General features: G+C 40.4%; 6 protein-coding genes across 11 annotated transcripts in view; 4 read left to right on the top strand and 2 right to left on the bottom strand.

Moving 5' to 3' along the window:
- Positions 1 to 17,396: 17,396 nt before the first annotated feature.
- Positions 17,397 to 18,468, bottom strand: rps29 (ribosomal protein S29). Its single transcript, XM_026318975.1, has 3 exons — positions 18,316 to 18,468; positions 17,957 to 18,056; positions 17,397 to 17,722 (listed from the first exon to the last, which is right to left on the bottom strand). Exons 1-3 carry the CDS (start codon positions 18,375 to 18,377, stop codon positions 17,714 to 17,716), a joined length of 171 nt encoding a protein of 56 aa, XP_026174760.1. The 5' UTR covers positions 18,378 to 18,468; the 3' UTR covers positions 17,397 to 17,713.
- Positions 18,469 to 22,924: 4,456 nt separating this feature from the next.
- mgat2 (alpha-1,6-mannosyl-glycoprotein 2-beta-N-acetylglucosaminyltransferase) lies at positions 22,925 to 26,341 on the top strand. Of its 2 annotated transcripts, none has more exons than XM_026318973.1 (2): positions 22,925 to 23,080; positions 24,545 to 26,341. In XM_026318973.1, the coding sequence occupies exon 2, from the start codon at positions 24,801 to 24,803 to the stop codon at positions 26,178 to 26,180; it is 1,380 nt and encodes a 459-aa protein (XP_026174758.1). In that variant the 5' UTR covers positions 22,925 to 23,080; positions 24,545 to 24,800; the 3' UTR covers positions 26,181 to 26,341. The 2 variants fall into 2 exon arrangements, with proteins under 2 accessions (XP_026174758.1, XP_026174759.1); XM_026318974.1 differs by lacking the exon at positions 22,925 to 23,080 and adding an exon at positions 23,095 to 23,512.
- Positions 26,342 to 31,196: 4,855 nt separating this feature from the next.
- wdr20b (WD repeat domain 20b) lies at positions 31,197 to 36,920 on the bottom strand. The gene is made up of 4 exons (XM_026318727.2): positions 36,630 to 36,920; positions 34,915 to 35,097; positions 33,300 to 34,736; positions 31,197 to 33,008 (listed from the first exon to the last, which is right to left on the bottom strand). The coding sequence occupies exons 1-4, from the start codon at positions 36,876 to 36,878 to the stop codon at positions 32,952 to 32,954; spliced, it is 1,926 nt and encodes a 641-aa protein (XP_026174512.1). The 5' UTR covers positions 36,879 to 36,920; the 3' UTR covers positions 31,197 to 32,951.
- Positions 36,921 to 39,134: 2,214 nt separating this feature from the next.
- On the top strand, positions 39,135 to 43,716 carry hsp90aa1.1 (heat shock protein 90, alpha (cytosolic), class A member 1, tandem duplicate 1). The gene is made up of 11 exons (XM_026318619.1): positions 39,135 to 39,319; positions 40,188 to 40,337; positions 40,438 to 40,804; positions 40,916 to 41,049; positions 41,178 to 41,483; positions 41,706 to 41,871; positions 41,985 to 42,175; positions 42,278 to 42,425; positions 42,512 to 42,780; positions 42,895 to 43,228; positions 43,336 to 43,716. Exons 2-11 carry the CDS (start codon positions 40,188 to 40,190, stop codon positions 43,443 to 43,445), a joined length of 2,175 nt encoding a protein of 724 aa, XP_026174404.1. The 5' UTR covers positions 39,135 to 39,319; the 3' UTR covers positions 43,446 to 43,716.
- A 146-nt stretch (positions 43,717 to 43,862) lies between these two features.
- On the top strand, positions 43,863 to 49,663 carry hsp90aa1.2 (heat shock protein 90, alpha (cytosolic), class A member 1, tandem duplicate 2). Its single transcript, XM_026318618.1, has 11 exons — positions 43,863 to 44,143; positions 45,726 to 45,875; positions 46,089 to 46,455; positions 46,567 to 46,700; positions 46,808 to 47,128; positions 47,215 to 47,380; positions 47,570 to 47,760; positions 48,200 to 48,347; positions 48,465 to 48,733; positions 48,850 to 49,183; positions 49,381 to 49,663. Exons 2-11 carry the CDS (start codon positions 45,726 to 45,728, stop codon positions 49,491 to 49,493), a joined length of 2,193 nt encoding a protein of 730 aa, XP_026174403.1. The 5' UTR covers positions 43,863 to 44,143; the 3' UTR covers positions 49,494 to 49,663.
- A 1,040-nt stretch (positions 49,664 to 50,703) lies between these two features.
- The window catches only part of ppp2r5cb (protein phosphatase 2, regulatory subunit B', gamma b), a 26,223-nt gene continuing 6,522 nt past the window's right edge, over positions 50,704 to 70,404 (top strand). For 2 of the 5 annotated variants that reach the window (XR_003296342.2, XM_026318568.1), the window contains exons 1-12: positions 50,802 to 50,828; positions 51,346 to 51,405; positions 54,599 to 54,764; positions 64,503 to 64,702; positions 67,234 to 67,344; positions 67,428 to 67,520; positions 67,636 to 67,766; positions 67,890 to 67,949; positions 68,118 to 68,226; positions 68,338 to 68,391; positions 69,965 to 70,135; positions 70,249 to 70,376. Coding sequence is in view for 3 of the 5 variants with exons in the window: in XM_026318568.1 (XP_026174353.1) it covers positions 50,802 to 50,828; positions 51,346 to 51,405; positions 54,599 to 54,764; positions 64,503 to 64,702; positions 67,234 to 67,344; positions 67,428 to 67,520; positions 67,636 to 67,766; positions 67,890 to 67,949; positions 68,118 to 68,226; positions 68,338 to 68,391; positions 69,965 to 70,135; positions 70,249 to 70,376 (1,310 nt within the window). In the remaining 2 variants the exon portion in view is untranslated. Of the gene's footprint in view, positions 50,829 to 51,345; positions 51,406 to 54,598; positions 54,765 to 60,205; positions 60,487 to 64,502; positions 64,703 to 67,233; positions 67,345 to 67,427; positions 67,521 to 67,635; positions 67,767 to 67,889; positions 67,950 to 68,117; positions 68,227 to 68,337; positions 68,392 to 69,964; positions 70,136 to 70,248; positions 70,377 to 70,404 lie in introns of those variants that run through there. The other 3 variants (XM_026318569.1, XM_026318570.1, XR_003296343.2) reach the window with 3 other exon arrangements.

Raw genomic sequence — 70,404 nt, forward strand, 5'->3', positions numbered from 1 at the left:
AATTAATCTAAATAATTGGTCTTCGCTTGTTTGATCGTGCTCTCACACTGATCTTGGACAGCATAATGAAGTTGCGGCCCCCCTACTCACTGCCCCAGCTCTTTTGTAGCATGTGCCCTAAGCTTAGTTACATGGTTACAACTGAGGTGAGGAATGATGCAGTGTTTAACTCTGATCCCAGCATTCATAACTCATAAAACCCATGCTGCTGAATAAATTATTAACATTCTACTAATAGAGGTATTTAAAGATACTCTTTGCTGCCTTACAGCCACCAAACAAGAGGAAGAAATATTTAGCAGGCTAATTCTTTTCAGATTGAATTGAGTTCAGTTATTTTTAAATGTCTGTCACTGAATGCAAGTCTTACACTGGTAAAGAGGCACAGCTCATCAACTGAGCTGTGTTACTGAGCTGTGTTACCTGCTGGCTACTGCTTTTGTGACAGTCTGACCTCCATGTGTAAAAATCAAATTTATATGCCATTTAAACCTTTTATGATCTTCTCTTGGATAAATCATAATCATGAAAAGGATAACACAGCAGATTTGAAAAAAAGGAGCCTATAATGTTAATAATCTACACCCTGAAATTCAAGGAATGTACAGCAACTGAGGTCCCACACCAGGCTAATTCAGTTCTAGCTTTAAAGCCCAGATGTTTGCTGCTCAAATGGCAGCTGACACTGATGACACTGTGCTACCCTCAAACACTAAAAGCATGGCCTTGTAAGCAATTGACTGAGCCATGAAATAAATGTTTGTTTCAGTTTCACATACAGCATCACCAGCATTGAGTGATATGAGCAGAGTGTGTTATTTTGCAGGTGAACAGCACATCTTAAGACCTGGGGATGGTCAGAACCTTCATCATTTTGGTGCTGATGATGATGTTGAGGTTGATGAGAGGTCGTCTAAATTCTGTCCACACATTCCTACCACACCAGATCCACTCTCTCTATGAGTTTTACTGGAAAGAAGGAAACATATTATAAAGTCATCATGCTGAAATATTGAGCTGAAAAACATCAGTATAACTTGACGTATATAAATACATGTTTACTAAAGATATTAGGTGACAGTTGATGATGATATGATGCAAAACAAGCTAATTGAAGTTGAATATAACTAAATTTGAAACAATAATAGATACAAAGTTATGATTTATTATATAGTATTTTTATGGGAAAGGTCTGTCACCTCAGGGGCATCAGTGGCCTTTTGCCTAGGGCAACCAAAACGTGCAGTTCAGATATGACCCTGGCTGTTACCTCAATCTATCCAGGCTGTAAATAAATACCGCACTGAAGGCCATGTTTGTGATAATATAAAGTGGTCAGTAGCACAGGAGCATTCAAAAATATAGATGCTTTGCTAGGAGAATGGTCAAAACAGCTACAATATTAAGCTAATCATATATTTTGATGTGGTTGGGTATTGCAGAAATTCAAGCATTCACTTCCACATTTTCTTTATTTTTTTTATGTTTTTCTTTCAGCCACCTACTGATACACAGAATATTTGATAGAAAAGAAGCATGTCCTTCTATGTCTCTGCAAAAGAACAAGGACAAGGGCTCAACCAAAGCTGAAAGCAAACTGTCCTAGCTAAAAGGAAGTTTGGCCATAAATGATGTTTTTCTCAGTTGAGCAAACTAAAACATGGATCTGAACACACCAATAAAGCGGTTTTAAAGACTGACAGCAGAGCATCAGTAATGTCAGTAAAATTTTAAAGTGTGTGACCAGAGAACAGCATGTGGATGCATGTTGTGTTGAAATCAAACACTGTATAGCCTTCTTCCAAGGGAGAACAGAAATTAACAAAAACGTGCATATTTGGAGGAAAAGAGTCTGGCGCTCCCGCCATCGGGATTTTTGGCAACTGTCTCATTCTTTAGATGGAATTTTACATGGAACCAAACGCGCTGTTGGTCTCCAAACACTGTTGAAAATTGCTTCAGGAAACTGGAAGCTACAATAGTAAATCACTAACAGAAACACAAGCACAAACTTGAGGGTTTATGTGTGTGGATAACAGCGATGGATTACCAATTAGTCTTGTGGTTAAAATTGGGTCAATGCCTGAGGGCCCCACTCCTCAAAGGCTCCAAAAGCCCCATTCTGAATGCATGTCAATTGATTGTGATTTTTTTTTAAATATTTTTTAATAATTTGATGAATTGCACATGTAGGAGGGAATTTGCACCATCAGTATAATCAACTAAGTCAGGTCTTACATTATTTCTTGATTCAGAAGTCCTTGTTTGAGGGGCTTCTGTGCCAGAATGTTGCTTTGAAACCTGAACATATTGAACCCAAATGATCCATCCATCCATCCATCCATCCATCCATCCATCCATCCATCTTCTTCCCCTTATCCGGGGCCGGGTCGCAGGGGCAGTAGCCTAAGCAGGCATATCCAGACTTCCTTTTCCCTCGACACATCCTCCAGCTCTTCCAGGAGGACACCGAAGCGTTCCCAGGCCAGCCGAGAGACATAGTCCCTCTAGCCTGTCCTGGGTCTTCCCCGGGGCCTCATCCTGGTGGGACATGCCTGGAACACCTCCCCAGGGAGGCGCCCAGGAGGCATCCGTAACAGATGCCCGAGCCACCTCAGCTGGCTCCTCTAGATGTGGAGGAGCAGCAGATCTACTCTGAGCTTCTCCCGGGTGTCTGAGCTCCTCACCCTATCTCTAAGGGAGCGCCCGGCCACCCTGGGGTTGGAGCCCATTGGCGAGCGCCTGGTGGTCTCTCCCCATGAGGCCCAGCCGGGCAAAGCCCGAAAGGGTGACGTGTGGCCGCCCTTCTGTGGGCCCACCACCCGCAGGAGGATCCATAAGGGGCTGGTGCTCTGTGGATCGTGCAGAGGTCGAAGGAGGGAACCTCGACGACCCGATCCCTGGATGCTGAAACTGGCTCTAGGGACAACCCAAATGATGCATATTCATAAAATCAAACAGATTCCATCTGGCTAACATAGAAAAAGTGAAACTGGGTACTATTTTAGAATGCTAGTTCAGTTCTGTGCATATACCCAATTTGCTGTGTGCTTTGTACCAGAAGAGGATTTACGGTGGCAGGATACATACACAATCACATATAGAGTGGGTGGGGGGGTGCATGTAGCACAAAGAGCTGGCTAAACAACAAATGTTTGCCCCAAGGTGGGAAAAAAACATAACAACAAAGAAAACACAATTACCAGCAGCAAGCAACAAGCTTTGTGCCCATGTACATCAGGTTTTATCTAACATGGTGTGCTATTTGGCTCTAATTATAAAACATAAATATTTGCTAGTCCCCTAACTAATTTGTTACTATCTCAAAGTCTGCAGCTGGAAAATTTCCAATTTATACAAGGGCATTTGGTCAGGGAATGGAACAAAATGCTTCACCCCAGCTATATCTCTCCATGGGAGTAGGATTAATGCACATTGTTTCAAGCAGGAAAACAAGACTCTCCCATTTGGTTTGGATCTATGTCAGAAATCAAACTGGAGCCTCTGCTGAGGTTTTGTGTTGCTATTTTGCCTCGAAGCAGCTTTGATGAAGTGAACATAAAGTAGAGATTGATATGGAAAAGCTGAAGGAGAAGGAGAGGTTAGGACAAACTCAAATGATCAAAGAGGGGGAATGGGCCCTACCTAGGCTGCTTCCCTCTGAATTACTCTTATAAATAAGACTTTGAAAATCCCAGAAGCTTTTGTCATTGCCCCACAGTGATCCTCTCTGATATTTATGAATTAATAAAAAGACAGCAGAATGCCAGCCTATCTATTTATAGGTTTGCCCAGAGAGCATTTGTGTACACTGTACTCGCCCATTAAGCTGTCCAACTGCAACACACACACACACACACAAGTGCTTGCATGTGCACACACACATGTAGGAGAGTCAACAGTGGATATCACATATTTGGTTTGCTCTTTCTCACAGACATATTCACACACACACACTCACATGCACGCAATATAACATCAGCTGCTCTAAATAAGGCCACTAAATGGTGTGGACCAAATACATAATGAAAAACATTTTACAGTAAAAATGTCCTATTTTTTTCCTACACTGTGGAGCTTCACAGAGAGTATGAATAAATGGAGGGAGCGCTTGCTGTTCTTTCAACAGGGGCATAGAAGCATGCTGAGTGTTACTGTGATTTGCTATGACAGCCGTGCCCCGGGTGCAACATTCATTTAAAGCCCATAGTAAGCTTGGTCCGTTTATTTAAGTTGGGGTGTGTGTCTGTGTGTGTGTGTGTGTGTCTGTGTGATTTCTTCTTTTGGGAGGGGGCATTGATGCGTACAGAGCAGGGTAAGGACTAGACAAATGCAAAAACAGTGCACCTATCCCAGCCAGGTGGATTAGACCGAGTCTTTTCTAAATGACAGACAGGCTCAGAGACCATCTACATACATCATGTTTTACTAGACTGATCAGGACGACGCTCGGGAGCAAGACAGAGAAATCCCTGTGGCACAGGAGTTTGGACTTAATAATTTCATGAGAGGCTGAACACTGTGAGAATCAGACCAGACGGAAAGGCGAGCCTGCTTATTTTCAGCACCAGTTGGGGTGGCATTTTTACCCAGTCTCCCTGACTGATTTTTCTATTAAAACACAGTGCTAGATCAGACATAGAAGAACTCTGCTATTTCCTCCATTTTGTCCCATTTGTTTAACATGGCACATTACTAGTACAATCAGCAGATCCTGGCACAGCATGTGAGCCAGGACACTGGCAGAACCACTGTACACACATTCATAAAGATTGGCTTTTAGTCTGCTGTAATCTGCTGTAAATAAACACATTGTGTCTGAAGTGAGTGTGGACTGTTTTTGTATTAAACATATTTTTTCCCTAAACTTAACCAAGGAGTGTCCAAGCATAACAATAAAACTTTTAATAGTGCAGTTCCTATAATATAGTTATTGTACTGCAAGCTCAGATATGTTGAAAACCATTACTGAAGTATCCAGTCTTAACATGGTATCAATACATAAATTAACATTAACATTGTGTTTCCTTCAAAATGCATGTGCAATGCATATTACTTGTATTTGTTTATCTTTGTGTTTCAGAGTTTTATTTTGATAATATTAATGTAGTTTAAAATGAATTGACTATGGTTAAATACTCTATTTGGGTCATTTTGGTGTTGCTGTCTTTTGTTTTGTCAAAATTTTTATTTTTATTATCAGATGTGATCATGTAGTTCAGATAGCTCATGTATTAGTAAGTTGTTGTTATCTTGTCAGTTTGTGACATTAGCTCATTAGCTACATAGTGGCAGCTACTGGGGGTATATATTCAGTAAATTTATGATTATTATATCAGTGTATATAAAGCACTTCAAATTTAATTCTAGTTTAAATGGTTCTTGTTTATTTATTCCGCTATAATAAAACAACCTTCCATCTGGAGCATTCAAAATATCTCCACAATTTTTAAAATACTTCCTCTGTTTTGTTTGTGTGTGCAGCCTGAATTCCTCAACCTCTCTATCTCTCTTGGAACTGGCCGTGTCCGTGACTCCCAGAACCATTTGTGATGCAGGTTCATGAGATCAAATGTGTGTTTGTCATTCCCGAGCACACTCCTTCACAGTGGTTGGCTGCCTGTCTCCCTGTGATACCACAGTGTGGAGGAAACAGCATGACACACACCACGGTCGTCTGCCTCACAGAAAAAGAATGCACAGAGGCCACTTCTCATGTTTTGCTCTGATTTGCTCTAATGTTACACCGATTTGCTGGCGAGATGGTCAGGCAGATGGCATTTGCTACAGTAGTTTGACTCTAGTGTTAGCAGCTGCTTGTGTCCTGGTAGATATAAGAAAGATGCACAGTAGAAAAAGATGCTTTCAAGCTCGCACACACATTGACAGTCACAGCAGGGACAGATGTGACCCCGCAAATAGTGATGAGGTCATTACAGCAGACATAACCAGGGCTGGAGGCTGGAGACTGCAGGCTGTGCAGCAGTAAAACAGAAGAGAGTACAGCATGTTCCTCAGAAAGGCCAGAGGTCAGGATATGCTAGTCTCCGTACTTGTTTTCAACGGTGGATACAGAGAATGGGGAACCGGTGACATCACACGGGGCCACTCACAGTGACTCACAGACACTAATTATGGTTTCAACCTCCTGCTCTCGCTCAGTTTGACTCCTCTCCACCTCACCGCTGACATTTCCACCTGCGACATTTTGACAATCTCTCTCAAATCTCTCATTCTCTCTAGCTTGAACTTTTTCTCTCACCTTGCTGTGTGTGCATGGCTGCTCTCACTCTTTCCCACACCCACACAATCACATATTCTGTATGCAAACCTTAAACACTACAGCAAAATTTCCATTAAGCTTAGTTGATGTCATCCTTTTCAGTGCCTTGCTCTCGCTCACATCCTCTCCATGGACCTTGTGCTCTTTGGAAACCACATTCTTAGCTCCGGTAAGAGCAGAGGAGGAATAGTGAACTGCAACTAGAGGAAATGGACTGAATGGTGATAATGCTCTGCCACTTGACTGGAAAAATGCAACATGTGCTTGGATAAATCAAGCCCTTCTTTGGTCAGGTCTGTGGATACCCTGTTAAGGGATGACTGCACACTCCAAGACAGGTAAATAGAGAGTGGTAGAGGGGTTACACAGTGAAAAGCAAGATGTGGAACGATGAGGTGGCAAGAAGCAGTGACTGTAACATGAAAAAAAAGTTTTAAAAAAACAAGTTTTTATAGAAAGAGGAAAGTCACAGAGAGGGCTTGGTCTGTATCAGTGGTGGGTGGGTTTCTGTTTGTGCTCCTGGTTAGAAGGCTGATACGGAGGAGCCTTGACGGAGCAGTCAGTCAGCAACCTGAGGAGTAAACATGACAGATTCTGATAGACTCTGACACAGAATGATAAGCGCCTTCCCACAATTCCCTAATGTTGTCCACAGCGGTGCAGAAACCTTATCGTGTGGTGCACCGTGCCAAGCCTGCCTTCTTCTTACATCGCCACCATCGAAACAACTGCGTGGCCACCCTGATAGGCAGTCCACAGAGTAATCCCCTCCAATAGCGTGACATAGATGACGCGTGCTCAAGCGGGTTGGACTGGAAATGACTCCTGCCATTAGTCATTTCATCTTGGTTACCAGCATATTTTATTAACATCCTGAGGTTTGATTGAGTACCACTCCAAACGTAAAGATATAAAGCAGGCTAATGTAGAAAGAGAACATGAATGATGAGATGCCAACATTGCACGAGCTCTATGTAAATTGGCTAATAAAGATGTTTCTCTATAAAATGATGTGTGGGGTTATAAATAATCAAATCAGACACAAAGGCTAGCTACTATAACATATTTATTTGCAACTAGAGATAGTAGATGTAGTAAAAGTGCACACCTCCTTATGAAAAGATATAGTGGTGGCAGAATTAGTCCTAATAACACACACAGGAGAAATAGTAATAAGAGCAGTAAAACTTAAGAAAACTTTCAGGAAATAGGTTCATTAGAAACTAGGCCTGAAAGCAAACCAAAGGGTCCTGACATAACGCATAAATGAGGTGAATGAATACATGTTTGTTTCTATGCTCAGGTTGGTCCAGACACCCTCCTGTCACACACACTGCCACGATTTGCTCCAGCCCTTGGGCCACAGGGGTCCCTATCCACATCCAAACTAAATCATCTTCCACCTATTTCACAAACTTTAAGTTGTTAACCCTGGTTTTGGAAAAATAGAAATGCATGTATTAAATTGCTTTTTCTGTTCACCAAGAAGACATAGAGGTTGAAGTAGTAGCACTAGTATTTATATAGTGTTTTTTTACAAACGCTAAAATTAGGTCTTGGAATTAATCCACAATGCCTCTTTTTATTTTCTGTCTCTCATTGGTGCTTGTTAAAATGCTTATCATTTCTATTGACCTGCCTCCATTGATATCTCTATCTGTTTATACACACACACGCACACCTAATCAATTGTAACCAGAGCCTGAACTGATCCCTATCACTCTCTCTCTCAATTACGCCAATCACAGTTTGGTCTGCTGATACCTTCTGGCCTCTAAATATGTGGACTCTGCATCATGTTAACTGGTATTGGATGCTCTGGTGGGCGGACAGGCTGGAATCAATAAATGCAGAGAGGATCCCAGTGCAACACGCGGTCGAGAGTGGGCAGGTTATGCTGCTGCAGGCAAACAGACAGTGAATCTACTGGGAAAGACATGTCTCAGCACCAAACAACAATGTACTATGGTATCCTTTTTCTGTGTGACTTCTTAATCCGGTACTTGTCATTGCTGTGGGCAAGAAACCATTCTTCTGCAGCCAAGTGATTTAACCTCTGGGGATCCCTAAGTCATAGAAAATTTTAAAAGTTATAGTCCATAGAACATGACGCAATTTCAGGGAATAAAAAAAGCGCACAGACTGTACCATATGTTATGGTGTAAAATAATACATTGGTGAAATATCTGTCATTAAAGGCACTGTTCTCCACAAGAAGATGTCATTACCTCTGAAATTACAGGCTTTGGGATGCTCTCTGTCAGGCTGACAGCTGGAAAGACAACCTCTTAGCACAGGTACCCATGAAGGAAGGCTTTCCCGTCAAAAAAACATAATCAGCAATGAGTGCTAGAAGGTAAAAATGGCAGTTCATGCAGAAACAGCACAAGGCAGTCGACATTCTCTGACAAACGCTTGTTGATCTGCATTTAAATGCAGCATCGAGTGGCGACTAACTGTGCCAGTCAAAAAACTGCTCAACCACAGGACACAGGTAATCAACCTCATAAAAGTACTCATCTCCCCGTATGTCTGCATCCTGAGAGGCAGCGGTTTGTTGTGGTTTTCCGAAAGCAGCCCAGGTGGGAGGCTGTGAAAGTTAGAGGACTCAAAGACCGCATTAGGCCTGTTTGTCAAAAAATATCTGTTCTGCACCATTCTCCATTTCATTCAAGAGGAAAATGGCCCTCTCTGCAATGATGGCATAAGGACTGTGTGTCATATTTAATGCCAGTCATTTTCTGACATGTTGGTCAGTCCACAGAGATGTCGTGCGTAATAGCCAGAGGCATAATAGTTATGGTAGGAGTGGGGTTAATAAAAAAATAAGTAAGAAGGGCTGCAACTGAAGTGAGCAGGCAAACCAGCTCTCTGTGCCTCTGTCTGAGCTGCTCAGTTTTATACTGCTCTCTCTGATCCTGCCTGGCTGCATCATTCACACATTCATCCCTGAAAAATAGAGCTGCATCACTCACATTGTCACTCAGTGAATCGTCCTCCACCTGAATTACCTCCTTCAAATATTGAAAATGGGGAAAGGGAGAGAGAGAAGGGAAAAAAAAAATCGGTTTGGCTGAAAAAGTCTTGTCTGCCCATTACTCCAAACCCAACCGGTGGAGGTGTTGTCACGGAAACCAGCAGCCACTTTTAACAATCAAACATGCGTGACAGTTCATTTTCTCTCCTGGATTAGAAGCGCTAGTGTTGACGTGTGAGCAGAGAGACAGCAAGGCCGAGCAGCAGCAGACTGTGACAACTGGATTGCAAAGAGACATTTCACAACTAGAGGCACAGTGGAAGGAATTAGCAACTACTAATAAGATCAGTGGGTGGCAGATGTTCACTCACCATCTTGAACATCTGCTTATCATATCAAACAATCCAGAATTTGCAATTCAGAGGAAATAACTCTGCAGCAGCTTATAACAAGTGTTTACATGTTGCTGTGGGGGGAAAAAATGGAAATCACATATTGATCCATCGTTTCAGCTTCTTCTTCTCCTCCCTTCATCTTCCCCTGCTCCTGAAGTTATCCTGCTTCTTTAATAACCACTTCAATATAATGTTCAGGCAAGTCTTGTTAAACATTCAACTCCACTCAGGCTGTCGCACAGATACATAAATGTGGGTTATGAAAAATCTTAGCTTAGGTCATATTCAGGCCAGGCATTGTGAATTCAAAGGTTAACATCCAAAATAGATTGACTGACATGGTTATGTGCAGATATTTCCATACTGCATAAAAGGTTATGATCTCTTGGAGGCATAAATTCTGAACATACCTATATTCGTACCTCTTGGTGAATATATAATGTATATGTGCATGACCATAATGGGGGATTATAACAAGACGCCGCCCTGTAAGGTAAAGCATATGGTGTGATTGCCCAACCATGACTTCTGTGAGAAATAAATTACAATAGTGACAGAACATCCCATCCTCTTAGCCCGGGGAGAGTTAAAAGATGACATCCTCAGTGACACCATTTCTCTGAAGATTGGTTAAATGCCACTATTTGATCTTTTCCATTTATGTGTAATATTTTTACCACTGCCCCTGAGCACTGTGCTGTGCTGAGCTATGGCAGGCCAGTCAAACACTAAAACAGCCACTGACCTCCACCATCATATTATGTTTCCTGTGACTCACCAAAACAGAGTATGAGGTTGCTGCTTTATACCATCCTTTATCATCATTGCATGTTCTCAAATCTAATGACGTTCTTTCCCCTTTCCTTAAGTCTTTATGTCACCTTTGATGAACTCATGGCCTCTTCACCAACAACACATACAGTACATAAAAAGCGGGAGATGTCGAACACAGAGCAAAGATCAGTGATATCTATTTGAACATTTTATGTGTTCACTCTTTGAATTGTCTTTTTGTTTGGTGAAGGCTGCTCTCCCGCTGTGCCTGCCCTGCGCTGCCTTCTCTTTATTGTTCCAGCTGTACACTTCACTTCAAATGGCATGGTTCATTCAATTAGATATTCCCTGAGCTGACAGCCTGATCGAGGCTGCTTCTTACCATTCCTGCATCTCTCTTTATCTGTACTGTGACTGGAGAGCTCCTCCCCAGAGAGCAGTACAACATCTCCCGTCACCTCACCTTCCAGTGCTCATTGCTTCCTCTCTCTGCCACTTTAAGTTTCCAAATGTGGCCCAACACTGCCCCCACAGGTACATGTCAGTTTTGCAGTTTTCCCTGGTTGGTGACAAATGGACAATGATTTATTGACTGCACTATTTGTCTTGTGAGGGTTGGTGTCATATATGATAATGTGAGATGTTAAATCCCAGCAGTTTGGGCCATCTTTTGTATTCACAGTGTAGAAAACTAGGGTCTGGCTGACATGACTCTTATAATAGATGAGCTTCAAGAGCAGCTTTAGTATTTTCATTTTAAACCAGTATCTATTCTAAAAGGTATAGGATACAAAAGCCATATACCATATGCAAGGCTTTGAAAGAAAACATCCTTCTGAGACCTTCATCTGTGTGCACAGATTTTTGATGGATTCCAGTGCATGCACAGTGAAATTCATGATATTTACTTTTGTGCCACCCAATATTGCACAAACCAAACACCAAAAAGCAGTATGCAAAATGTGTTTTCTATTTTTCTATTTTGGTGAGCAACTTTTTTTTTTTCATTTTTCACTGTGCGCTGATTCCTTCAGCTGTGAAATTACAGAGACTAATAGGTGTAAGTGTAGATCAACCTATATTACTCACACTGCAACTCACCTGACAACAGATTCATATAAAAGTAATAAAATTTTAAAAACCTTTTAGTGAATTGTGATGCCATGAATATGTAGATATGGTGAACTGAATACTAATGTTGCATTATGCTTGTTATATCATTTTTGTATTAAATTCATTATGGCAGCATGTTCATTCTTCAAAATCACTTGGATCAAGCCACTGTTCATAACTTGTACAAATCAGGATTAATGATGTTTTTTTTTTTGTTGGTGTTGTACTGAAAAGTTGTACAGCAAATTTGATTCTAGCCCTTCTTCTTCCCTGACAGTACCCATATTTTTGTACAGTTCAACTTGAATGCCCACAGCTTGTTTGGAGTTTTGGGTGTACAGTGTCAGCAGGGGATAAAATAGCCTCAAGCAGAGATAAAGAGCTGGTTACAGAGGTCTGGTAAGCTCATTCTTTTCTAACATTTCAATTTCTGCTTTTCCATTGTAGTCTTAGACCACACAGGTAACCACCTGGTTAAAGATCATGCCACATAGCTGCACCATCCCACTCAACCAGCTCATGGCTGGCAGATGCTACACTCCAAGTTCACCTGTTTCTTGTCTCGCTACAGTGATCTTCAAATAAAGGCAAAAATGCCACTAAGAAAACATATTTTCAGGATCCAAATTAGAGTCAGTTGACAAATTCACACAGCAAAAATTGTTTAATTATTATTCTTCTGTTTGTTTGTTTGTTTCATGGTGTTTGAACTCTGAAAAAACTGTATTTTGGAAAAATCATTGACTATGCTCAGTGGAGACCTTTTTATTTTGTGCAGTCCTGAAAGGTGAGAACAACTGCAGTTCCACTTCAGAGACAATAATGACAGAACACATCAACCTTGCATATACTGTACATCTTACTGCTTTATCAACTGTCTCATTTGTTACAGCTTGACACCACCTTGTTGTATAACCACAGGTAGAGGCGTATAGGTCCATTTCACAGCAGACACTTGAACTTGTCATAGGAAAAGCAGGCATAATAACATTAGAGCTGTGACAATGTCAGACCAGAGGTGTGTTAGAAAGTGTGAAAAGAAATTTCTATTCAGGGAATATTATCTAAATGAACTGTTATTTTATTCTTTTTTTTTTTTTCAAAGGTTAAGTCTTTATCATATGGATCTAATGTACCTGTGGAGTAACAGTAGTGAATGGATATTGCACCATTTTTACTTGTAGCATGAAAAGGACAGGCGTAGCTTCTAACATTAACCATGACTCTGTTCCATTTAAATGCCCCAGGAAGCCATGCCAGTGAGCCAAACTGCAGCAGGGAACTGGAACTAGCTCACCTAGATGGAAAGCAGCCATCATTAGTGTTATTAATTACACATCTGCATTTCCTGCTGGGATTGTGTCAGCAGTAAATAAATCAAATGGGTTTTTTTTTTAATGCTTGGGTGTATTTTATGATGTTACTGACATTACTGATCATTTTATGTCACATTAGACTGAAGATTTTATACTGCATACATACGTACCTCTATAGTACCACTGTAGGTGAATAAAGTCTATATTGTGTGCATTGCTAAAGAGATTTCTTGGTTGCCATAATCGCCTCTGAAATCTACAGAGGAATTAATGTTTGCTGAAGTCATCTAAGCCTAAATTGAGACTTTGCAGCAGGTGAAATGCTTATTCCATGGTGGTTTGAGAATGATCCGCTCTTTGACTGGAACAATTGAATCAGCCAGGTGTTCCACGCTGGACTGTAATAAAGCTTAGTGTGTTGCACGGCTCACTTCTCAAGGGAATACACTGAAACAGAGGGAAATATTACAGATAACACTGTACTGTGGTGTTGCTCTTTTCTACTAAAAGGGATACATGGATCATTTAAGATATCCTTGGCCACCCTAGTTACAGTTGCCTGAAGAAAATGAGGGCATCATGAACAAAACATCCAGTAATTATCAATACTTAAAAACAACTTATGCCATAGCCTGTGAGTCACTGCATAATTTCACACTGAGAAAAATCAGTCTTTACTCTTGCTGCTTTTTTTTCAATTAATCATTCTATTTGTTCTTCGTGTCTCTGGTTGCCACACACCGGTTCAACTCAGATGAAACTAAAGGGAGAGCATGAATGAGCTGTGTATTTTCTTATAGCCCTTGTGAGAAACGTTGCAAGAAGTGCCTCTCGGTCTAACAATTGAAAGCAGATAAACCCAGTGGAATGTTTCCATGCCAACAGTGCACTGTAACATTTTCAATTCACTTATTTTCCCTATAATCTAGGAGATGGATGGGAGACCTCTGCGATGTGTCTGGCAGTCAGTTGGTGCAGGACTGAGACTTTGGGTCCCAAGCCATCACACGAGGGCTTCCTCATTACTCACACTGCAACTCACCTGACAACAGATTCATATAAAAGTAATAAAATTTTAAAAACCTTTTAGTGAATTGTGATGCCATGAATATGTAGATATGGTGAACTGAATATTAATGTTGCATTATGCTTGTTATATCATTTTTGTATTAAATTCATTATGGCAGCATGTTCACTCTTCAAAATCACTTGGATCAAGCCACTGTTCATAACTTGTACAAATCAGGATTAATCATGTTTTTTTTGTTGTTGGTGTTGTACTGAAAAGTTGTACAGCAAATTTGATTCTAGCCCTTCTTCTTCCCTGATAGTCCCTGACTTCTTCCTCCTGATTTGCTTGGGCTAGTGTTCACTTCATGTTTACTCTAAATGTGGATCTTTGGATGTGGATTGTTTGTACACAATAATATATTTATAAGGGTAATGTACAAGCTGGACATGCACGCATGGTTGCACACAGATTCAACAATTGATTTTCCCCACATGCAAAGCAACACTGCAACATCCATCCATTATCTATACCTGCGTATTCCTTTTAACCAGGGTCACAGGGATCTGCTGGAGCCTATCCCAGCTCTCTTTGGGTGAAAGGCAGGGGTACACCCTGGACAGGTCACCAGTCCATCACAGGGCCACATAGAGACAAACAACCTCACACACTCACACTCACTCCTATGGGCAATTTAGAGTCACCAATCAACCTGACATACATGTTTTTGGACTGTGGGAGGAAATCAGAGTACCTGGAGAAAACCCACACAAGCACAGGGAGAACATGCAGACTCCACCCAGTAAGGCCCCTGATTGGTTTCAAACCAGGAACCTTCTTGCTGTGAGGCAACAGTGCTAACCACTCATCCACCAACACTGTTTGGGAAAATAAAATTGGAGTGCCCGTCCTAGCACCAACCTCTCCAAACTGTCTGCATTAGAGAAGCAGCAGGCACCCTCACAATACAGAGTAACATACACCTGCTCACTGTTGCCAGAGCTGCACTGAAGAAAAATGAAAAAAGTTAGCTAGTTAGGACAGTTCATCTGTCTACTAGTTGCTGTCAACCAGAGGTCTTCTGCCCCAGTGTAGCTTAAAATTAAAATAAAATATGCAGCTTAAAAATATTCCACTCAGTTATGTTTTTATATAAATTGATATCTTCTTGAGGTTTCACAAATAAGACAATAACCTGTGTATTTTTTTTCCATCTCAATGGATGGATGAGCCCTCTGGAAATCCATTCACAAGTGTAATGTGTGTTGTTAAGTGACCGGTTGTCTATTCAATGATCACCCAGTGTATATTTTTGAGGAAATTGAATACATATATATCATGTATATGTATATAATGTAAGCGCATTGCGTAAGAGACACAGGCGGGGGCTACATTTCACTGGTCTGACCACACAAAGGCACCGAACAAGAAACAGCCTTCTTTAGAAGAGGTTGGATGAAACAGACTTTTCAACATGTCCTATCAGTCAGTTGTCTTGGCAGTGGTGTACTGAGGAGGCACAACAACAAGAGTATTAATACACTGGCAGAAAAAAAAAAATGAAACTGAACATCAAAGCCAACACCTTCCACCCGCCTCCACGATGGACTGACGCAACATGTAACGCCTGTGTGTTCAGCTCCCTCTGTCCAAAGAGCCCCGGCCACCGTCAGCCTGTATTAATGCACAGTGCTGCACACACACTCCATGCAAACTTTCCTTTATGCATATGAATTAGTGCTTATACAACACATACATACACATTTGATGTACACAGATATCCTCTATCTTACAATCTGTCTAAGCCTTGAAAGGTTTTCTGCACATACTGTGCCTCCATTTGTAGGTTTTGATGTAATAATAATACCCATATTCAACTCCTCACACTATGTGTTCAGTATAAAGGTTTAAGGACATACTGCACATTTTTCTTCTGTTACTCCATAATGCATATATGTATTTCATTGCTACTGACATCTGTTAATTTTGTACATACATTAAAGCCCCCTTAGGAAAATTGGTGATACTGACTTGTATAAATAAAAACTGACTTGACTAGATTTTCTCTGCCTCATTATAAAAGGTTTGACTACTCCATTTTTGCAATTCCTTTTCATGCATCGTATCATTTCTATACAGCAGGTTCTAGGTGCATTGTTGATATAACCTTCTCTTTTCTGTGATCAGACCTTTTTTTTTTTTTTTTTTTTGCCACATTTTAATTAATAATTCCCCAATCCCCAATGGGATCATTATAGCTTCATCTTAATCCTGCTGAGCACAAAGAGATCTGTTGATTATGATAAACAGGACTTTGACAAACATGATTTATCTGTCGCCTCAGATTAAATAGGACCAGTCTCAAATCTCCAGCTGATAAATCCTCAAACAGCAAAGCATGATCTAAATATCCATTGTACATTCAATACGAATCAAAGTAAACAGTTTAAATTATTTTCAAAAATATATGAATATCTGAGTTATATATTTTCATTGCATTTTGAGCATGGCATGAAGAGGTCCTTTTCAACAACCTCCCTGAAATCTAACTATAAACTAAATTACCAACAAGACCTTAAATTAAGGTTTTATAAGTGTTTAATGAGAAAGGGTAAAGGGCTGCTTATCGACATATGAACAGTGCTGAGAAATGCAGAAACAGTATGTGTAAGTGCTGAAAGTGCAATGTTGTTTACTTCCACTGGCATTCAATCATGAATGTGAAGTGTTGCTGCCATCTAGTGCCTCACTTTCTTTAAGACAGAGAAAAGTAAGAAATTAACCACCTTAGTAAATCCTGGACAAACTCAATATATGGATCTGCACCTAATCCCAGCTGCCAATGCACCTGGCTGCTGCTTGTGCTGAGCTTACTCATGTAAAGTTTGGTAACTGAAGTTACAAGGCAGAGTAATTATCCACACTATGAGGACCCATCAGACTTTATTTATTTTTTAATAAGACCAATATCTCAGCATGTTTCCAATTCTTGGATGTGATGTGACGAGTGTTGTTTCACTTGAATGCATGCTGACCTAGAAATGGATCTTTACATCTTTAGTTGTTTTTCATTATGAAGTCCAGCTAATGTTTTTTAGGAAGAAAGGATGTCACCGCAACTACAAAAAAAAAAAAAAATGTATGACAGTTCATTTTCTTAATAAGCTCCATGCATGACACTTCTGAACAGGTTTCTATAACCCCACTAGTTCCCAATCCTGGTCCTCAAGGCCCCCCACCCTGCTTGTTTTTCAACTATCCCTGCACCTGTTGCTTCTGATTGGCTGAACACACCTGGTCCAAGTAATTAGCTGTGGGTACAGCAGGGATAGCTGGAAATCAAGTAGGACAGGGGGCCTTGAGGACCAGGACTGGGGACTACTGCCATAACCAGTGGGCTGTTCTACATTTAACTGAAACAGATACACCCCATTTTTCTGACAAAACAATCTAACAGTCCTTCAAGTGAAAACACCATGAGCTTGGGTCTTGATTACAAATATAAAAAGAAGCAAACAAGACAAACCAATGCATTTTAGATCTGTGTATTAAAAGATCAGTCAGGTTACAAACCTCTCTTTAATCACGCCTGTTAACTTTATTTGCATTATAGTTTATCCGGGTTAACTGTATTAATGGTAACAATTTTTTTTCCTGACTATCACCTGTGGGAAATTACAGAAACTTTCCCTGTGGGAAATTACAGAAACCAAAAACCATGAATAAACACACAGATCAATCAAGTTAGACAAGGAAACATTTATTTGCAGTGCTGAATTATCCCATCTTGGCTTGGCTTCCAGAGATCACGTCTCACATCAGAGGACATCTCAGCAAAAGATCTACCTAGTCCAGCTGTGTAAAAAGAAACCACGGGATTTGTTAAAGTTACACATATAAAAGCACCCAAAATGTTAAACATGCAAACTAAAAGTCAACGGACTGTTGACTACAATACGATATAACTCTTGCAGAACTACTTTAAACATGAATGCTGCTTAGACTATAAACGTAAAGTAGAACTATATTAATAATACACAGGTTGTATTGTTTACAGTGAGCCTCTATTACCTATACTACGATACTTGCCTTGACAAAGCCGATGTCTTTGGCGTACTGCCTGAAGCACTGGCGGCACATGTTGAGCCCGTATTTACGGATGAGACCGTGTCTGTTCGAGCATACCCGGCTGGAACAGAAGCAGAGCGTTAGTTTGGTTTTTATTTTGGACATTCAACACGAGTAGCTTTGCATCCACAACGATCAAAACCCCTTTAGCTGTGATGCGTTAGGAAGGCGCATCCTCCACCGCCATATTAGCTCGGGATCAGCTCCCATGCGGTACACATTCGGTGCTAAATGATTGAGCATCGAGAGGAACAAACACCCGGAGACTGACTCGTTTCAGCACAAACGTCAACAACTGACACATTTAAGGCAGAACTGACCAGGATCGAGATCCCTGTCCGAACTTTCTGGGGTGACTCCAGTAGAGCTGCTGATGGCCCATCTTGTCTCTTTCGCTCGACGGTCGGAAAGGAAGAAAGAAAGACGCGCAGGCGCAGATGAAGCTTCAGCTGCAGGGCTTCCGGCTGAGGAGTGTTGAGTATTGCCCCCTAGTGGCAGTGGGACGGGCTGCAGTGGGTATTATACAGTGTAAGCAGAAGTGTACGGCCAGTTATCAGGAGAAGCATTTAAATAATGCACATGAAACATGTACCAGGAGAAAAAAACTAACTTTCATATGTCCAATCATCAGCAGACCTCAGATGGACACACGTGTTTAACAAACTGAAACTGGACAATATTTTCTTTAAAACACCATATTTGATGTAATAGCTGTTAATTTCCACTGGGATCAGGTTGGTTTCTTTTAAAGACAATAGACATTAAGATCATTACATTTTTATCTGGTTGAAAATAAAATTTAACAATAAATAAATAAAGTAAAAATTTAAGAAAATTCTTCTACAGTTATGGGCAGACCTCATCTGGCTATGAACCGATTTTATTTCCATCAAAAGATGAAAACGCACTGCAGGAAAGTAATGAGACAAGCGTCTCCACGGACAGTGAATAATAGAACAACTGCTGGGTCACCCACTTTATGACGACTGGAGGTAATTTAACTAGGATATAGTACAGGCTATTCAAATAAAACTCTATAAGAGACAATATTATTTTAAAGTGCTGATGCTCTAGTTTCCAGCTGAGGGAGTAAATTATTAGCATGCACACCACTGGCACAGTAGAAAACAAAACATATTCTGTTTAAGGCTGTATTATCTATATTAATATATATATTCAGCCGATTGGTGAAGTTGTAAAGTACAATAAACCTGTCAGCAGGGTTCAAGCTGTTTTATCATGGTGTGGACGGAAAGAGGAATGGAGTAGGAGTTATCCTGAAGGAGGAGTTTGCTAGGAATGTTCTGGAGGTGAAGAGAGTGTCAGAGAGGGTGATGAGTCTGAAGCTGGAAGTTGAAGGTGTGATGTTGAATGTTGTCAGTGGTTATGCCCAACAGGTAGGAAGTGAGTTAGAAGAGAAGGAGAAATTCTGGAGGGAGATGGATGAGGTGATTCAGGGTATCCCTAGTGGTGAGAGAGTGGTGATTGGGACAGATTTCAATGGACATGTTGGTGAGGGAAACAGAGGTGATGAGGAAGTGATGGGTAAGTTTGGTATGCAGGACAGGAATGTAGAAGGACAGATGGTGGTAGACTTCTCAAAAAGGATGGAAATGGCTGTAGTGAACACATTTTTCCAGAAAAGGGAGGAGCATAGGGTGACATATAAGAGTGGAGACAGGAGCACACAAGTTGATTCTATCTTGTGCAGACATTTCAGAAGGTTCTTCCAGATGACTGGACAGCTACAGCTAAAGTGATCAGGAAGACAAGTAGGAGGGTACTTGGTGTGTCATCTGGAAAGAGGAAAGCAGATAAGGAGACTTGCTGGTGGAATGAGGAAGTTCAGGAGTGTGTTAAGAGGAAAAGGTTAGCTAAGAAGAAGTGGGACACTGAGAGAACAGAAGAGAACAGACAGGAGTACAGGGAGATGCAACGTAAGGTGAAGGCAGAGGTGGCAAAGGCCAAACAAAGGGCGTATGAGGATTTGTATGACAGGTTGGACACTAAGGAGGGAGAGGTGGATTTGTACAGGTTGGCGAGGCAGAGAGACAGAGATGGGAAGGATATGCAGCAGGTTAGGGTGATCAAGGACAGGGATGGAAATGTGTTGACAGGTGCCACAAGTGTGATGGAAAGAAGGAAGGAATACTTTGAAGAGTTGATGAATGAGGAAAATATTAGAGAGCACAGAGTAGAAGAGGTGACTGTTGTGGAGCAGGAAGTAGCAAAGATCAGTAAGGATGAAGTGAAGAAGGTGGTGAAGAGGATGAAGAGTGGAAAGGCAGATGGTCCTGATGACATACCTGTGGAGGTATGGAAGTGTTTAGGAGAGGTGGCAGTAGAGTTTTTGACTGGGCTACTTAACAAGATCTTGGAGAGTGAGAGGATGCCTGAGGAATGGAGAAGTGTACTGGTGTCCATCTTTAAGAACAAGGGAGACGTGCAGAGTTGTGGAAACTACAGAGGAATAAAGCTGATGAGTCACACAATGAAGTTATGGGAAAGACCAGTGGAGGCTAGGCTGAGGTCAGAAGTGAGCATTTGTGAGCAGCAGTGTGGTTTCATGCCAAGAAAGAGAACCACAGATGCAATATTTGCTTTGAGAATGCTGATGGAGAAGTACAGAGAAGGCCAGAAGGAGCTGCATTGTGTCTTTGTAGATTTGGAAAAAGAGTATGACAGGGTGCCGAGGGAGGAGCTGTGGTTTTGTATGAGGAAGTCTGGAGTGGCAGAGAAGTATGTTTGAGTGGTGCAGGACATGTATGAGAGCTGTAAGACAGTGGTGAGGTGAGCTGTAGGGGTGACAGAGGAGTTCAAGGTGGAGGTGGGACTGCACCAAGGATCGGCTTTGAGCTCCTTCTTGTTTTGTTTGCTGTGGTGATGGACAGTCTGACAGATGAGGTTAGACAGGAATCTCCGTGGACCATGATGTTTGCAGATGACATTGTCATCTGTAGTGAGAGCAGGGAGCAGGTGGAGGAAAATCTAGAGAGGTGGAGGTTTCCTCTGGAAAGGAGAGGAATGAAGGTTAGCCGCAGTAAAACAGAGTACATGTGTGTAAATGAGAGGGACTCAAGTAGAACAATGAGGTTACAGGGAGTAGAGGTGAAGAAGGTGGAAGATTTTAAGTACCTAGGGTCAACAGTCCAGAGCAACAGAGAGTGTGGAAAAGAAGTGACGAGACGTGTGCAAGCAGGTTGGAACGGGTGGAGGAAAGTGTCAGGTGTGATGTGTGACAAAAGAGTGTCAGCAAGAATGAAAGGAAAGGTGGACAAGACAGTTGTGAGACCAGCAATGTTGTCTGGTTTAGAGACAGTGGCACTGAGAAAAAGACAGGAGGCAGAGCTGGAGGTAGCAGAGCTGAAGATGTTGAGGTTCTCTCTGGGAGTGACGAGGATGGATAGGATCAGGAATGAGGACATCAGAGGGACAGCTCATGTTAGATGTTTTGGAGAAAAAGCCAGGGAAGCCAGATTGAGATGGTTTGGACATGTTCAGAGGAGGGACAGTGAATATATTGGTAAAAGGATGCTGAGTTTAGAGCTGCCAGGAAGGAGGCCTAGAAGAAGACCAAAGAGGAGGTTCTTGGATGTAGTGAGGGAGGACATGAGGATAGTTGGTGTGGGGTTAAATGGAGGCAGATGATTCGCTGTGGCGACCCCTGAAGGGAGCAGCTGAAAGGAAAAAAAGTTTTGTAATCTACCACACATGTAAAAGCAATGTAGAAGAAGAAGGAGGTGGATTTTATGGTGGAGATTAAATCCACAAGTAAGTTGAAACCAAAAACAATGCTGCCTGTTCTGACTGTGAGCATTGGAGCATCATTACTGTAGCTTAGAAAGTGTGTGGTTACAGCTCCATGGTGTGAATATTGTCAAACAACATTAAGCAACTTAGCTGCACATTTAGCAGTTAATGAGCTACTGTAACTGATGCACTTTATTGTTTTAGTGTAAGTGCTGTGAAATAGCAATAGCATGTAGTATTACAAAGCAATGCAATTATTGTTCTTCATTAGCTAATGAAAGAAAACAATACACATAAGCATGACTTAGCTCCACATGGTGAACTATCACACCACTGCTAAGTTGCATGGAAATATACATATTGGCTATGCAGATACACAAATAATTTATTGACACATTTATGGACATTGAATCCAGACAATGGACAAACCCTCAATAACTGGAAATCTGTTCTTCCATAGATGGATATTTGATTTTTTTTTTCAAAGAAAACAACCAGGTTCAAGTGAGAAAGTGAGGTCAAATAGACATTACATGACTGCATTGTCCAAATCAACCAATTAGAATAACAGTATAAATCAACATGGATCAATTTATACTACTTATTGATTATAGATTCTGTGATTGTATTGTAGCGGCCATAGGAGGGCGCTTGACGCAGAGGATTGTGGGTAAAAAGGAAAGCTGGTTATTGGTGTCAGAAGTGGGATCCCGGTTGTCTAGAAGATAAATGATGGATCCAGAAATACGTGAACTAGAACGAGCTGTAGCAGAGAGCAGTCTGCTGTTGGAGCTGTTATTATGCTCTGTGTTGTGTGACCAAATAAATACGCGTTCGGAGTCGTGCGGTGTATGGGGCACGGGCGCCTATAAGAAAAAGAGACACTGTGTGAGTGTGAGTTCTTGCTAGCTCTCATAGTTACCTTCTCAGCCAGCTTCTAGTTCGCCACAGTATGTTAAGTTTGCTATAGACAGCCCAGAGAAGGAAAGAGGAGGACAGTGATAGAGACAGAGAGCAGGGTTTAGTCCCCAGACGGACCCCTGGGAGACATAATAAGGCCCTGAATAAATACACATTCTCCTTGGAGACTGAGCCCCCCTAAAAACCTGATCCTAGGCTCCCCCTCTCTGTGATGATGAGCCTGTCAGTATTTAGGGTGTCTTGGGTGCCCTCCGGTGGAGCAGTGCATTGTGGGACAGCGGTAGGTTCCGTATTTGGGATTATTATAACAGCTAGCAGACAGTGTCGTTTACATGCTGGGAGGTATGGAGGAGTACGGGACGCCACCGAACTGATGTTTGTCGCTGAGGACCGCACCGTCGCTCCAGGTTTTAGGTAATCCCCCTAAACACAACTGTTGTGGTTCGTCATGGGCGCTGTTGTCGACGAGGTCTGGTCCGGACGGGCTGCTCGTAACGTTAAGTTGCTAGCTTAAGCTAACTCGATGTTAGCATTTCTTTATGGTCGCTGCCTTAAAAAAACGGAAGCGGACACGACACATGTTGTTTGGGGCCGCTAACACAGCATTTCGACTCAGTTGTCGAAATAATTGTGTCTTAGGGTGAAATAATGGAGTGAAGCTGTCGGTTTGCCTGACAGCGCCCAAGTCAGGGCAGAAAACCCAGCGGTCGTCCGAGTGGTTACCGTTACAGTGCATGTCTAACCGAGCAACACAGATCAGACCCAGGAGGGTTAGGGGGAAATACAGCAGATCAGAGAGGACGACACAGTTAACAAGCCGTAGAGTTACATGGACATGCTGCAAAGGTATGAACTATGTGGGTTAGATAGCTGTGCTGTTTGATCAGACACAAACTGTTTTCCTTAATGTGTGCGTCAAATTTGGCTGTGGTTTATAGCACCTCCCCGGATGCCATCATTAATATGATCAGACGGTGTAATAGCTGTCACATGCCTGTGCTAGACTGTGGTAGTCCCAGACTGTGGTAGTCCCAGACTGTGGTAGTCCCAGACTGTGGTAGTCCCAGACTGTGGTAGTCCCAGATTGGTCGTTCAGGTGTGAAGAGCCTCCAGGAGGGGAGCAGCCTGATGAAGAGGTGAGGTAGGAAGCCAGAGAGATCACTAATTCAGCAGCAAATAAACCAGGCAGAGCTGGTTGGTTGTTCAGATCAGAGCAAAGATGATTAATTGATATTGGAAACGCGTTTAAAGGACAGAGGTTTACACAGAGGGGCATACAGAAGTATGGAGCAATAATCAACAGCGATGATGTGTTTAAAGACTAGTACTATGAGGAGGAACAGAGGAATAACAGAGACAGGTGTTAAGTCATGTTTGTGGTTTTAATGATGCATTTTTTATAAAGACCATTGGCCAGTTATATTAAATGAAATTACTGTTGCAGGTATAAAGCTGTTAGATTATAGTTACATATAAACAAAGTCATACCTTTATTATATGATCTAATTTAATTGTTGCATAATGTTGTATATTGCTGTACATGAAACCGAAGTTCAATGTGAGGGTGAGGGCTGATTCTTGAACCACTAGTTTGAAATAATTATTTTAACTTAAGGTCCAATTGTTGTATTTTTCCAGGGCTTTAAATCACATTTCATCTTTTTCTTAAGATTGAATTTGCAGAAGAAATGTGGATGTATGGGATTTCAGAAAAAAACGCTTATAAATGGATCTGGAGTCAAAATTTTTATTATTGGTTTATTATTATTTTTCAACCTACAGTTGAAACAAATAGTAAAAGCTAAACATATCTTAACATTTTGTTACATTCTTATCTGCACCATTCTAACATTATTTCCTGATTTATTTTTAATTCAGGTGGTTCATGCACACTGCTGCCCTGCTGCCCCCGAGCACCCGTCATGCCTTATGGAACATTTATCCACTGCCAATGACATTCCACCTGGATCCATGTTTACAGCAATTCACTTTGCCAACAATTAGCCTCGTAACAGCATAACAGCTTTTAATCAGGCTTGCTCCCTGTGCAAAGCACACCATTAAAACTGCAGACCTGTGCTTTTGGTTTCTCTACAACAAAGTTCTGTCCTTCGCAAGTGTCTGACCCCCTATCATGAGATTCCGAATCTATAAGAGGAAGGTGGTGATACTGACTTTGGTGGTTGTCATCTGTGGCCTAGCTTTCTGGAGCAGTGGGAGGCAGAAGAAGGATAGTGGGTGGAGAAGCAGCAGCATTAGCAGCAGCAGCAGTAGTAGCATCAACAACCATATCCAGATGCAAGCCACGGCCGCAGTCAGCCGAGCACCTGTTCCGCCTCCCATTATAGAAACAAATGACACACATTCAGAGAGAACAAAGGGTAAAGAGAAGATACCCAAGCCAGAGGTAGATAACACCACATTAGTCTACCGTAGCATCGTCTTCCAGCTAAATTTTGACCAGACAATAAGGAATGAGGAGAAGTTTAAGACAGCACGCCTGAAGGACGACCTGGTTGTGGTTGTTCAGGTCCATAATCGGCCAGACTACCTTAAACTATTGGTGGACAGTTTGCGGAAGGCCAGAGGTGTGGAGAGCATACTGCTGATATTCAGCCATGACTACTGGTCCCCTGACATAAATAAAGTTGTGGCCTCTGTTGACTTCTGTCAAGTCCTTCAGATTTTCTTCCCCTTCAGCATCCAGCTGTACCCCCAGGAGTTCCCTGGAAATGACCCCAGGGACTGCCCTAGAGACATTCCCAAAAAAGAAGCCTTAAAGTTGGGATGCATCAACGCAGAGTACCCTGACTCATTTGGCCACTACCGGGAGGCAAAGTTCTCCCAGACTAAGCACCACTGGTGGTGGAAGCTCCACTTTGTATGGGACAGAGTCCGGGTTCTGCAAGACCATAAAGGTCAGGTCCTGCTGATTGAGGAGGACCACTACCTGTCTCCGGACTTCATCCATCTCTTAAAGTTGATGTCTGCTCTCAAAAAGGAGCAGTGCACAGACTGTGACATCCTTTCACTGGGGAGTTACAGCCACGTCGGCTACTCCAGCAAAGCAAATAAGGTGGAAGTAAAAGCCTGGAAGTCTACTGAGCACAACATGGGGATGGCTTTCAGTAGAGAGACCTACCAGAAGCTCATTCAGTGCACAGACACGTTCTGCGCTTACGATGACTACAACTGGGACTGGTCCTTACAGCATCTGACTGTGTCCTGCCTGCCCTCCTATTGGAAGGTCATGGTGAGTGAGGCACCACGGATTTTCCACGCCGGAGACTGTGGAATGCACCACAAGAAAGCATCTTGCATGCCAATCAGCCAGAAAACCAAGATAGAAAACATCCTACAGAGCAGCGGGAACCAGCTGTTCCCAAAGAACCTCCTGATAGCAAAGAGACTGCCAGCCAACGGGGCCGGAGGGGTAGCCCCACATGTGAAAAATGGGGGCTGGGGAGATATCAGGGACCATGAACTCTGCAAGAGTTACATTCGATTACAGTGACCTTAATTGCTACTATTATATATTATTCTCTCTTTTGCATCCTCTGTAAAGAAAAAAGCCTTTTAAAAGTAAATCTTTATGGACTACTCTTCATATTGCCTGTTTTATTGGACTGTTCCAAATAAAGACGAATGTTGGATTTTTGGCTTCTTTAACACAAATATGTCTTTACACTCAATTATTTAAGTGATTCCTGGCAAGTCTACTTTGTTTTGAAAGTTGTAATTAATAATACACTAAACAATATATTGGTGTGGTTTCTCTAACAAGGTGTTCATATTAAAGTATGTCTGGTTACTTTAAGTTGCCAAAATTGTAAAGCATTTCTGAAAAGTGGCAAATTGGGACCAGTAGACAGTCATAAATTTGGAGAATCTCTAGCAATCCCACCATGCATGCATAATTAATTAGAAGTTATTTATAACACATACATTTACTGAGATCAAAGGAGATCCTTTGAGACACCTTGTGCCATTTAAATAATTTCCCACTTAGCTTATCCTCTACAGGTTTTTAGAGCAAGCCGAGAGCCTCATTACTCTTGTGACTTTAGAAAGAATATCACTAAAGGTGCACATGCCAGTGATTCTTAGGTGATAGGTCACACAAAGCACAAAGAAAACTGGTTTTGTTTTACATCATGCCATGCTTCACAAGGGGGAGTGCGTGGCCGCTTTTATTTGGTAGCAATTCATCACTGTACAGCTTAACACGAGATAGAATATACCAATTTAGGGGACCCTATCAGAGATTCTGATTTTACGGATACATGCATACAGTGCACCTAGAGAGGTCCCAGCGCACTGATACAACTTTCTTGTTTGTGCTGTTGCTATTGAAAATGCATTTACATTTTAAGTGCTTAGACCCCAGCTCAGTATTGATGGTTTCTGCTGAGGCTGCATTGATTATGCCCCCCCTCCCAAACCCAGCAGCAATGTTTACCAATCAAATCTGCATGCTGTTCAAAATCTGGAATAACTGTAAACTTCTTACTGACTGCATTCTCCCCATACAGTTTATATTAAATATGTCCTCTCACAGGGTTTGCTGGAGGCCTTTTAGAGACTCTGCTGAAGAAATTCCTAAACACTCTGTGAGTGAAATATAAAACGCTTAACGTAAGGGATAGTATTTATCACACTTGTTCACTAAGGCAAATCTTCAAGACTGATGAAGCCTAACAAAGCTTCCTCTGTGACAAACAGACCACTCAATCTCTGCAGGCTAAACAAGTCCAATTTCATTTCCTATCTGTTAACTTTAATTCCTAATGCAGTGTGAAGACATGTGATTCTAGCTAGGACTTCTGTGCTGAAGTCATGTGTCATGTGCAAATTGTGCAGCTTCTCCCTTTGTGGAGGCTCAATAATTGGGCCTGCACCTCAAGGGAAACATGGCTTAGAATAGAAGTGAGAATAGGAGCAAGTAGCACTGTGCTCTTGATTCTTGGTGACTAATGGATAACCAGTGCAGGAGCTTTTAACACCGCAATGTGCTTTTTGCTTTGAGAGCTACAGTATATACTTGCTCTATGTAAGAATGAATAGGAAAAACACAATATTTTAAGTTGTGCATCCTTCATGGGCCAGTTATCTGCTGTCTATTAATCAGTTCCAGGAATATAAAACATTTTACACTGAGACAAGACAATCAGACAGCACAAGAGTACAGATTGGCCAGGAAACAAAATGGAAATATAAAATCACAAACAGATTACTCAAAATTAGAAAAAAATATATTGGAATGATTTTTAACCCAAGAGGCAGAGTGAAAAATGTTGAATGAAAAGATAAGCCACTGTCTAATTTAAATTTAATCCTTGACTGTGTTAGCCACAGGCTTTATCAGGTCTCTGAAAAAAAAATCTTTTAAGAGTAGAAAGTTTAGATTTCATTTTACTGGGTGTGGAATAATAACTTAAAGGAGTCAGTCAAACGAAATTCATCATAGAAAATATATTCTGCACCTTGACCTGGCTACACTATCATAAATAAATAAAGACTTATTGTAGCAGTGGAACATTTAGTAGCTAAAGAATATTACATTTTCTTCAGAAGCAAGTGAATAACAAAAACAGAGCTAAAAGGAGATGGGATATTAAAACTTCATGTACTAGGTGGCCAGAAACACGATCGGTAATGTTACCACGCAATATTAGCAAGTGTTGGAATAATCTGGTTTACCAATATGTTTGCCAGATTAAATTAAAGTGTCAGTTTGTGATTTGCTTGCTAGCACCTCCTGAAGCTTAGGAATTGGTCTGAGGGAGACCTGGTGCAGACAAAGATGGCAGATTGCAACCGGGATGTCAGCTTTTTTCAGAAGTAGGATTATGATTAGGGTGAATATTAGCCCTAACCCCTAATCCTAAATCTATCCATAACAATAACCATAAGCCTGTCAAGGTTAACAAGTTCCAGCTAATACCCACCTTCCTGCCAAGCTCGGCAGTCTGCCATCTGTCTCCAGGCAGGTCCTCTCGGTATGTTTTGGCACAGGCGTGCACTCTAGTACCCTGTAGGCTTTGGTCCTTAGTAGCAGACACATAAATGGTTATTTACATTACATTGACAAGATGCTGGGTAGAAAAAGAATAAGGTCCTAGCTCCCCAGTGTGCAAATACAGCCAATTTAAAGAGGGTGTTTAAATGATATGTTCTGTTTATAATCCTATTTATTATCCCTATTTCCTAACATTGGTCAGGGTTTTATTTCTAAACTCTCTACGCAACAAAGAGCTAAATAATTAACACAGTGGAATTTTTGTTTGAAAAACTAGGTTAATTTGAATATTTCTGTGATCTGGAAATGATCTGATTAGCTCTGTTTGTTCAAAGCAAAGCCCTCTAACTAACAACTAATAACTGTGTGTTATTTTGTAAAATGAATTGTATGTGCTCATTTTCTCTGCACAGTATCTTAAACTGTCCTATATTTTTCAACACATCAAATGCTGCTCATTCCTTGTGCTTATAGCGCTTGGAGACTATATTAATCATTCATAGCTATTGCACGCATTGCTTGGTAAACAAAACTCTAGGTCAATATAGGGAGGTATGCAGACAAGGGAATTGCATCACTGAGAGGATGATTAAAGCAAAACCTTAAAGCAGCAAAGAGTTTTGCTCTCAATATATTGAATTCCTTTCAAGTGGGATCTGTTTCCCTGAGGATGCAAGATGAATGTACCTGTTTTCCAAGCTCACACTGTATACCAAAGAGTTCTGATCAAATGACCATAAAGTCGAAACACTGGTTGGTTAGGTTTGTAAAATAAATAAAAGTGTTGACAGCATGTATGTTGGGTGTACTGCAAACAGAACCCAGCATAAAAGTGAATATAGTCGCTGTGATGTTTTTACGCAAGTTGTTTTTCTAAGCGCTAATCCTGATTGATACCTCCACAGCATTAATATGTGCCGCCCAGGGGGAGATCTGACAGTCAGTCAGAGTCTGTCATGTGGTGAGTGACACCCTGACAAGATGATCGGGCCTCTCCAGCCTGCAGATCACACTTCCCGCCCCTTCCCTTAGAATAGCAAAGGGTGCCTGTTTAATGGCTGTGAGCGCCTGTGTGTTTCTTATAAATGCGGCTCATAAAGTAGCAGCTGTATTTCTTACTTGGAGTATAAAATATATATGAAGTAGCAGGGCTGTTTTTATAAGGGACAGAGAATGAGAGTGAAGTAGCAGGGCTGTTTTTATAAGGGACAGAGAATGAGAGGGATAACAGAATACGCATTTATATGGAGGCTGGTTTTATTCATTTAATCAAATACAAGTTCACTAAATGGGTATAGAGAATACCCAAGCCCTCATTTGTCTGAGCAATACTGCTCCCTATGGGTTGACTGGAACCACAAGTTTCCATTTTCATAATACTGGTTCACAGTAAATAAGTTTAGCTGCAAATGTAACCAGTAATAAAATGGTAATTCAGGCAAGGAACTGAAGAAAAGAAAAAGTGCTAAATAAAGATATAAAGTCAACATGTGGTGTGTGAATGCTGTAAGGAAAAGTGCCCATGTCCATTTGCATTATAATTTTTTTTCCCGACATTTACAATTTTTTTTTTTTCCCCAGACACATTGTTTGCTTGCTATTATACATATTTCCTCTAACTGCTAGTAATTACCATAATTGTATGATGCTGAATACTACTCATGCCTTTGCTTTAGGGTGCCACTTCTAACTGGTTAAAAGACTTTTGTGGGCCTGGCTAAATATGAACAAACTGATGTCATTCTTGTATGCATCATTCAAAACCAGGATCGTATGTATTAAATGGGATACTGAATTAGTCTGTGCATTTTCATTCTGTTTTCATTAGGGAGGGTGATACTGTTTTTAAAAAAAGGCAATAATCTTAAATTTAATTACTACAACTCCCATATTCTTAGGATTTTACTCATAAACAGCTGAGCGTATATAGGACATCATAGCTTGTTTTGGGTATAATTAACTCTGTTAATATTTTAATGAATATTTCATTAGAATGGTGGTCTATGAGAGATTGCACATACCTATCAATTTATATAGTAGTATGCTAGAGCAATCTCACTAGGTACATGGTAGGGCTTAAAATAATGTAATGTTAACAGTGGCGCCACCATGTGGCTAGATACAAACCTCTACATCTTTAATTTTACACAATCTCTTGCTCCCATATGCTTACAAATAGAAATATGCTTTTTCTTCCATATTATCCAGCTGATTAGTTCTCCCAGCATTGGTGGCAACAGCAGCTTCCAAAATCAAACTGTATTTTCTTCAGGAAATCCATATTATAGATCCCTGTAGTGACTATCACATCAGGGCATAATGTAACAGGTCAGTGATATCTGGAATTAATACTATCAAATATGTGCATCAACATGTCAGAGAAACATGACCTCTGACCCCCTGTGAAGGGACAAAGGAGGTATAATTGCAACTAACGGAGCATAACACAAAATGTTACACAAAGGCATGGTTTCATGTTGTGTGTAAAGAAGTCACACAAATGAGCAGGTGGTCTGTCAAAGCTGTTTTAATAGGCGTCACATGGAGGAAAAGGCTCCCACTACAAAAATCTTCACTCTTCCTATATGGGTGCTTGAAAAAACACCCTCACCTCAAGCACTTACACTACCACCAAATGCTGACATTTGTCAGATGGTATTCAACACAGTGTCAAAAGTTTGTTCACAAGTTTAGCATCAGTTCAGTAATTATTACTCACAGGAGTCATGGATTCCAGCCCTGTCTGCAGAACATGTTTGTCAGTCTTGTTAATTAAAGTGAATCCACACACATGTTGATGGATGGGACTAGTGCTAATGGGTGACGAGAACTATGCCAGCGTTAGTCTTTCTGCAGTTTACCTGAGCTCAGAGTGATGGCTGAATTACACCGCTGCACATGCGCCTACCCGCCTATGTTGTAAAAGGAATCTGCAGCGACAGGCTAGCTAGCATTCAGCACTACCTGTTAGATAAGAGGATTTCATAGACATCTCCTATACCAAACATTTCATTAATAAAAATACACCTGAATTCTCTTTATGTACAACAGAAGAAGAAAAAAAAAACATTTTCACCTGCATATTCAAGATTTATTTTAATATTAGGTATAGATTTTCTGTATTAGAAATATCACTATTTTCAGAAATGAGAATCTTTCAACTAATGTAATGATCATTTTACCCCATAAATCATTGAAGAACAATATTTACATATAATACAGAACCCATTTAATCTGAAACAATATTAAAATAAATGTTCAATAGATACAAAGGTTTTAAATTCTATTTATATTTCAACTTTGTCAATAAGTCCTTAGACACTCCAAAAATGTAAAGCCATTCTCCTCTAACAAACTATTGAGTGCAAACAATTTTTTTTTCCATATAAAAAACTATGATTGCAGCATCCAGCTTTGAGAGAGGGCAATACGCCATTTCCCTAAGTGCTTCCAAATCTGTCTTCAAAGTATTTTTGTTTCACCATCATGAATACAAAATGGGAAAAATCAAGAGTGAAAGAATATCTGTGCAAAACACACCTTAAAGTGTGGTAGCTCTGATTAAATATTTGCAAAGGAAGTAAAAAAGCTCCAGTCTTTCTTGAACTGGTGTTTGAGGACTGTGGCTGCACAAGGAATCGCCCAGGAGGTCAAAACAAAACAAAACGAAAAAACAAATGAAAGGGACCTAGCATTGGGGATATTCTGCTGCTCTAAAACAACCCTTCATCTTACTCCCTCTATCTGTGAATACATCTGAAGAAAAAAAATGTAAAAATGTCCAAATTGAACACACAGACAGACACACACAGGTTAAGCTGAGGCGTTATCACATTACTTACACTGTGTCTAGCCTTTAAAGATCTACAGGCACAAAGGATTGGGTACTAGTGTTTGTTATTTGCAGGTTAGACACGACTTGATATGACCATAGATGCAACAGTGAGCCAGTCAACACCTCCCATGAACCTCCTGGACGATTTAAAGCTTGCCCTCTTACATCCAATAGCACCCTTTTCACCCCGAGACAAAAGGGGGTCAAGTTTCTAACCCTGGCTTTGCCAACGTAAGTTATCTACACGAGCAGTAACAGGGAAAAAAAAAAACAAACAAAAAAGCATCTGGGTAGTTGTAATGTTGAGAGTGAAGGTGACACTGGAGGTCATGTGGTATGTGACAGTGTGTGAAGAAGCGCTGCAGGGCCTTGGCCTTGGTCATCCCTGTCTCTGTTGCTTGGAGCTGTCATTAGCAGCACCAGCACTGGGGCTATACTACTGTTCCACTGGGGGAGTTGGCTGGGTTGTTTTGAGATGATAGTAATCCCTGTGGAAGAAACAGATAACACACATTGATAACAAACAACCGTGTAACGTAAATGGAATAAAAGAGGAAGAACAGTGAGGCCAAGAGGTTTACTGTCAGAGAAGGTGTGCTATTACTGTAGCCATCAAAATACTGAGGGTTTAGTATAAATCTGCCGTGCAGTAACAAAAACCTTTGGTTGCACACAGTGGCATTAACAGCTTCTGAATGCAGCAACAAAACGCCTCTACCCAAAACAGTGTGAGTTAAGAGGCGTCACATGACAGTATCCTCCAGGGGCCTGTCACTCACCACTTTCCCAGGCCTAGCCCATGTGCAAACGAAACCCTCCTGACAGGCTGTTACCAGACAGTCCTCAAGGAAGATTAACACAGTGAGTCTCTCGTGAGCGATCTTCTTACACACCAGTGGCTCGAGCAGCGGCACTTCCTCCATGCGTGGGCACAGTGTTGTACCTAGAGTCTTAGCTGCGTCAGCTTTTGCCGTCCGTGCCGAGCTAAGCTGGTTAAGCTTGTCACTGCTCTTGCTGCTGATATGACCCATGCTGTGGTTTCGTTTGTGGTCCTTCTCATGGCGCTCCTTGCGTGACTCATGCAACGATAGCGTTGCAAACTTGCTGACTCCACTGGCAATAAAAGCACTGTCTATGATGCTGTTGCCCTTGTTTGTGGTGGTGTTGGTGGTGCTGCTGCTGCTGTTGCTGCTGCTGCTGCTGCTGCCTGTGTGACTGTTGGGGTTGCTGCCCCCTGCTGGGTTGGAGGAGTGTGGCAAGCTATTGGATCGAGGCAGGGTGCTGGGGAGGGAGTTAGCAGGGTTACCACCACTGGAGCTACTGTTGCTCACATTGTCTTTACCATTGGTGCCACTGGGATTAGTAGTGGTGGTGGATACAGTAGTAGTAGTAGTAGTTTGTCCAGTGGTTGGAGGGCTTGTGGCACTCATAATATTAGTGTGAGTCCTAGTGCGGGACAAAGGGAGATGAGGGAAGAGAATGTCCTCTGTAAGGTCCCACAGACACAGCTGGGTATCCTGGCCCACTGAACCAAACCTGTAGGTCACACTAACAGGTCTACTGTCTGTAGAGTTTCTCTTAGAAAGCCGAGAATGAGCACTGTTAGTTCTGTCTCTACCTGCACCAAAGGGAACCTGCTCATGGAAGTCCTCGTCACTGCCGCTGAACTCAGCAGGGGGGTCACCGTCCTCCACGCTGGTGGTGCAGTGGTCAAATGCCACAACACTCACCCACGACTTGTGACCATGCCCCCGTGCAATCACTCTGCAGTCTGAAAATGACCACACCGTCACCAAGTCATCCTCCCCTCCTGCCACAATGTATCGTCCGTCAGGGCTCCAGCACACACACAGTAAGCCACCGAAGTAGCTCTTCATTGTTCCATGGAGCTCTGCAGCGTCGAAACCGAATACTCGCAGGAAACCATCCTGGCTCGCACAAGCCAGAAACTTGCCATCCGGGGAGAAGGCAAATTCATTTAGTGCCCCTTCACCTACCGTCCAGCGTAGTAAGGGGTTACGAGCTGATTTGCTCTTGCAAGTATGCACAGCATAGTTTTCACCCTGCTTAAGGAGCTGGTAGTGAGGTGCAGTGGTGCCACAGGTGTTTTCCACATTGTACAAGTACATGCTGCCACTGGAGTGAGCCACCAGAAACAGGCTCTCTGAACCAGGAACCCATCGCACACATGTTACTCTCGACTTGTCTATAAGTCTCTGGAAGACAGGGAGAAATGAAGAGAAAAAAAAAACAAACAGTCTCATCAGGTAGTTGCTCCAAAATTGTATTAATAGTAGATTCAGTGGACTAACCAAAACAAAATATAAGTTTAATTAAATAGTAAACACAGAAAGCAAGTTGTCCAGTTTCAAAACAACACTAATTGAAACCCACCTCTTCATTGAAGAGTTTGCTGGTTTCCTTCTTTATGGGATCTATGAGCTGCACTTGTCCAGCAGAGAAACCCACCAGCAAGGAGACGCTTTCTGCTGTAGCTGTGAGAGGATTGAAGTCATGACATGTAGGCTGCGTCCCTTTGTATATCCTCTTGTCTATGGGCTTACTGAGATCAGCAGCCTAGAACAATAACAAAGACACACAGATAAATAACTATTTGCGTATTCCAGTCACATTTAAGAACGTCAAGCACCACAGGGAGACAACTTATCCCAAATCAAAATGCCAGAAATTGGGTCAGTGATTCTTAAGCTTGTTTAGATGTTTTTTGTTAAGGGGCCAATGTGAAACACTGAAAGACAGAAATGGTAAAAGCAGGTGCAGTCACAGCGAGTTAGTTAAAGTCAGAGCTGAAAGTAACAGGTGCTCATTGGACAAATAATTTATTTTGAGCTGAATATGGAAAATCATAGAGTGCTGTAAAATCATCATGTAAGACGACAGTCAACTTTCACTCTCATCCTCCCAAATACGCACTTAACTGACAGCATTTCATCAGTCACTGACAGGAGTGTGATCTGCATGTATCTCTCACTAAACTATTAGGCTGCTACACTTTTCACTTTTTTGGATTGCCCATTTTTTAAACTAGTGTCTCATTTGACGTGTGTGTTTGTAAATCACTTTGTCCCTTAAGTCCAAACTTCCTGGTTTCAAAAAAACATGTTTAGGTGATGTCAGTTTTAAGGCAATTAAAACTTACCATACACTCACCATATACAAATCCTGTTGCTTCACTTGGTATCGTTTTGAACTGCAGTATGTGATAGGTTTATAATAATGTGGTAATTATCAGCATCCAAAACAATTCAAGACTTACAGCAATACTGTTTTACACTGAAGGCAAATACTCTTGTCATTCTGCTTTTGGTTAAAGTGAATTCAAGTCAATACAAAAAAAGAAAAAACTATTGCTTACTCTCACAGCATCTGACAGATTATATGTCAGAATAATAGCGTCCACTGAGTATACCTACACTGGAAAAACACCAACAGCCTTCTCATTTCCCGGCCAGGCTGCTATTGTTAGACTGCATATTCTGCAGTTGCCTCAGGGACAACCACATCATCAGCATGATCACTACTGTCACAGTCTCCATCCCTGCTAAACAATACCAAACGTGGCTTGCTGCAATGACATCATCAAACAGTGGATCACTTTGCATCACATCTAAAGCAGTGAGAACACACAACATGACCAGTAACAAGCACCCCTCACTTCCAGTCCAACAGCTTACAGTGTGAACACTGTAGAGGGTCCACTGCTGACAACCTGCCTGATTCAGCCCCATCGTGCAAAGAACTGGGTTATACAAACACATCATTAGCCAAGACACGACAAGCCTTTTCTCGCGTTATGCTGTCCGCTGAAAAATCTCATGTCGCAGCTTGTCGCACACCGACAACTCACAGAGATTGGCCACCTCTGAAGTCTCATCGAAACAAAAACAACTGTGACGATGTTAGCAACGAAGGCTAATTAGCTCCTAACTTAGCCAGGTCTGCTACATGGCCTTGTCTTAACAACCTGCGCACTTTAATGGCAGCAGCTAAGAGAGTTGACAGCCGGGGTGCAACTCGTTTCAAGGTGCCAGATCAACGAGCCGCTCCTGGACAGCGCGGCTGTGGTCTCTGCAGTCGATCTTGTTTACCTTTCTCACGCCTTTGTAGATATAAAAGTACAGTTCCCGGCCCACATTGAAACAGATCCTGTCGCCGTTGCCGGACTGGTCGTTTACATTGACGAAGGAAACCTTGACAGGATTGGAGCCCTGCGAGTTGAAAGGCACCCTGTTCGGGCGGCTGTATTCGGAGTGAGTGAGGAGTTTGTAGACGCCTTCTCGTGTGGTGAACTGAGTTTTAATTTCGTTCATCTCCTTCCCTCCTCCCTCCGCCGCCATCTTGGAAATTGGCGTTCATCCTTGTCCGAACCCCGGATGTTACGGACAGCGCATGCGTTGGACTGTTGAAGTCCTTTAGCCATGCGTACAGAGAAATAGAAACTTTATTTATATTATAGAAATATTCACATTTATATTTATAATAAAGTCACGTGAGAAAAAAATGTGCAGGAGTAGAAATGGTAGAAAGGAGCTTGAAACACGATCACCCACAACTAACAAATGAATGCTGTTTCTTACAGAACATATGAAATGAAATCACGGAATAGCATATAGAATCTCTCCTGGGTAGTGACAGCACAGAAAAGAAACAATGCAATTGAATTAAAGGGCAATAGAAAATCACAATTATATAGAAAATACGGACAATGGAAAAATATGTTAGATATGTTTAAAATATTAACGATTATTATGTATTTACCTTTACCCAGAGAAACCACTGGTCATCTATCTATCTATCTATCTATCTATCTATCTATCTATCTATCTATCTATCTATCTATCTATCTATCTATCTATCTATATTCATAAAGAAACAGTTATCCCAGGACCTGGCTCCACCATAGAGGTCCAAAAGCAGACACATCCTTTTCAGTATCATACTTAACTTACACAAGTAAGGACTCACCATCTTAGTCTAGATAACTACTTGAACTATAGGGAACCTGGCTCTACCTATTTGAAAATATCATCTTGGAGTGATTGCGACAGTTCTCCAAGTTTCTCGGTTACATGACATCTTGCAGCGTCTGCTATCAGCCGGGAACATTTAGATTGCATAACCAGTCTGTGGAAAGTGTTATACACTGCCCTCCTCTGACCAGCTAAAGTCATTGTTGCCAAAATGTGCTAGAGAATTCTAGTCTTTCTTTTCACAAGATTGTGTTTGCTGCCACATTTGAAAATAGCCCCAAATTTCTTTTTTCAGTACACTGTGAATTTATGTCAGTGAGTAATATGAGTGAATCTATAGAAATCCAGTACCTTTGGTATTGTCACACTTGTGGAGAAGAATATAGGATTGTGTATTAGCTCATTTTTGCTTTAACAATCATAGCAAAAACAAACAAACAAAAACTAACCTGCTATATTTCTCCTAACCTCAAAATAATGGTAACCTGTAAGGTCCATTCTGCATCCCTTGACACTGGGAAAGCTTTCAGTTTCCCAGTTCAATAAAGTAATGCACATCAAAATTACACAGCATATTTAAGTCATAAAAAATTGTTTAATTCAGTTTCTGTTTCATTATAATACTTTCAGTAACTTTTGTATCCCTTTTTCAGATAATTTTCATTACTACAGTATAACATAGGGCAAAGAGTGGGGCCTTTGTTGATCAACTTATATATATTTATACATATTTACTGAATACATGGCCAGCTAAGTCACCCATAAAATAAGCTTAAAGGAACAATATGGTTTTTTAATTTGTGCCCTATAAACTCTGAAATATCCTAAGGATGGATGAATCTGTTTGCAAACTCTGAACATTCCAAAACCCCAACTAAGTGGACCCTGTGTAAGATAGGTACAATTCAAATTTCCAAAAAAGTTCCAGAAAATTCCAAGTACGTAGATATTTTTTTGTCAAATTGCTACAGTGAAGTTAATTATTATGTTTTAAATGTATGACATAAATTCCTACAGACCCAGACACATGATGTGATTGTTTTTCAAAGAACGTCAAGACAAATCATATAGATTTGTCTTGACGTTCTTCTTGACGTTCTTCTTTTTTATTTATTTATTTATTTTTTTCTGTTATTACTATTCATGTTATAAAACCATTTTTTCTGCTGTCTTGGCCAGGTCACTCATAATACATATCTCAGTTCCTCTAACATAATGCTACATATGAGCTGCATTGCTTTGTTCCAAATAAGTAAAACATTTACAATTCACCCTAATCTTGCGTGCCCAAATAAGAAACAGGCTCGCTGTCCATAGGAAGCCCAATAGTGTGTGTATGTGTGTGCGTCCAATTGGTCACAATGACAGCAGCTGATAGCACAAGCAATGCACAGCTGTGATGGTTGCAAGAGGGTATGGGGCCTAACAGCCAAACAGGCTATCAGGAAAGCTCTCAGAGTGATTGACAGGCACTCCTTGTGACTCTGCAGCCCTATAAGGGCACATCAACTTTAGGGCTCTGGTGTCTCACTTGCCACCCCCCAACCTTAGTGTGGTGAACGTACTTTCTGGAAGCTTCTGAATGGGATCTTCGAGAAACCACCCCTTAAGTATAAAAAGACACTGGCGTGTCGTGAGGTCTGCACAGAGTCAAAATATACTCACCTGAACACACCAGGAGAAACTTACTGCCCACAGCAGCAGCAGCGACACACACAATTTAAGCTCTTCAAAAAGAGAAGAGAAGCTCAGTCATACATTTGAAGACTATCTACAACAAGTGAGCAAAGACAAAAATCATATTCAAGGTAAGACTGGAACACCGGAAATCAAATATGTCATTGTCTTTGCATTTAGCTTTAAACAAGGATTACAGAATATTAATTTGCTGTGTATTGGGTGCTTATACTCAATTTAGGATACTAAAACAGAACTATTACATTTTAAAAGTGGGCAAAATAAATGAAGGGCATTTAATTCAGATGCTCTCTGGATTCAGTTATTGGTAGTGTGGAGGAACAGACGTTACCACCCGGCTGGCCATGTGTTTCTTGCACATGGCCAGCCGGGTGACCATGAGTGTATGAGCAATGGCGAATGGACAGGAAATCACAGAGGAATAGAATATGTATGAAAAAAATAAGAGTCAATGCAGTGTTTGAACATGAATCACATTTTTTCTTTTTTTTACAACTTTAATCATGAATGTGTAACTAAGGAATTAAAGAACTGTTACAAATGCAGAACAGTTACTACTAAATAAATATGTATCACTCTTGAAAATAGAGAAATTGGTTCTGTAAGTAAGTTCTGTGATTAAAAATCAGACTGTCATTCAACTTTGAAGTTTTAGCAGCCGTTTCTTCATTTAACATAAAGGTGTTAAATGACACAAGTTGAAGCAGTTGGGGGTCGGGAGACATATTGGAACTCCGCCCATTTTCCACATGGCAAATCTTTGATTGACAGAAGGAACATGTGTTCATCTACCATGAGCAATAGCTAGCTGCACTGCCCAAGCCATGAGACTGGCTGTATTAAGTAGAATGAAATTTCAAACAGCAGTAGAAAGTTATTTCCAAGATATTTAATACATTAAAATGATATTTACAGTATAATAGTAGGCTTATATATGACAAGGATTTATTAAACATATTATAATATGTTTTTCTTAAGATGCCTGAGAGTGCTGGACACATTATGGAGGAGGAGACTGAGACCTTTGCCTTTCAGGCTGAGATTGCTCAGCTTATGTCCCTTATTATCAACACTTTCTACTCAAACAAAGAGATCTTCCTCAGAGAGCTTATCTCTAACTCCTCAGATGTAAGTCAAATCAGCCCTTCATCATCATTTCTTCCCTAAAGCCTTAATACAGTATTTATGTAAAGATCACTATTTTAACACAATCATTCCTTCCGGACAGGCCTTGGACAAAATCAGATATGAAAGCTTGACAGACCCCAGCAAACTTGAGTCCTGCAAGGACCTGAAGATTGAAATCAGTCCTGACCTGCACGCTCGCACACTGACCATCATTGACACAGGTATCGGCATGACCAAGGCTGACCTGATCAACAACCTGGGCACAATCGCCAAGTCTGGCACCAAGGCTTTCATGGAAGCTCTTCAGGCTGGAGCTGATATCTCCATGATTGGTCAGTTTGGTGTGGGTTTCTACTCAGCCTACCTGGTGGCAGAGAAGGTGACAGTGGTAACCAAGCACAATGATGACGAGCAGTATATGTGGGAGTCTGCAGCAGGAGGATCATTCACTGTCAGACCAGACAATGGTAAATTTTACAGCCCTCACTGATATAATACTTTAATCCATAAGGTGCATAATGAACATAATTTTACTCATTACCTGGTGCTACTCTCATTGATTTAATTGCTTTTTTTAGGAGAGCCCATTGGCAGAGGCACAAAAGTCATCCTTCACCTGAAAGAAGATCAGACAGAATACTGTGAGGAGAAGCGCATCAAAGAAGTTGTAAAGAAGCACTCACAGTTCATTGGCTACCCTATTACACTTTATGTAAGTTCTTACAAAGGCCCATTAGGAATAAGAGTCAAGTTAAAGACCTAATAGTAACAATTGTTAAATGTGATTTCAACATTATTAACCACAAAAATAATCTTCAAATTTCTTTAAACATAATCAAGGTGGAGAAGACAAGAGAGAAGGAAGTTGACCTTGAGGAGGGAGAAAAAGAAGAGGAAGTTGAGAGAGATGCTGCTGAGAACAAGGACAAACCTAAGATTGAAGACGTAGGCTCCGATGAGGATGAGGACACAAAGGATAGCAAGAACAAGAGGAAGAAGAAGGTCAAGGAAAAGTACATTGATGCTCAGGAGCTTAACAAGACCAAGCCTATCTGGACCCGTAACCCAGATGACATCACCAACGAAGAATATGGAGAGTTCTACAAAAGCCTCACCAATGACTGGGAGGATCATCTGGCTGTGAAAGTAAGCTAAATAAATGCCAGAGTGTGGCCTCCAACATCACTTAATGTTTGAGCAAATAATACCATAGTTTGTTCTTATCTCAGGTCAAGTCAAGAAGTTTTTATTGTCATTTCAACCATATATAGCTGTTGCAGTACACAGAGAAGTGAGACAACGTTTCTCCAGGATCATGGTGCCACATATTTATCTCTGCATATCTATCTATATCTACTATCTCTGCAGCATTTCTCAGTAGAGGGTCAGCTGGAGTTCCGTGCCCTTCTCTTTGTACCAAGGAGAGCTGCATTTGACCTCTTCGAAAACAAGAAAAGGAGAAATAACATCAAGCTGTATGTGCGCAGAGTCTTCATCATGGACAACTGTGAGGAGCTGATTCCAGAGTACCTCAGTAAGTAACACATTATCACCATAACCAGCAGGCATGGTTCTTAGTAAGATTATCATGTTATTACCTTTAAGAAACTAATTTTAACTAAAACGTTTTTCATCTTTTCCATTCAGATTTCATCAAAGGAGTGGTGGACTCTGAGGATCTGCCCTTGAACATCTCCAGAGAGATGCTGCAGCAGAGCAAGATCCTGAAGGTCATTCGCAAGAACCTGGTCAAGAAGTGCCTGGAACTTTTCACTGAACTGGCTGAGGACAAGGACAATTACAAGAAATACTATGAGCAGTTCTCAAAGAATATCAAGGTACCATCTGAATGCATTTTTTTAAAATCTCAAATCTTCAAATTAATTATTTGAATATTGTATTTAATTTCAACTTGTGTAACATGTCATTTCATGTTTTAGCTTGGTATCCATGAGGACTCCCAGAACAGGAAAAAGCTGTCTGAGCTGCTGCGCTACTACACCTCAGCTTCTGGAGATGAGATGGTATCTCTGAAGGACTATGTTTCTCGCATGAAGGACAACCAGAAACACATCTACTACATTACTGGTTAGATATTCAACTATTCATTCTTTTTTGTACATTTGCATAAAAATTTTATCACAAGTGACTTAACAAATAATAACCTTTTACAGGTGAGACCAAAGACCAGGTGGCCAACTCTGCCTTTGTGGAGCGTCTTCGTAAAGCTGGTCTTGAGGTCATTTACATGATTGAGCCCATTGATGAATACTGTGTCCAGCAGCTGAAGGAGTTTGATGGCAAGACCCTGGTTTCAGTGACCAAGGAAGGCCTGGAACTGCCTGAGGATGAGGATGAAAAGAAGAAGCAGGAGGAGCTCAAAAATAAGTTTGAGAACCTGTGCAAGATCATGAAGGATATCCTCGACAAGAAGATTGAAAAAGTAAATAGAAAAGTTACAGTAATGATCAAATCACTTTAAATGTTTTGAAATGACGCTAATTTAGTATGGTTGGTTTTGTTTAAGCACAAAAATCATACATTTCATTACTGACAGGTCACAGTCTCCAACCGCCTGGTCTCTTCCCCCTGCTGCATCGTCACCAGCACCTACGGCTGGACGGCCAACATGGAGAGGATCATGAAGTCACAGGCCCTGAGAGATAACTCCACTATGGGCTACATGACAGCTAAGAAGCACCTTGAGATCAACCCTCTGCATCCAATTATTGAGACCTTGAGGGAGAAAGCAGAGGCTGACAAGAACGATAAGGCTGTGAAGGATCTGGTCGTCCTCCTTTTTGAAACTTCCCTGCTCTCTTCAGGATTCACATTGGAGGACCCACAGACACACGCCAATCGCATCTACAGAATGATCAAACTGGGTCTTGGTAAGTTTTTTTTTTTTTCATTTCTCTACAGACATGACAGAGATGAATCTGTTTATTGTCCACTCATCAGAGGGTTTGTTTACTCATGAATGCATTCTCACTCACAGGCATTGATGATGATGATTCCGCAGTTGAAGACCTCATTCAGCCTGCTGAAGAAGACATGCCAGTCTTGGAAGGAGATGATGACACATCAAGAATGGAGGAAGTTGACTAATTTAGTACACTCATCTTTTTTCTTAATTTTTTGCAAGTTATATTGCTCTTTAAATATCTGTGTAATTGTAACACAGCTCTGATTTTTTAACAGCGTGAACTAGTCAGTTCAAATTTTATTTATGGAATGAATGTAGTCCACAGCTGCTTATATAAAACTACTGACAACAGTTAAGAATCATGTAGACACTGAATTTGACACGTGTCTCTTTTTGTAACTATTACATTTTTTTATGAAATGTAAATTTGTAATAAAATGTATAGAGAAATAAGATCGACAGTCTCTCTGGGTTCATTTATTATAACATAATACAGGTGACATTAACTTTCGTCGGGTCAAATACATCCTTTCTCTTATTCAATGTTCTGGAATTTTCAGCGAGCACTGCATGGCTCATTGTACTTTCTACTCCCGCACGCCTTCTTCACACTTTAGTCCCGCCTCCCCAGCCAATAACGAGAAGAGAGGCGTGCACACGTCTTGATTGACAGCTGGCCGGGCCTGTCAGCAGCCAACACCGAGCAGTAGAGACGAAGATTCCAGATGGTTCTGGACGCTGAGCTGTCTGGACTTCTCGAAACCTCGGAAAGCCTACAAAAGCGGCACAGCTCCGGTGTTTCCGCTACATCTCCTAAAGCCGGGCTGACTGCGACTTACACACATTCTTTAGTGGAGGTTTCGATACTCTAAGGACCAAGGTAAATGAATGAAATATTTCTTTGTGACGGTAGCATCGTTACAGATATACCAACTGATATATCAGTGCACGCTCCTGTTAGCTAACGTTAAGTTAGCTTATTTGTTAAATAGCCTATTTGTTTTCCATCGAAGCTGCTGTTTTCACACACGATGGTAATAAAATAATATTCTGAAATGTCTGCATGCAGCTGCTAATGAATGCAGCATAGACTCTAGTTAATTTATGGTTATATTGTTTTAAAATCTGAATACGATAATACATTTTTGACGTTTTTTACATCACGGGTCATAACGGTAACGAGAAAGCTGGATGTCAGTGTTTTTGCTCTCGGTACAATTCAAAAGTTTTTCCATCATTTTCTTCTGTCCACATTACCTTTGCCTTTATTAAACCAGAGAGGCATCAACCACATGGTGCATTTTGAGGTGCACTTGATTTATGTTTTTATGTAATCTGCCGACACTGATATTCAGTGGGAGATCCGTACAGGCCGATCATTCACAGATTGTCCTCATTCACATGGTTCAGAGGAGGAGCTTTCGATTCCAATAGAAACTGCTAGAGATCTTGCTCCCCCCTTGGTACCTTCTAGAAACTCGTATTTCGCCTGGGACACCGGCAGGTGGAGTCGTTTATTCTGATGCTGATGTGTAATTCTCACCACGTGCTCATTTCTTATCAAACGATAATCAATCATTTAGGATAACCGCAGGAGAGGACAACAGCATAGGTAGTTATATTGTGTTGATCCGTGGTAACTTGCTTACATTAATCCATCACTGTTCGTTTTTTTTTATTGAGGTCTCAGTTGAGGTACTTTAATATTCATTTAATATATGAACACTTAATGCTCTATGTTGTCCACATGTACTTTTTTATAGCATTTACAGCTTTAGACAATAAAGTTATAATATTATGTAACTTGTTTAAAAGCAGAAGCAGGTGGATATGTCTTTTTAATAAGGATGGATTATAGAGAGGTGGGTCAGTCTGTACCATCTGCCTGCACAAGCCATTCATGCTCACACTTAACATCACACTTTATAACAGATGCATAGCTGACTGCTACTAAAGATTACAGATGTTAACTGTTGAAGTGTATCCTGGTACAAAATAGCCACTCAATAAATACTGACTTTAGACCAGAGGCACTGAGACTGGTTATTTTTGATGGTGTTGATCCCACTGCATTATATTTCAAGGTGTAAGTTTTACAACTTGCAGTTGACCTTGAGGTGATTTACTTTGTTGCAGCTGTGCAACTGTAATGACTCACTGCGAACATTATCATACATGCAAAAATCCCATTGCCTGTCTGATTAACTGCAAAAATAGGATGAAAACAAATTAACTCTTTAGTCAAAAAGTAGCTGTTTCAAAGTGGGCAGCATAACTGATTGTTGCAATGCACTTTGCTTCTAAACTTAGTCACATAATTTTCTCGGCCGGTGTAAATTGTGCTTAAGGAAGACCTACTGCTAGCTTAAGAGGGCAAACTTTGTGTGTGTGCATGTGTAGTCCATGATATATTTTTTTTGCATATTTTTAAAAATGAGTATTCTTTTATCCTGTCTGTGTAGATGCCTGAAGCGCATGACCAACCAATGGAGGAGGAGGCTGAGACCTTTGCCTTCCAGGCTGAGATTGCTCAGCTGATGTCCTTGATTATCAACACTTTCTACTCAAACAAAGAGATCTTCCTCAGAGAGCTTATCTCCAACTCCTCAGATGTAAGCATTAGTCTAAAGTTGTTTCCCTAACCTTATTTTGTGTCACAGATATGTCTTAAAGTTGTAGTGTAGTATTTTTATGCTGTAACTATCATGTATAGTAAAATGTAAATAATTCAGGACTTCAACATGACAAATATGAAATAATTTTGAAGACAGAAATTGTAATTTCTCAAATAAAATTTCTCATAATTTGTTTGTTTTTCTTCCCAGGCCCTGGACAAAATCCGCTATGAAAGTCTCACTGATCCCTCAAAGCTGGATACAGGCAAAGACCTCAAAATTGAAATCATTCCCAACAAACAGGAACGCACTCTAACCCTGATTGACACAGGTATTGGCATGACCAAGGCTGACTTGATCAACAACCTGGGCACAATCGCCAAGTCTGGCACCAAGGCTTTCATGGAAGCTCTTCAGGCTGGAGCTGATATCTCCATGATCGGTCAGTTTGGTGTGGGTTTCTACTCAGCCTACCTGGTGGCAGAGAAGGTGACAGTGGTAACCAAGCACAATGATGACGAGCAGTATGCGTGGGAATCCTCTGCTGGAGGATCATTCACAGTTAAAGTGGACAACTGTAAGTAATTTAGCTGCCATTATTTTGTGGTTAAAGGTTAAGCTGTATTGTGCCTACAGAAGGCCTCAGGGTTATCTGCACCTTGCACTGACCCATCTTTTTCCTGTGCAGCTGAACCAATGGGACGTGGCACCAAGGTGATCCTGCACCTGAAAGAAGACCAGACAGAATACCTTGAGGAGCGAAGGGTCAAAGAAATTGTGAAAAAGCATTCACAGTTCATTGGCTATCCTATCACACTTTTTGTAAGTGCTCCTTAGATTAAACTGCAAAATTAATTCACCTCAGCTAATCTGGGCTAATAAACTAATCCAGAAATCATGGCAAGTGACTGAGTAATATATTTATTCAGGTGGAGAAAGAGCGTGACAAGGAGGTGAGTGATGACGAAGCAGAGGAAGAGGAGAAGGAGAAAGACAAGGATGAGGAAGAGGAGAAGGATGAAGACAAGCCAGAGATTGAGGATGTTGGCTCAGATGAGGAACATGACCATGACAAGTCTTCAGACAAAAAGAAGAAGAAGAAGAAGATCAAGGAAAAGTACATTGATCAGGAGGAGCTGAACAAGACCAAACCCCTGTGGACCCGTAACCCAGATGACATCACTAATGAGGAGTATGGCGAGTTCTACAAGAGTCTTACTAATGACTGGGAGGATCATCTGGCTGTCAAGGTTGGTCTCTTTATGTGTTTTATCTCTTTATGTGTTTTTATATCAGTTTTAAAAACAGTACTGAAACTGTATTCATTTCTCCACAGCACTTTTCCGTGGAGGGTCAGCTCGAGTTCCGTGCCCTGCTCTTTGTGCCACGGCGTGCTCCCTTTGACCTTTTTGAGAACAAGAAGAAGAAGAACAACATTAAGCTGTATGTGCGCAGAGTCTTCATCATGGACAACTGTGATGAGCTGATCCCTGAGTACCTCAGTAAGTATTACTAATCACAAGCTAAAGATGTGATTTTTGACCCGAGAGCTTGGAGAGAAAAGTGTGACCATGTCTGTTCACTTCAAGAAGTACTTTCAATCAAATTAATATTATCCATCTATTCACATTTTATGTTAGGAATTTGATTCTGGTAAATAACTAACTGTGTTGTGTTGTCTTTCCATTCAGATTTCATCAAAGGAGTGGTGGACTCTGAGGATCTGCCCTTGAACATCTCCAGAGAGATGCTGCAGCAGAGCAAGATCCTGAAGGTCATTCGCAAGAACCTGGTCAAGAAGTGCCTGGAACTTTTCACTGAACTGGCTGAGGACAAGGACAATTACAAGAAATACTATGAGCAGTTCTCAAAGAATATCAAGGTTGGTGTCCTCTCCTTGTGCTATTAAATCTGTGTGTTTTCCTAATCTCTTTTCTCAACCTTTTTGCAGGTACAGTGTATCAAGCTCTTGTACCGTTGTTTTAAAACTATGCTAATATCTTCACTAATAAAGCCAAAATAATTTCAGTCGTGGCAAAATGGAACATACATATTAACTTAAAGCACAAAGCTTTTTTGAAACCTGTAATTTAGATAAAGATGAGTGTTTTTATTTACTGTCATCTTCTGCTTTAATGTAGACATTATCACTGTTTTCTACATAGGCCAAACTAATATTGTAATATTAGTAATGTAATATTGTAAAAACTAATTTTTAGCTAGATATCAGTGTAACACTGTTATGTAATGATGTAATTGAATACTGGCTGAATATTGCTTGCAACTGCATGTTACTGAGAGTTGAATGTTTTGTCTCTCAGCTTGGTATCCATGAGGACTCCCAGAACAGGAAAAAGCTGTCTGAGCTGCTGCGCTACTACACCTCAGCTTCTGGAGATGAGATGGTATCTCTGAAGGACTATGTTACACGTATGAAGGACAACCAGAAACACATCTACTACATTACTGGTGAGTACCCTTTTAAGCTTTACACATGTTTATTAAAAACCATTTTAAAACAAGTGAACTTAAGCAGTGGCTTTGCTGTTAGGTATTCTTGAAATGTCTTCTATATCTGCATTTCAGGTGAGACCAAAGACCAGGTGGCCAACTCTGCTTTTGTGGAGCGTCTTCGTAAAGCTGGTCTTGAGGTCATTTACATGATTGAGCCCATTGATGAATACTGTGTCCAGCAGCTGAAGGAGTTTGAGGGCAAGAACCTGGTTTCAGTGACCAAGGAAGGCCTGGAACTGCCTGAGGATGAGGATGAAAAGAAGAAGCAGGAGGAGAAGAAAGCTCAGTTTGAGAACCTGTGCAAGATCATGAAAGATATCTTGGAGAAGAAGGTGGAGAAGGTGAGTAGAGTAATAAATTGAGCAGCATTCAAACAACCCATGAGGTATTGGATGAAATTATGTTGCAACCTTGTCTTTTTAGGGCAGAAAACGTTAATTCTCCTTTACCTTGGCAGGTCACAGTCTCCAACCGCCTGGTCTCCTCCCCCTGCTGCATTGTCACCAGCACCTATGGTTGGACGGCCAACATGGAGAGGATCATGAAAGCACAGGCCCTGAGAGATAACTCCACTATGGGCTACATGGCTGCTAAAAAGCATCTTGAGATCAACCCTGATCACCCTATTGTGGAGACCCTGAGGCAGAAGGCAGAGGCTGACAAGAATGACAAGTCTGTGAAGGATCTGGTCATCCTCCTCTTTGAGACTGCCCTGCTCTCCTCAGGATTTACGTTGGATGACCCACAGACCCACTCCAATCGCATCTACAGAATGATCAAGCTGGGTCTTGGTGAGTATCTGTGTTTTGTTAAACATTTTCTAGAGGATAGGGTTAAATGGAGACAGATGATTCGCTGTGGCGACCCCAGAAGGGAGCAGCTGAAAGGAAAAGAAGCTGTTTAACTCACCCAGCTTATGCATTTTAATACAATGATTTGAAATACAGTGATGTATTCTCAAAAACCCATAATCCTTTTCTTCTTGTAGGTATTGATGAAGATGATCTGACATCAGATGACACCACCTCTGCTCCTACTGAGGACATGCCCCCACTTGAAGGGGATGATGATGATACATCCAGGATGGAGGAAGTGGACTAAGACCTATTTATATAGCCTGCTAGGATTCAAATGTAGTGTTATATAAAATTTCAAGTTTAATGTTGTAAGTGAGCCTGAAGTATCCACACCCAAGCTTCTTTTTGACCAGTTCACATCTTTCCCCTTGCATTGATTGTATGTATTCCAGGTTAAATTCCTTCAGAACTTTATTTTTGTTAAGTTGTCATCTTTTGTATCTTGGGTTTGTCAAGGTATTTGTTTTTGTATTTATTGACATTCCGATGTTCCTTGTTCCTACATCACCTGTAAATATATCAATTAATACTGTACTAAAAGATGGGATCCATAAATAAAGGTTTACCATGTTAACAAGCTATGTTTGGCTGATTCACCACCTAGCCATCGTTGCTTAGTAGGTAGCTTCTACTAGGCAGGTTTAGTTCTGTATTAGTTGAAAATGAGAAGGCCAAATGCAAAGTGTACTCTTCATACTGACTTTTTGAGTGAAATAAATATACAGACAAAAAACAGGGGATCTTTAAACTTGTAGGTAAATGTAAAGGTGGATTGATCAACTCAAGTCAGGGTGGAATAAATCGACTTAGTAAGAGAAAGTAAAATTCCAGTAGATGGCAGCAATGCCACAGGACACCAGCACAGATTTTCTAGAATATACATAGTGACAGTCCTGTTTGCCAGCCACGGGAAATTAAAGTTAGGTATTACCAAATAAAATTGTTAGATTAACTAAATGTACTTCAGGAGAATGAAACCACCTTTTTGTATTTTAACTTATCCAATTACATGGTTTCAAAAGCTTACAGGTTCTTACAGATGAACAACCACAGTATTATTCGCTCTTTTAACAGAATATATTTTTAAAAATTATCTGGGCTTCAAAATGCTAGAAATTTCTACTGTCTAAAATCTGTAGAAAATCAGCAAAAATTTCAGGCCTGATGTCTGATTTATGGTATTTTCGCTTTACAAATGACTACAAACATTGTAGTTAATTGTGATTTTAAATTTGGAGTTATACTTTCAGAATTTAAAAATAAAAATAGAATGAATAGATCGGAGATGAACTGACAGCCTCTTAAAACATCAGTGGTCCACCCTGTCCCCATGTCCCCATGTTTGCAATAGCCTACCTGTCACCAGCAGGGGGCTCCCATTGCCCATCGGTGCTCAGCGTGCCAGTTTGTGACGTTGGAGTCAGCTGACAAGCAGCAGCCAATCACAGGCTGAGGATGGACTTAACCGCCTCGCAGTGTGATGCCCTGAGAGTTGTCAAGGTTTTGGTTGTGGAGTATCCGAGAGGGGAGCAAGGGCGGCTACGGTTGTACAATGCCGAATAAAACGAAAAAGGACAAGGTAAGTTAGGGAATTGACAGCATGTTATAAGGACCGTGAATAAAGTTTGCACGAGATGCATTTGAGTGCTCTTATTTAGTAAATAGTGTCATTACCAGACATTTAGCTGTGAGCGTAGTGTCCCATCACAGTGTCGCTAGCCAAGCAGCATTCAGCACCAGCTAGCCGCTACCCTGCCAAGTTAGCACTTGGTACATTGTGCTGCCTCATTTAAATAAAGCACTGTGAGGTAGTCTCTTTTGAATGCATGTGCTTTGAGGTCTGTTTTGAGGGACACATTTAAGCTTTTTAAAGCTGAATTCCAGGGTCGTGTGAATGATATTGACTGTGAAGTAACGTTAGCTAGCTAGCTAGCAGTAGACTTACCAGTGTTCAAACAGAAGTGTGAGACTGGGTGGGTAGGTATGCTATATTTAGCAAAGGTTTGTGCATGGCGGCATTTATTGGTAGACTGGTACAGTCACTGCTTGACTGTTGACAATCACCCTTATCCGCTAATATCATGATTTTCTTCCAGGAATCCCCTAAATCTGGCAAAGTGGGCAAGAGCGGGGGGCAGGAGAATTCAGAACATGAGGTAGGACCTTAATAGACATTTCCTGGGGGGCAGTATGTTAGTGGTTTGTCAGACATAATGCCACTGTCATCACTGGTTAAAAATGGAGTGCACTGTTAGTGAGATAATGAATTAACACGCCCAAATCCCTGCATTATCGGTGTCCAATGCAGTCTTGCATAGATTTTTTTTTTGCACGTGATGCTGCTGAAAGGGGCCAAGATCAAGTCCTCAAAACCAAAAAAATATTATACTCATGATGAAAAATTCCTGTTCCATGGGAAATATTTTGTCAATACATGGTTATTGTTACAGTATTTATATGGCATTTAAATTACAACTTCTAAATGTTAGTATAAGTGGAATACTTTTACAGAATTGTGTCCAACCCACCACAAAAGCTATTTTTATTGTAACTCTGGTAATATCAAGACCTTAGTGTGCCCTTGTAACTGTGTCTAACCCAGGTAAAGTTAGCCACCTATAGAGGAAGCCCCAAGTGGACTCTCACTTCTGAATGTTGGGCCCTGCCTGCTCTGGTGAGGCAGGTGGGGAGGTGGTCTTTATGTAGTAAAGCAGGAGAAACAAGACGACACAGGTTTGATTGCTGTAGGCCTCATGATTCTTTCAAAGTGCCATTATAATTCTTGCAACCAATATTTTTTTGTGTACCAAGCATTGTGAGATAGACAAAGTAAGCTATGGATTTTGTTTTGGCTTCTGTTGAGTACAAGATTCACTGGCAGATTAAACTGTATCTGGATCATTGCTGTTGGATTATAACCTGGTGCTTATTTGAATATGTGTGATGATCAGTTGATGGCGCCCGCCAAGTTCTTTCTGTTTCTATATGTAGTAAAACTTTTGACATTGAATTCCATGTGGCAACATATGGCAAACATGAACAAAATGCACTAGAAAATAGTATTTAGTCTTTTGGTCACCACAATTGGTCATGTGCATAAAATACCACTCACCAATAATGGAGAGTCAGTGGGAACACTGAGCTTGTTTCTCTGCAATGAGACGGACCCACCTAGGGGTTCTGGGAGACAATGACACCCGAAGTGTGTTCTATATATCCAGATTTTGGTTGCTGTCACTGCAGAAAACCCTGCTTCATAAAGATAGGATGTTGGAAACGGAAGCAGTGATTTCATATGTGGTGATCTCTGGATATTCTGCTGTGATTTTAATCCAGGTGTCCAAAGACACTTTTTACTCATTTTAGCCAGCTTGTGGTCTTAATTATTGGTAACATGATTAAAACTGGTATGTGTCAAGCGTGTTACTAAAAAAATAATCATGTTTCATCTGGTTTTTCAAAATAAAACATCTTTGAGAGTGTGATAGTAAATGAAACTGAAATAAATGAGTAATTTATTCTTTCTGTGTGGCCCGGTACCAAATGACCGGTTCCGGTCTGTGGCCTGGTGGTTTGGGACCACTGCACTAATCTACGTAACTTGCAATGTTTTATAATAAAAACAGTCATATGGTCTGACGTGTTTTTTGACATTTTGCTCACATCTGGTTCAATGACCCAATACCCAAAGGTTCAGCCCACATTCTGAACTGTTAAACTTTGTGTTGATTAGGTAAAGCACAGGCATCTGGTGTGAATCATTGTCAGATTATTGTACTGCAAGGTCATATATTTTATTCTTAAAGAAAGATAAATCTTTTCAATGGGACCAGGTGCAGATGAAATGTACCACAAATTCAACAAACATCAGAATTAGGTCAGAATTCTTCCACAAATTCTACAATCACTGTTTTTAAAGGTAACTGAACTAATTGTAAAAAGTTTTAGTTTACTTCATTCTTCAAAGAACCAGACACTTTTCTTTTTCATGGGAAGTCAGAAGTCTTTATGCACTTATTTCAGGGTTGGATGACAGCTGACATCTGTTTGTGGTACTTGAAAGGCAAAAGGTGGCCCTCCTCTGTGCTAGACATTCAATGTTCGTATTGTAAGGGCTGCTCACCACCTGTTATTATTCTACTGGCACACTTGTCAGTTATGTGCTTCCTCTGTTGGAACCAATATACTGTATGTTTTATTCAAGTGTTGTCTTTGCCTTAATTCTAATTAGTTATGAAGAATTTAAGTATGTGTTCATCCCTTGTTGACTTTTGAAATTCTTTTTTTTTTTTTTTTTTTCTCAAGCACACTTTTAGCAGCCTGCTTTTATGCAGGGTAATAATCCTGCATGCTGTTGTGTGTCAGCAACCATACAGCAGATCTAATGCGCAGGTCGTATGTCAAATGGAAATTGCTGGGCTCCAAGCTGTTGTTAGCTCTCTCTGCCCTTCCTTTTCTCTCACACACTTGTGGTTCCCAGAAGCATATAAGAGTAAAGAGAGTGTACATCATATACAAGATTTTTGTTTTTGCTATTTTGGCAATGGGCACCTGAGAGGTGGGACTTTCACAGCATGAAATTAGAAAATCCTAAATAACAGATGTTTCTACTTTTGCTTAACAGACTTTCATGTCAGAGTTAATTCTTTTCTTTGTATTACATGACCATATAATCTAGTTTATCATAGAGGCTAACACAGTTTAATTTCCCACTTTACTCTACAGCTTGCTAGTGGCCGAGCTCATAAGCTCTTCTCTTGTAATGCTGCAAACTTGAGCTGGGTCTTAAATAAATTTGATAAATCCCCTGTGACTAAGACTGACACAGCTCCACTGCTGCATCTGGTAAAGTAAGCTCTGTGCCATCAGGTGTGTGTTGATGAATAGATCCCAGTAGGCAGGTGGGACCAGCTGTTAAGGAACTTGCCACATTTACTTGATCTGGGTTATAACCAGCCTTACAAACCTGTCATGTTTTTTTTGTTTGTTTTTTTTTTAAAGTGTCCTGGGACACAATTGGGTGGCCTCATAAGTAACAAGAAGTTATAATAGTGAGTTTCTCCTTGTGAACTCAGAGTTTCAAGATAAATGTACTGTTAAAAGTAGTATCTTTAGTTTATGTTCTTATTTACATAATTCTAGTTAAATAAATGATGACTTACTTCATATAATCAAAAGTCTGTAGAATATAGCAGTCAGGCAGTCTGAATGATGGTGATATGAACACAATTTTATCAGACTCCTAAAGAGGCATTTTTATTCTGTGCACTACTGTTTAAAATGCACTTGCTCTTGCCTCAGTGTTATTAAAGTGTGTGGTTTTTTTTTTCTTCTTTTTTCTTGTTTCAGCAGAGTTCTAACAGGAAGACTAGCAATAGTGTTCCTCCCACCACACAGCTGTTAAAGGGGAAACAGCCAGGTTCCCAGACACCTGTCAAAAAGGACAAGAGGCAGAGTTCCTCTCGCTTCAGCTTGAGCAACAACAGGGAACTGCAGAAACTACCTGCTTTCAAAGGTATTTATCTGTACAACAACCGAATCCTACAGTCTAAACACATGATGAACTATTGCGTGCACTACCTTTTGAAGCTGTTGCATCGACATACGTACACATTTGAGTGCATCAAATACATCTGATATTTCCAGTTTGAAGGTTCTAAGCTTGGTTGAGGCATTGCAGGCAAATCATTGTAATAGTAATGAATTTAAACTGTTTTGAAGCATGAGACTCAAGAAATGACCCAGATGTTAAACATAAAACAGAATTTTCCTGTAGGCAGGTGGTGAAAAATACACGGACTGATACTCTTGACATAAAGATAAGTGCAGGCTTGAAACACTTGCATACTTACCAGCACACACTGTTATTTACTCATTCTTTCTGAACTAAAATGTCTATGAACATCCCCTGCCACATCACCCTCATTTTAATACCAGACTGAGCATACCATTATGCAATACATGGAAACAAACAGAGGACGTACATGGCATGGACTTTGCGCTGGATTTAACCCAAGCATCTATATTTAGTTGTAATCCAGAGATAAAGCTTTAATTCCGTGGTCCTTGTGTTTCAGGATGTTGCCAGTGACCAGATAAGCCGTATCTGGCTGCAACGCAATTTCTTTTCTCTTCTTCCCTTTGTCAAAGAAAAATTGACATATCTGTGAATAGTTATTGGAAATATTACTTTAATGTATAAACCCACTGCAAGCATTGCACCAAACTGAAAATCAAGGAGTAGATAGTAGGTCCTAGGTGTATTGTCTGTGCATGTTTCTGAATATCTAAACATGAATACACACAGCAATGGTGTCTGCTACTTTTTTTCCAGTGCTTTAAAAATAATTGTCTAAGCAGCATTGTGTTGAATGTAACCTTGCTGTTAAATAGATTGAATATTGTGTATGATCATGTGTGCACAGTGGCTCAGTACAAAGAAAAACGCTTTAGTACATGCTATGCAAAGTCTTAGGAGTGTTTCTGTATGACTTTAAAAAAAAAAAAAAAATCATAGCCTGTACTACAGAACCTAAGATACACAAACACCCCACTTCAAAGAGGTAAGAAGCTTGTCTTCTGAGTTCCAACCTTATACCACATCAATGAACTTACTTTTTTGCTAACTTTGGTGCTAGCCACCAAATAAGTAGAGCAATGTTTTTAGTTTTTCTAAGGGAAAATTTGAATACCAAAGGAAGCACTCCTATTCAGAAGGATTTTACAAATGTTTCTTTTTTTTAGAAGACCTGGCTAATAGTATAAAACTATCTGACTTAAGGTGATGGCAGCTGTTTGGCGCCATTTGTTTGGCATTCAATATTTTGTGTAAGATTATCATCAATGGGCACATAGAAGAGATGAGGCTAGCATAAAATATACCCGTATTTTTGTTTTGGTTAGCAATTAGCTTGTGCTGTGTCAGGAAACCAATAAGCATAACTTAATTTCTGATAAAGGCTGCTCACTTCCCACACCACAACGAGGGTTTTAATAACATTCTGCAAAACATTATCCCGCAGTGGCCTGGTAGATGTTATCACTCAGTCCTGTCCAAACAGGCTCCTCACTTAGCCTGTTTTCATTCCAGACATGTTCACCACCTCCTGATAGGAACACATGTCCGTGAGCTTGTCCTGCAGGGCCACAAGGTTGAGGCGAGACTGAAAACCCTGACCAGAAGCAGGTCTTTCCCATGAACTCCCCCCAAAACAAAGTGCATTTGTTATGACTGAAGAGTGTAATTTACATGTGCTTTTGCATTTAATAGCATAGCAATTTAAAGGCTTCCTGTTCAAGACCCATATGATTTTAAAAAACCTCTACCAAAATACACAAATTTGTGTTTTGGGAAAATGCTTTTAGGAGATTTGTCTGACTGCAGCTTGTGAATGGGACATAAATCCTCTACAGGTGCTTCTTATTTCCTTGTGGTTTCAAAATAATTGCCAGAGAGCACAGAACAACAGTTGTTCTCTCTGTATGTGTTCTCTTTCAAAGCAGGAGCTGTCCTGCATGAAGCATCTGTCTTACAGGGTTTGTTGCCATCTGCTGGCTAGAGTTTTAAGTATGATTTAGAGTAGCATTGGTTACCTGGAACAAACAGTTTAGTTGTCAAAATGTAATCTAGTCCTGATGTTTGAAACCAAACAAAATTAACAAAACCATAGATTCCAATTAATTAATTAAATGTTTAACTGGTTTAACAGATGAAGACACTCATTCTGCTGGAGAGGATATTTTTTAAGATATTGAGTAATGGATATTAGATAGACCTTATTCTCTTTATTTAAAAAAAAAAAAAAAAAAACTTAAGGGCACATTTTTAATATTTACGCAAAGTTAAAAATATATCTTCGATTGTAGTTGAATGAATAGCGCTGTGCAGGATCCAAAAGTATAAAAAATGAAGCTGAAACTCATGCAAGTATTTAATGTGGTTGGCAGATGCTGAAAGCAGGATGCACAGGGCAAAGTAGGTCTCCACCACTTCTGCAAGTGGCAAAGAAAGGACTCACACATCTCATGATACTTTACCTGTTCAGACATCTCACATAAACATACAAATGCTAGCCTTTAGTAATAATTAAAAAAAAAACAGTCAAGAAAGAAACACAAATGTTGACATATTCAAGTGAAATGCAGTACACCCAATTGGACATTGTAGCATCCTGCCTATAAAGATGAGTCAATTCTATAGTAGTTCTCACTAGGGGTTGAGACTTGAATGCATATTTAGTTAAACATACAGATGCGTCCACTCACTGACAGCTACAACCAACACAATTTAATTGTCAACTTTTGAAATGAATTATGGTAATATGTAACACAGTTGTATTAGCAGTATTTATGGTGATTTCTATTGCATGCATTCAATTTATAGTCATGCAGCCACAGGTGTTTTCACTTAGCATGTCAAACATTTGTAACTGGCTGAGTCCCAGACTAATAATACCAAAACAATTGTAGCCATGGATCTGTTCATGACTCTTCCTGTTTTAAGTAATCAAAGCAGCCACAATGAACATGGCCTCTCTCATCTGAATGGGTCACTTTCTAAAAGTGTTTGAGTACGCAGATAAATGTGAATTGTTCTAGGACACATTTGGAATATGTTTTGAAATGTTTCTATCATTGGAAACTACTTAAGGGGAAATTAGATTCAGCTACTGTTAAAAGCTTTATTGGTTTCTCCAAATAGATTTGAGCCTTAAGCATGTATTAAAGAGCGCCATAACACTGAAGATCAGCAGACCTCTAAATGAACCCCTCAGCTGTGTATTTTAGCCTGGCCTGTTGCAAGCAGTGATTGATTTCGAGAAAGCTCTACTATAACACAAGGAAGTGCACTCATGATGCCTCACAAGTTCACTCTCTTTCCACTGCCAGAAATAGCACAGGCACAGAAAAAAGCTCAGGCTTGCTAAATGCATGTGCCAAAGGAGCATTTGGAGAGAATATTTGTAACAAGTTGGTGTATGTAGCGTTGTCTTGTCTTGGTCAGAACAACAGATCTTTAGATGGGAGGTTGCCCCCCCTGGCTAGAGAGCATAATTGCAAGAAAGTGCCCTTTATACACTCAGACTATTACAGACCCTTCTACTGTAATGCCCCACTGTTGTATGTATTAGGACCAGCAGTTGGTCAGTTGTTTGGTGAATACATTATTTTTTGGGGATGTACCCATTCCCATTTTTCAGTGTAGACCAGTTGAAGACATTCATGGTGTTCAGCTTGCTGACAAACATAGATTGGAGGTTATCAGTGCTCCCATCAGTGCTCCCATCAGTATAACATAAGCAAAATTTACTCAGACCGGAAACCTGGAAGAAATTTATGCAAATATGACACACTAACACCTCCTGCACAGAAGTAAAAACCCACAGGGAGGAGTCTCACCATGCAATTGTGTTATAATGGTTGTGCTCTCTGCAAATAATGTCTTTGCACCCAAAGAACATATAGTAACTGTAGGCATAGGGGGTATTTGACCTTAAAAAAATAACCCAGGCTGCTGTGATTACAAAACTCAGTTCTCCAACTGTTTATATACAAGTGTTTTTTTAAAAAAATTAAGACCAAAGGTGAAATCACAGCTGAACAAAAGAAACAATATTGGCAACAAATAATTTTATTGGCTTATTTTTGGCATATAAAAAGATAGGTTTGGAATGCATTTAGGTATCTATATGTTTTCTTCAACTATGAGACTGTCTTTGTTAGTACAGGTCTGGTTATAAAATGCTAATCCTCAGGGGGGTAAGCAAAGCCAGTTTGCACAGGAAATGACTTTTTCCTTAGTTTCTCAATTACTTGCTTCTTTGAATGCCCCTCCCAAACTGATCTAACAAACAATAGAAAATTACACATTTTAAACAATATGTTTTCTTATATAAATATATAAACACCCCTTGCATTCAAGTTGCATGGTTCTGCTTGGTAGTTAGTACCTTTAAACACAAGAGTCATTAGTCTTCTACCTACTGTGTATGTATTCCCATGGTTCTCATGGCATGATGACACATGAGTGCTCACAGGGATTGGTAATGGTATGCGTAATGATGCAAGTGCTATGGTTGGCTGCACACTATGACTCATAATTTCATAGGTTTAATAGAATGCAGTAGTTACAGGATTTAGAGTGTAATGTCTGACTGTGGGAAGAAATGTCTTTTTTAATGAATCAGATTTATTCCTCAATATTCTTGTATTCCATTTATTTTCATGTAGCTTGAGAATATCATTTTATTGCTTTTACCCGTCTGCATGGCTGGGGCTGTGCCCTTTTTGTTTTGTCCCCACTGCTGCAGAGACAGTGTTGCTCTGCATATGCACATCCTGTGTTGGTCACATTGAGACTTCCTGCCTTCCTGTTTCTGTCACATACACCTGGGCTCAGGCTGTGCTCCTGGAGAGCCATCTGTCATGCAAAAGCACACACAAAGACAGCACACACATATGGATATAGAGACAAAACCAAAAATGGCTTTTATCTGACAGTGTTAAGTAGTTTCTTCTTATAAACCGCAGCTTCTTTTCCTGTTTTATATTAAGCAAGAAACATGTCTGAACCTGCCCTTTGGCTGGCTACCTAACACTTATGGTTGCATGTGTTAGTTTTGGCGTGTTGAACAGTTAATGTTGGTTTTGAGTATTGTCATTTGTCACTTCAGTTGTGGTATTGGGGTTTGTTTGGGTGTTGGTCTGTGAATGAGAAAGAGTAGAATTTTACCCCTTCTCTGATCCTTATGAACAGCCTACATTTTGAAGAAATGTTTTTCTTGGTCTCATTCTTGTATATATCAATACAGGCTAAAGTGTATTTGGATCTGTAGTATGTGCTTTAAAACTCCTAACAGATGTAGCTGCTCCTGCTCCAATCACTGTAACAGTCCCACCCCTTCCCCCTCAGCCCACGAGCCAATCCTTTCCCTCATGTTTTTTTTATTCTGACAGTCAGTCCATGTGACTGCAGCCAGCCAACCAGGTGGCTGTTGTGGGGGATGACATCACTAACTAGCTGGTTCCCTCCACCAGCAGGGGAGCTTCATTTTCTGCTCCGACTGTTCGTGCTAAAATGGAGGCTGGCTCCTCGCCTTAGCCTGGGCTGCCCTCTTCTCCTGTCTCCTGCCTCAGCTCACTGATGTTGGCATGTACTAGAGCTGCCAGTGGGATGGTTCTGGATGCACCGAGCTCCAATGGGCCTTTCCAGCCTGTGGCCCTCATGCATTTTAGAGGTGAGAATAGGAAGTTTACCTCTTCTGCTGCTCTGTGTTTATGTGTTTCAAGGGGAGATGGGCAAGAATGTTGTCATTTAGTAACAGCAGCTGTTAATGTGCATTTTGTAGGAGATATTTGTGTCATGACTTTTCCAAAGTTACTGCAAGAGACAGAGCCTTATTGTCTTAGTGGCATGAGTATTTTTGGAAGAAGATTGTCTGTATGTCAACAAGGAAGAGTTTTGCCAAGACATTGCATAGTTTAGCCTCTGTCAGGGAGGCAGGGCGAGAGAGTGAGAGGGAGTGCTGGTTTTGAGTCTCCCATCCCCCATCAAGACTGCTGATGTCATAGGAAGTGAGGTCAAAGCTTGTTGTCTGTTTGTGTGTGTCTGTATTGTATGGTATATGATGTCAGTTCACACACATCTGCTCCGCTTTTTGCAGTTTGATGTGAGTTGGTCTCATGTTGTGAGTTGGCATTAGTTGGCCTTTGAATTGACACAGAGTATGCACAAAATGTTTGCCACTGGTGCCCGTTTATTAATCATGTCATTATATTTTCATCAGTAGATGTTGTGGTATTTAAAATTTTTGCTTGGGAGCAATTTGCATTCACAACTGGTTTCCTGTGTGAAAGCTGGAGGCTTTAGATGAGTAAAGGTTATTCGCCCATCCATGCAGAGAGGTGTATGTGTGATGTCTGCAGTTGCACAGCATGTCCCTTAATATTTTAGGCCTGTTCAGAAACCCTAGTGCTGTTGTGTAACAGGAGCATGATAGACCTTTTGGCACACAGGGGCTGAAGTGGTTTTTGGTGGACCCATGCTTAAGCTCATTAGGAACCGACATTCTATATACAGGTGTACTGCACCTAAAATCCCTTGTTACATATTAATTATGTACAGGAGGTTTCTCATAACTACACAAAAACTTATCAAAACAGCAAGAATTATTCTGTATTTTTTTCATTTTTAATTAATTAACATGCTTTTGGAGTGCTTTAACATGAGTTTTCATGCTTACTGTCAAAAGGTCTAAATATATATATTTTTTTTTATCGCTACTGTATGCGCTAATGAAGCAGCAGACTGATGAACATATAAAGTGGCATGAAGGGCTTCATCATAAATGGGCTCATGGTTCGGCACAGCTTCTTCACTTTAAAACTGCAGGCTGTTAGAAAGGAAGACACAACACAAGTATATGCTTCACTGTACCCATCACAATTCTCCATGGATTTGCTCAGGGTTAAAGCAAATTACTCTTTGACCTTTTGATGCTGTCAGTTAGATTATGGCCTGTAGTTTCTATAGATGGAATCAAGTATGATGTTACTGCACAGCTACTTACAGACTTGTCACTATTTTACACTGACTCTGAATATAGACTCAAGTGTTTTGTAATCAGTTGGCCTGACTACTTGTTCCAAGCCCTAAAGGCTGATATGCACTCCATTAGGGGTCCTTTTTAGAGTGCTCTTTTTCGGGGTTGGTGGTGGGAATAAAAGCAAGAGCTTGTTCAGCTCAAGAAATCAATTCATAGTCAGAAAATAATTACAGGTAGCTGAATTTCATTTTGTGTGTTGAACACCAGCTGTATTCATCTCACAACATGGAAGTATAGAACAATCTGTCTGAGTCCCAGGTTCAGGTTCTAGTCCTTGTGGGAGTATGCATAACCTACTATACTGAATCTGGCGGAATTGACTTATTTGACCGGTGCCAAGTGATAACATATTTGCCTCTGACTCTTGTTCCAGTACACCTACATTCTACACACACGATACTAAAAACAAGGCCATGTAGGAAATACTGCAAATTAATAATACCAAATCACTGTATTGGCTGTATTGAGCAAGAAAGTTTCTGTTTTGTAACCCAGCAGGGATCTTTCTGTGTGGAGTTTGCATGTTCTCCCTGTGCATTGGTTTTCTCCTGGTACTGCAATGATAATGAATGAATGACTGAATGAATGAATAAATTGGGTGTATTGACAAAATCTAGAAAGTTTGGTAAGTTTGCATGTTATTCCAAACTGTTACTTGTAATTGCTTGGTAAGTTCATATACTTAGTCTGCTGTGTTGTTTGTATTTGCAGTAAATGTGAGTACATTCTGCTGTCAATTGTGGGTATGTTAGTTTGTGTGGTTTGAACTTGCAATTAACATAATCTTTTTTTTTTATTTTTTTTGTCAGTTTAAAGTCTGCCAAGGTTTGTAACTGAAAAGCAATTACCTGAGTACACAACTTCTCTGTAATCAGTTTCACATGATTGTGCATGATGGGCCTTGACTACAAATTGCTCTTTTTCCCCAGTCTGCCACAAGTCGTTACTCTGTGATGCACTTTGTGTTCTGTTATATGATGAGAGTTTGCAGTAATTTAACTTATTACACCCACATGCTGATCACTACTATTAGAGGCTTGATAATCAGATAACAATTTAGTGTTTGAAGAATTTCCTGCTTCCAGCTTCTCAATTATGACGGTTTGGAGCTTTTTCTTGCTTTGACGTGTTCTCTTTAGTCGTGCTTGGAATTATTTATGTTTTACATGGTTAAGTTCGGTTGATGTCTCAGGACTGCATTTGATGGGCTCAGCAAATTAGCAGCATACTATTCCAGTGTAACAGCAGCAGTCTGCATACATCTCTGATTATCAACGGTCACCCCCTGGTCCAAAGTCCTGTCTCTGCATGTGGTCACCATGGCAATGTACACATGTAGGTTGTTAATAGGGGGACAAGGCTGAGTCAAATCACAGGATGTGACAAACAAATGAATGTTTTAATGTTGCTGATTTGATAGCTTTACACTATTACGTTTCTATGGGTCTCAGGTTTTCTAGTCTCTAACAGAGACTAGGCAACCGAAGGTCCTGATTTACAGGAGAAACTCTCTCAATTCTTTTGTCATTATTTACAAGCTGCTACTGTTATTTTGTTAGTTTGAAAGCAAAATAGTTCTTCCCTCAGTGAAAGCAGCATGTCTCAGTGCTGTCCCTACATCATAACAGGTTGCATAGACTAACTACTAATTACCATTACTATATCAGTTACTGAAGATCTATATACCGTTGATGCCGGAGTACTGATAAGAACCAGATAAGAACGAGTCAACATCGTATCAGATATATTTACATGTATCAATATGGATTACCTGTAGATTTAGCATAATTCGTTTAAATTGACTAATTTATGATATATTTTGGCAAGTAAATGTTTTGATTGAGGTGTGGTTCTGCAATTCCTGCAGGTTGGTTTGAGTCCTTGCATCATTAATGTGTCGGTGACACTGTCTTTGAAAGGTTAAATGATTGATTTAGAAAGTCTGCATGTCACCATGTGAACTCCACAGAAGCAAAGTACTGTGGCAATGAACCTGAGTAACTCTTTATTGCAAATTTGTGATGCAAATTATCACTCTCTTAGAGAGGTTATTGGAGGAGGAAAAAAACATTTTTGGCATTGATAACAAAGCTCTGGAGCATACAACTCCTTGCGTAACAGAACTTAACATTACCTTTACACTACTGCTGCATTGCTTCTGAAAGACAGTTTCAGAGGTGGGAGCATCATTCATGTTTCTTTTATATCATAAACATTCAGACACTTTTGTCATTTCTCTGTGGACCACTCTTTGGCACTTTTTTTTGGTATCATTTTTAGTTCATTTTTGTAAGTATCTGGTTTCTATAGTGTTTCAGAAAATGTTGCTTAAAACACCCTGTAAGGGCAAGTTATTGCAATTGTCCTGCATCATTGCTTTGACACAAATACAAACACATGATTATGATAATGGGATGAAACATAGTGCTTGATAAGAGTGACTGTTTAGCAATCTATGTGATAATAAGGTTTTATGCTAACAGAGCTGTGTAAGGGACGATTTCTCAGATACAGTGTTATTACTGTGAATGTGTTACTGTTTCTTTCTTTTGTTAAAAAGTATTAACAGGCTGTTCTGTAGAATTTGTTCCTTTTAATACATAATGGCAAACCTGTTAAATCCCACCTTCTTTCCTTCTGTGTCCTAGATGTTCCCCCTGCAGAGCAGGAGAAGCTGTTCATCCAGAAGTTGCGCCAGTGCTGCGTCCTTTTTGATTTTGTCTCAGACCCACTGAGTGACCTGAAATGGAAGGAGGTGAAACGGGCAGCGCTGAGCGAGATGGTGGAGTACATCACCCATAACAGGAACGTCATCACTGAACCCATCTACCCAGAGGTGGTTCACATGGTCAGTATTAAAGCAGTGTGAATTAGAGACTTGGAATTATTATAGACATTCACATTGAAAAAAGCTAATGATCTAAGATGGTGTTTTATTTTGAGCTATTAAATGCTCCCTAACCTAAAATGTAATTATTTCCAGTGGACCTAAATTTTGGTTTTAAGGCCCCATTACAAACAGCTTAGTCACGTACAGGAGACACTTTGGTTTGTCTTGTAAATTGAGACCTCCAAAACATCACTGAACCACATAAACAGGGCAGTTTTGTTTTGGTCTCGTAGTTTCACCTGTGTATACATTCTTATAGAAATTGTTATATTTCAGTATCATCCTTTTATCTAAAGACAGTGAAAAGCAAAAATGATAGAGTAGATTAACTGGTGAATTTTATTACATTTCCATATCTTCAATCCAAAATAAGCTTTGGTACTATTGGTAATGCAGTATTACTATTTTGTGGGTGTTACTGTGTATCAAATAGTACCATAATGTTTATGAAACATAGAATAATTGAATCTGAAGTTTGTGTTGTTCATCAAGACCATATCATGATGGCTTTACACAAATGAAGGCCTCCCTTTATTTAAATTGCATCCACAATCACATATGGTGGAAAACCATATGTGATATTATTCTGCAGTTGTATAAGCCTGTTTAATGGAGTAAATTCATATTATTAAGCTCCATAAAACATGTTATTCTGATGTCTGTCTGACTCTGATACAGTAACTATTGCAGTACTTCTGGTTGGTTAGGTTTATGAATGTTCATTTACTTTAGTCACTCAGTTACATGGTTAGAAGAGTTTTCATGTCTCACTGTGTTTTAAAGGATTTTCTTCTTATTTTAAAATCCTGAGTGGTGATGTTTGTAAATATAACCTTGAAGAGCCATGCAAGTTAGTACAATGTGTTGCTGCTTTTATATTCCATTAACCTCTGATCTGCAGTTGGGTTTTATTTCTGCACAATGGAAAGAAAACTTACAATGGTTTCCACTGCTTGCAGTTTTGACTACTTTCAGATGCGTTTAGTCTTTTTGGATCCTTACTAACTCATGGATGATTAGGTCACTGTGGGGTAAACCTTTTATGACTCGTACCTCTGCAGATCTGAACCTGTTCCTTCAGTCAGGCCTGCAGTCAGTGTGGCTGTCATTGTGTTCCTACAGTATATTGATTAGAGATGTGCTCCTTTTGACGCTGTGTCCTGGACGTGTTCGTGGTGCCAGGTTTGCTTTTCCAAGCCAAATTTAAAAGCCTTTGATGTTAATCAAAGCTCTGCCTCAATTTCCCCCCATCCTCCTCATTGGCTTTATTTGATCAGTGCAGCAGAAAATGCAACAGAGCTGTCAAATCAGCATGAAAATATACTCTTATTCCTGGCAGCCCCTTTCCCCCACCCCCTTAAAGACAAGGACTCTTTGAAGTCCACTGATGGCTTTCATCATCAAAGTATGGAGACTGACACAGCAAACGCCTTTATAACCATAAAGAGTGTATTCTTATGTTAAAGCTGGGCACATTATTTTCCCCCCTTAGCCCATGTTCTTCAGGACATGTTTGATGCCTCGGTTGCTGAAACTGTACAACAATATTTTGGCAGAGTTTTGGATAACATGACACTAGCTGTTTCATTAGTCTTGTTGTCTGAGAGAGTGGGTGGAGGAGCATGAAATTATTTCTGCTGAGAACATAAACATGAGGATGAGTGAGTGTGTTTTGACCTTTAGTCGACTGCACCCTGTTGTCTGCAAAGTGAGAATACACTCAAAGAGAAAGTAGATGTATACTGCTCAGGTGGGGGAATGCTATTGCCTGGGAGACAGGCCAGCAAAAATGGGAATATTCAACCATCAAATGAAATGTTCAGTCTTTTTTAAGGACTGTAAAAGACTGACTTGTAAAATACTTTTTTTTTTTTTTTTAAAGTAGAGGCAAAGTAAAACTATAAATTGTCTATTAACCAGTTAGCTTAACCTACACAACATTGTACCAGTGATGGTTGTTCCATCTGCAGTAAAATAGCCAGCACATCAGTTTCACATAATTTTGGCATGGAAAGGTTGCTTGCCAAAGCAAAGAGTATTTTTGGCAGTCAATCATCCCACAGCCTGTAGATTATTTGCTCTAATATTGTAGGATAAGTTACTGATTATGAACAACCTTGTTTGCTATTCAAATACTGTGCCTGATGAATTTCAAGTTTCTCCCATCACTTTCATTATTTCAGCTTTCGACTCTGTTTTAGAAGCAAACGTTCAATGTCTGGTTGTCACAGTGGCAGCCAGAGCTAATGTTTACCCAGGTTTAGTTAAATGTAATGCCTGAAAAAAAACACTTCTTCCTGACTTCTTCCTTCCTTCATTTTTAATTTAGGGAAGCATCAGCTGGCTCTGTTGTTTTAATATTCTGTAATGTATTGCACAGTGAACAAATTGAATCATGGTTTCATAACTCCTAAGTCTTGATTGATCATTTCTATATTTTCAGTGGAGTGTTTACCTTTCCTGCTTTGTTCCTGTGTGCTTTTCCTTAGTTTGCTGTGAATATGTTTAGGACGTTGCCGCCGTCCTCCAACCCCACAGGTGCTGAGTTTGACCCAGAGGAAGATGAGCCTACGCTAGAAGCTGCATGGCCACATCTACAGGTGCACACAGCAAACAAACTGGAGGCTGGACATACATTCAGTTGTTACTTACAAGATTTTTAACCTATAATTTTCCTCTGCAGCTTGTCTATGAATTCTTCCTACGGTTCTTAGAATCACCTGACTTTCAACCAAATATAGCCAAAAAGTATATTGACCAGAGGTTTGTAATGCAGGTAAGCACATAAGAGTATATGTGTGTGTTTAAGTGTAATTTCCTTATTGTTGAGGGCATGATTTTGTTGGTGCTGTGTTTGGTGCTCACTCTCAAAAACCTTTTCTTGTGTGCAGCTTTTAGAACTGTTTGACAGTGAAGACCCCAGGGAAAGAGATTTTTTAAAGACCACTTTGCATCGCATCTATGGCAAATTCCTGGGCCTGCGAGCGTACATTAGGAAACAGATTAATAACATTTTTTATAGGTGAGTGTGTGTTCGAATTGGATGTATCAGTGCCACTTGTGTTGTTTTTGGGAGTAATGGAGTATGTTCTTTAAAATGTGCCACCATGATGAACTCACATGTTTCCACCTGCCTGTTTTTCAGGTTCATTTATGAGACCGAGCATCATAATGGAATAGCAGAATTACTGGAAATATTAGGCAGGTAAGAGCTTTTTGGGGACAGTACACTCATAAATGTTTTGCTGCTGTTCTTGGTTTTAGAATATAGTTTTTCTTTAGGTTCATTTACAGTAAAAGTCATATATGTATACATACATTATGTGTCCCCAGATGTTTTTAGGAGTGTAATGACCATATTTTTCCTCCATAGCATAATTAATGGATTTGCATTACCATTGAAAGAAGAGCACAAGATATTCCTACTGAAAGTCCTGCTGCCTTTACACAAAGTCAAGTGTCTTAGTGTGTATCACCCACAGGTAACTGTTTGTGTTGAATTATTCTTTGCTCTACCATAAACAAAACATTGTAACATCAGTGTTCATTATACTGTAGTTTTTAGAAATAACAATATTGTCTTTCTCCCTTAGCTGGCTTACTGTGTGGTGCAGTTCTTGGAGAAGGATAGTACTCTCACAGAACCGGTATGATTTGATTTATTAAGATTATGTCATTAATATTGTTGATTGAGTAAACTACATTACCCTTTTCCGTTCAAGATAAAATCCCAGCATGAACTCGGCAACCGCTGGACCAAAGTAGTGTTTTAACCCTCCTGTTGTCTTTACATTGTGTATATGCCCCTTGTCTTCTGGGTCAAAATTGACCCACCCTTAGTAAAGATTTAAAAATAAAGCAATTTAATTTCATGTTAAATTCCAAATGTATTTTGCATGAAGAAACATCATTATTTCTTAAGGTACTGCAAAGGTACATCACAAACGTGCTGAAACAGGTTTGAATGCAATTTTCTGAAGGCACTTCCAATAATAGTCAATTGTGAACAACATAAATGAGAAAGGCAATCTGAGAGGGAACCACGACCACTACAGTAGAACACATCCCCTATCAAACACAAACACAATCTCAATACCTCGCAGGGACAAGGTAGTCAATGAACAGCTTCTACAACTGCTGCAGAGGGTGCTGAAGCCTATCCCAGCTCTCTTTGGGTGAAAGGCAGGGGTACACCCTGGACAAGTCACCAGTCCATCACAGGGCCACATAGAGACAAACAACCTCACACACTCACACTCACTCCTATGGGCAATTTAGAGTCACCAATCAACCTGACATACATGTTTTTGGACTGTGGGAGGAAACCAGAGTACCTGGAGAAAACCAACACAAGCACAGGGAGAACATGCAAACTCCACACCTGGAGTCATCTTTATGACATTTTGTGCTGCCATCCTGCCCTGGTTGTTTTATGGTGATGAGGACCATGTCATACCATTTTTTGACAAAAAAGTTTCTTGTTTAGCTTGATGGGTTTCTTCATCTAAAGATGATGCATCATGCTCTGGGTTGTATTCCTCCCCATCTTCTTCTTCAGATGCCTCCTTATCTTCCAAATCAAATGCACCTTCCAAATATCTAATGTTGGAAAAGTCATAAAATTTCAAGCTGACAAAACATTTAAGGGGTTTTCTCTGCTGTTAAACACAGTTTTGGGTCATTTTTGACCTGAAGACAACAGGAGGGTTAATTCATTAATTTCATTAGCATGCTATGTTCTAATGCAATTTGTCTGACACTCATTAAAGGCATATTTGTGTAGCCAGTGAAAATATGTCAAGTAGTCCTTTATTATATCTTCAAGACAAGAGGAAATGCATTCAAGTTATTTTGAAAAAGAGTTGGTAAACAGAGAAAACAAGATGTCAGCCACTTGTTTGCTGAGCTTTTCTGGTTCTCTATATTGTGTAATTGCAGAAAAACAACCTTGATCTGGTTTTAGTGGATTTTAGAGGTCCTCAGTCCTGGGTGACAAATGCAATGATATACAAACTATATACATAGCTCTCTGCATTTTTTGCAGTGTGTGTGTGTGTATATATGTGTGTGTATATTTATTTATTTATTTATTGATTGATTGATTGATTGCGTAAAATGTCTCAGATGTTCTTTAACTTTTAAAACGGTGGGCAGTAGTTGAACAAATCATATGCCCAAACATTCCTCTTCTTCAATGAACATGCCATCCTGTGTGTGCAGACGGTGATGGCTTTGTTAAAGTACTGGCCAAAGACCCACAGTCCAAAAGAGGTGATGTTCCTTAATGAGCTGGAGGAGATACTTGATGTCATTGAGCCTTCAGAGTTTGTCAAAGTCATGGAGCCCCTCTTCAGACAGCTGGCCAAATGTGTGTCCAGCCCACACTTTCAGGTCTGACATTCATTTCAGTACACATAATGTGTGCTGTGGAGGTAATTTGGATACATTTTCTTGTTCCCACCAAAGGTTTTCCTATGTAACCTGGCATAAACTTGTTTTAATAGGTGGCAGAGCGCGCTCTCTACTATTGGAACAATGAGTACATCATGAGCCTGATCAGTGACAATGCTGCCAAGATCCTGCCTATTATGTTCCCAGCCCTGTACCGCAACTCCAAGACCCACTGGAACAAGTGAGTCACTACTCTGGCTTCCCCCTGT

The sequence above is a fragment of the Mastacembelus armatus genome, chromosome 24, assembly GCF_900324485.2.
Source record: "Mastacembelus armatus chromosome 24, fMasArm1.2, whole genome shotgun sequence".
Taxonomy (NCBI): Eukaryota; Metazoa; Chordata; class Actinopteri; order Synbranchiformes; family Mastacembelidae; genus Mastacembelus; species Mastacembelus armatus.

Bases quoted from the DNA above. Each gene is read 5' to 3' on its own strand.
- rps29 (XM_026318975.1), bottom strand. From the start codon at position 18,377: ATGGGCCATCAGCAGCTCTACTGGAGTCACCCCAGAAAGTTCGGACAG. The intron at 18,057-18,315 runs GTCAGTTCTGCC...CTTCTGTTCCAG, and splicing joins GGACAGGGATCTCGATCCTG to CCGGGTATGCTCGAACAGAC.
- mgat2 (XM_026318973.1), top strand. From the start codon at position 24,801: ATGAGATTCCGAATCTATAAGAGGAAGGTGGTGATACTGACTTTGGTG.
- wdr20b (XM_026318727.2), bottom strand. From the start codon at position 36,878: ATGGCGGCGGAGGGAGGAGGGAAGGAGATGAACGAAATTAAAACTCAG. The intron at 35,098-36,629 runs GTAAACAAGATC...TTATTGTTCTAG, and splicing joins TCTACAAAGGCGTGAGAAAG to GCTGCTGATCTCAGTAAGCC. The intron at 33,009-33,299 runs GTGAGTGACAGG...TTTCTTCCACAG, and splicing joins GGGCTAGGCCTGGGAAAGTG to GGATTACTATCATCTCAAAA.
- hsp90aa1.1 (XM_026318619.1), top strand. From the start codon at position 40,188: ATGCCTGAGAGTGCTGGACACATTATGGAGGAGGAGACTGAGACCTTT. The intron at 42,176-42,277 runs GTACCATCTGAA...TTCATGTTTTAG, and splicing joins AGTTCTCAAAGAATATCAAG to CTTGGTATCCATGAGGACTC. The intron at 42,781-42,894 runs GTAAATAGAAAA...CATTACTGACAG, and splicing joins TCGACAAGAAGATTGAAAAA to GTCACAGTCTCCAACCGCCT.
- hsp90aa1.2 (XM_026318618.1), top strand. From the start codon at position 45,726: ATGCCTGAAGCGCATGACCAACCAATGGAGGAGGAGGCTGAGACCTTT. The intron at 45,876-46,088 runs GTAAGCATTAGT...TTTTCTTCCCAG, and splicing joins TTATCTCCAACTCCTCAGAT to GCCCTGGACAAAATCCGCTA. The intron at 46,456-46,566 runs GTAAGTAATTTA...TTTCCTGTGCAG, and splicing joins CACAGTTAAAGTGGACAACT to CTGAACCAATGGGACGTGGC.